This window comes from Archocentrus centrarchus, chromosome 7, assembly GCF_007364275.1.
Source record: "Archocentrus centrarchus isolate MPI-CPG fArcCen1 chromosome 7, fArcCen1, whole genome shotgun sequence".
NCBI classification, from domain to species: Eukaryota; Metazoa; Chordata; class Actinopteri; order Cichliformes; family Cichlidae; genus Archocentrus; species Archocentrus centrarchus.
The window spans coordinates 16,053,626-16,125,714 of record NC_044352.1 but is presented as its reverse complement, the minus strand read 5'-3'; the positions used below and the strand labels follow the sequence as shown (position 1 = coordinate 16,125,714).

Here is a 72,089-nt window from a genome sequence, read left to right as displayed (position 1 = left end):
CACGCACATGGCAACATATTTTACACAAATATGGCTTATGACAATCTAACATCGGCTGTATGTCTCTACCTGATATCTCCTCCATAAGTGGGGATCATGGAGTTGAGATCTGTCAGGTAACCCTTGGGATCCACTACTGTCTGTCCGCTCACTGAGTCAGACACCTGAATACAGATAACATGTAGACACAGCAGATAATAGTTATTTCTATCAGTATAATGACAGCAGCATGAATCCTAGAAGAAAGCAAAAGTGAAAGTTGCACAAGGTGACGCATCATTTACCTGGCTGAGCCTCATATCCATGAGTGTGTTTCTGGCCTGACCAATTTTCCTCATATCCAGTTCTCCCGTCCCTGGTGTCATCAGACCAGGTGTCATGCTTCCTGGGTATGGAGTGTTCAGACCTCCCAGCTAGTAGAGATGAAAAACAATGAGAGCAATGCAGTCTGTGTGAAAATTTTGTAATGGCACGTTTAAAAAACTCTTGAAAAAGAAGCCTAAATCATATGACACTGTTCTAACCCCTGCAAAATACTATATGTGGAAGAAAGCCAAGCAATGGCTTTCCTCTGCTGCAGTCTATACATTTCAAATACTGTCAGCTTTTTCAATCAGCGGGCCATTTTCAATTCATAGATGTTATGCTATTTGCATACACCACACAAAACAATGAACCTGCCCTTTCACATTGCATTTTAAATGATGACAGAGCTCCTGTGACCAATTACTGAAGCAACAGGTGTCTGTTTTGTTGCATGGACAAAAACTGAGTAAACTGTAGTAACTGAAGAGTGATCTTAAGAGTTTCTTACAAAGAGATATCCTGACTCCTGCTGGGGCATGCTGAAATTACACCCTGAAGTTTAGTGAAGTGCACTTTTATGTGAATATGAGTTACACAAATCATTTCTATTTGTATATACAGTATACTGACCCCTTGCAATGGGTCAACAGAGGTGTGGTTCTCGCCGCTCTGCAAATGTTTGGAGAAGAAGCTGTCAGGGACAGGGGTGAGCTTTTCATAGCGTGGATTCCTCTGGCGCTTGTTCCTGGCATCTCCCACTTCAGGAATGCTCAACCATTCCTCCTCTGAAACCTCTGCAAGTTTCCTCTGTGAAGAGATGGGAAAGAAAAACAAATGATGAAAGAATCGAATGTGAGCAGAGCTTTTATTTTTTTATTGTTTGATCATGCATACGTGCTAATAAGGCAAAATGCACCCAAACACTTTAGCGAAGTGAGAGTTAGTTGCGCAAATATCTGAACTGATTAAAACACAAGTCCTCAGAACACAAGAAGAAAAGGAAACACTGTGTTTCAGAGATAAACTTGCAAGGCTACCAGGCTATGATTGAACTTAATCTTACTGAAAGATCTTAGCCCAGGCCATTAATGTTTAAAAACCATGAATTCAGAGACAACAACCAAAGAACTACATTGTATAGTGTGACCCTATTACTCTGTACATATGATAATAAAGCCACTGAAATCAAAATGCATTTGTTTTGAGCGCAGGAAGAAGACAACTGAGGAATTATTAAACGGGGATTTGAGATATTAGGATTAATTTTCATACTTTCAAATCTGAGAACTGCTGTTGGATTTTTGGTCGCTCCATACGGTATTTCTCAATTTCCTCCTTTTCTCTCAGCTCCCTAAAATACAAAGACAACCATTAACAAAAGACTCAATTTCAAATCCATATTATATTTAAAACAAATACACTGTGCAGTGATCAGGTGGGAAAATATTATTTTATCCTAACACTAAAGTGGGAAAAAAGACTCTTTGTAACCTTCTTTCTTTGCGTCTTTCATCCATCCTCTTGTCCAGCGCTGCATATATAGCATCGGCTTCCTCGTCATCTTTCTCATAGGGTCCACTTGAGAACAAGCTTCCTGCATAACCATTAAACTACAAGAAAAAAAAAGGTAAAGCAAGACAAGATTATTAAAATAGCTGCTCACACAAGTCTCTAAGTTGAAGAACTCAACTTAGAGACTTGGACTAGACTGATCAAATCCTTAAAAAGATGATCTTTATGTTCAGCTTTAGACAAATTGCAGGCACCTCATCATAGTTGGTGTCATTCAGATCTTCATCATCATCATCCTGGCTCTTTTTCATCTGGTCCCCGACCGTCCTCTTTCCAGGGGGTGCATGCCGGTCATCCACTGGATCATTGGCATCACGAGCAGGACCGATATCTGATCGGGTGGTGAAACCAGTAGCACTGGAGGGAAAAACATCAATTTAAAAGTGACATAAATACGCACAATCTCGCCAAAAGTATAGACTGAGCTGTGTATGCTTTTCTATAACACAATGACAAACTTATCCATGCTTATAAACACTTTTTCGTTCACTTTTAAAGGGAGCATTCTAAATATTAAATTGTGCTGGCTTGTCTAAAACAGATTACATTTTAGATGAATAGGTATCTAAGCAGAACAGATTTTAAAATTTAATTTAAGCCAGTTCAAAGTTTCTCTCACATTTAATGAGTAATTAAAAGTTATTTAAGTAACTAGTTAAAAACTTCTTAGGTTAGCCATAAGATCAACTTAAAACAACACATGACATGTGATTCATTTAATTAGCATAAACTACTGTCCGGTACTTAAATGTTACTCTTTATTAACTTGGGTTAATATGATATCTTTGCACAGCAGTTTGAAAAAAGAAATACAGCATCTAAACGGGACATCTGGCTAGCAGCATGTAGCCTTAAGTTAGCTCACCCTCTGCCGAGTCCGGGGACGTATCCCAGCGGAGCGGGCATCCCCAGAAACGGCTTCTTTTTTTTCCCCATGAGCGGAGAGGCGAGGGGCATTATCGGGGGCCCACCACTACCCCCGGCCGCCCCGGTGCCTCCCGCAGACGTTTTGGAGACAATTTTAGGGGCTTGTTTTGCAGCAGTACTAGCCATTATTGCTCCCACGACGAGACGACACACAGCCGGATAAACAACAGTCGTACTTCCGCTCCCTGAATAAAAAAAGAACGTCCCCGTCTTTCTAGAAATATCTGGTGATAGTAGCAACAGCGCCCCCACAGGACTGGAGCGTTAGTTTTTTTTTTTTTCGACTACATTAAATGTTCAGTTCAAAATTACTGGTATCAGGTTTGTATACAACATGCTTATTTTCCGGCTCTCGCTGTGACACTGTGTGAATGACATTATTTTTTTTAATTTATGTTTTCAGCAGATTGAGTTTTGCACAGAAGTCACAAGAGGGCACCACATCCTGAAAAATAATGCCCCTATGGAAATTTTACAACTGACTGAATTCAAAGGCGCTGTTGCATCATTGAAAGAAGGTCCTGGGTTTGAACCCAGTCTGGGGCCTTTCTCTGTGGAGCCTGTATTTTCTCCATGTGTCTGTGTGGTTTCCTCCCACAGTCCAAAGACATGCATGTTCAGTCAGTTGGTGATTCTAAATTGGCCATTAATGCAATTGTGAGTGTGAATGGTTGTCTGTCTCTATGTGTTAGACCTGTCCAGAGTGTACCCTGCCTCTCACACTATGGCAGCTGGGAAAGGCTGCAGCCCCCTGTGACCCTGAACTGGATAATAAGAAGAAAATGGATGGATGGTTAGTATTGCATAAAGTAACATCAGACTATATTTGTGTGACACATCCCAATAAGCTTCATATGTTTATTCTTTGATATTTGTACTTTATTCTCTTTAATGTAAATTACTTTTGCTAATACTACAAACATCAGGCCATTGCAGTTATTTCATTTATTTATTTTATGGTATCATTTTTTCCATGACAAAGTGTCATAAATGGACCATCCCACACCATGGGGCGTATGGCACAGCTTGTTTAATTTCGCCATCCCTTATAGCTTAAACAGTGCTCTTAAACAAAGCTACCCCCCAGTGAAACACCCTCACTGAAACACCCTGTGGCAAAAGGAGTAGAAGTGAATTTTTCAAAAAGAGATATTTGCATGCATACAGGCAATTGAACCTCTAACTTAGACATGTGCTAGTATATTACAGTCACAATTAATTCAACATCATGAGTGAAAAATTTCTATATTATCCTATATATAATGTGCTACATTCAAACTTGAGACAGGAAACTGCAGAAGTAATTACATATTAACATGACATTTCTGGGTTCCCTCCCATAAGATGAAATGAGGCTATAGGCTACAACACTTCGCTTCAATCACATTTAACGTCACTGATGCACAGTCTGAGCCTCGGCTCAGGCTTTTACATTTTTCTTCATTTACATCGCCTGAAGGGCAGACATTATATTACTCCCGGGAGAAGATGTTATGATGAAAATGGACTGTCAGGCACATTAGCAGATATATAGCTCACACAGGACTAATTTAAACATGAAGCGTAACTCAAGCCTTTATTTCATCCAGCTATTGTATTGCCTCTTTTACTTTCTCTGATTATTTCAATCATTGTTTGATTTCAACTGGATGCTTTTTGCAGTCACATGTAAAAATCAGCATGATGTGCAGCTTGTATTGAAAGGGAAAGGCAGTAAAGAAAACCTCATATTGCATGTCTGCATTGTCTCCGCAGTGCTGACCCAAAATCAAGGTCAGTCTCATTAATGATAAATAAATCGTCTTTAATGTGTTGGCCAATATTAGTGAAAGTGAAAATTTCTCAGAGCCTGATCCAAGCACGTGTGCACTTCTCTGATTATTTTTCCACAAGAACTAATTCATTTTTTCTCTGCTACATGAGTAGCAGTGACAATGAAATGACTAGAACAGGTGTCTCACATAATCTGACTTAAATCTTGATAGCAAAAGTATTTTTCCATAAGCATAAAGCATCCAGCAGGAATCCACGAACCTCCACCTCGCATGCAGACACAAACACATTAAAATCTGCAATTGTGATGGCAGTGGAAGCAGAAGATAGCAGATATCTGCTCTGGGGCTGGAAAGGCTGACTGAGTAACGGTGGTCTCGCCAGAGATCATGCTATCATCATTTCCTTTGATGTGCAGCCATAAAACATTTGGCAATGTTTCCTGTAAATGCAGCTGTAAGTTGGAAGCTGTGTCTCAAATGAATAAACTCTAAAAACTTCTTTTTGTTTTTGTTTACCTGCATCGTAGACAACTTGGCATCACGACACTGAAGTCCCAAAGGGTCTGATGTGACCTCTACAGTTGATCTGCACTGAAAACACACTTCCTATATATGCTTGCAAGCAATGAGGTCACTATAGAAACCAGGATTTTGATTGACACACCTTTTTTTAATTACACTGAGGGCATAAGAATACAGCCATTGTTATAGAAAGCCATTTCTGTATCCAAGCAGTTCTGAAAGGTAATAATTTCATGGCTCAGCCTATCTGTTTTTTTTTTTTTTTTAAACAAAGACTAATCACTTCATTTAACAGGAAAATGCATTTTGGATGATGGAGATTCACAAAATAATATCCCTAATTTCATAAACAATTTGTGATATGGTGATGAAATGATGCTTCAGAAAAATGTGTAATTGGTAGAATGAAGTGTGCTATAAACAAGTGAAATTATAACTGAGTTACTGTGAATATGATAATAGGTGTATTTCCATGCAAGCATACAGTAATCTGTGCATTCTTGCATGTTTATCCCTTTACGTGTGGGCCAGTTTGCATGGATGCATGAATGTTACAACAGATGTCTACAGTGTCGTGTACATAATGATAATGAATGCAGGTCTATAGCTGATGATACAATGATACCAAGAATTAAAAGACACAATATTTTAGCAAAAAGCAGCATGTTTATGGTCCACTAATTGAGAAAAGGCTGCTGTTTGGAAGCACAGGAGGGTATATGTCTATATGACAGGTTTATTGATATGCTTAATGCATCACCTCCAAGCACACACCTACCCACACAAAGACACACATCATTCATGCTGCCTTGAATTCATTGCGGGTTAATATTAGCTCATTATGTTTGATAATACTGTGTGGACAAAGGGGGGAAAAACACAAAATAGGACACAGACACAACCATTTTTCAACATATAAAAGTATTAAACACAATTACTGACTCTAAGCTGAAAGCAGTCTACCTTCACAATGCCTGATTTCATACGTGGAAGAAAGTCCTGGGAGGATAAATGATTTATTTAGAGCTGATTAGTGGCTGTTTATTATTCTGAAACAAAGAGAAGCGTCCTTGTGGAAGGACAACAGTAGATTCCTATTAGGGACTTCCTTTTGGAGTGGCCATCTAGAGTTGTTTTGGCCAGCAGATGTTCAAATAGAATTTCATTGATCCACTGAGTACAACAAAGCTTTGAATGAGAACAGTCCGATAATTAGTCTAAGGTAGCATCTGAGACACTGTAAAAAGGGGGGAAATAGGCGGAGGAGTTGGTGTTGTGAATACTAATGCATTGACAGTTCAGACAATCATGGCAAATGGACATTGTGGGCCACAGGTAATGATGCATCAGGCTAATTGCTATGTAAAGAAAAAGATCCCTTCCCCTCCCGTCCTTAAGCAGTAATGGGATCACCATGAGTCTGCTGGAGAAGGCTCGCATGGCCTATACACACACATGCCGTGTCGCACGTCTCCTTGTAGGCATTTAGTTTTTGCTCAGTGTGAGAAGAATGGGAGTATGTGAATTACCCTCGGTGTAGTTTGATAAGAGGTTTCTCATATTTTTTGTATTACATTTGACAGCTAACATGATCCAGAGTACAACTGATTTGTTTCCCTGATGGGTGAATAGATAAATGAGATTATTGAGTGAAGCTGTTCTCCTGCCACGTCGCCTGTTGTCTGCTTGAGACAGCGAGGTTATTTAGACACCGTGAATCAGTTCATGATGCATTCTGCTTTCTCTGAGAGAGGAGAGGAGAGGAGAGGAGAGGAGAGGAGAGGAGAGGAGAGGAGAGGAGAGGAGAGGAGAGGAGAGGAGAGGAGAGGAGAGGAGAGGAGAGGAGAGGAGAGGAGAGATAAATATAGTGAATGAGAGCATTCAGCCATTTCTTAGCAGTATAAAGTATGGGATAAACCTGGATTCTCTCCAATCACAAAGATCTCTGGGGACCAAACACAAAAGGGTCTTTTTATATATATAAAGACTAGATTACTGTAATATTGTTTTCTTGTCTCATCATTTCATGCCAGAAAATCTGACTTTGTATTTTCTTTCAGTCTTCTGCTCACAAGGAATTGTTCCCTTGAGAGCATAATAACAGACATAGTTAGCAAGACAATACAATGAGACTGAGGGATTTGTTTACTGCCCTGCAACCATGTGGGTGACAACACAAAGGATTCAAATGTAATTATTCTCTTATACTACTCATCTCTATCCACTGTGGGTCAATGAAAGAATACGTTCAACTATATTTTTGTGTACTTATTATGTATTTGTATATAAAAGCAGTAGATCTAGCTGTGCTACATGGAAACTGTCTTACTGGAATTTGTTTAAATATGACCCCATCTGCATAACCTAAGTTGGATTTTGTTACTACTTATCCTCACTACATATTATTACTATCGAACTATTTTTGAATTGTGCGATTACAGTTTTTCTCAGTCGCTTTGGTGCAGCTCTCACCTCAAGAACATCATTCTCACCGCTCTTAATGCAATTCTCAAGTCAGGAATGCATTTCCCACACATCCCACACGCCTTTCTCACTGTTTGCACACACGGTTATTGTGTCTACACATACTTCACTACTAAAGATATTTGTTACTGTGTTAATACACTTTTAACTTGAATCTCACAACTCATCAAAACAGTTTTTACTTTTGTCAGTCACAACTCTAGATCACTCAGTTTCCTGAATACTGTCCAGCACTGCATTAGTATTTTCAAACAAATTACTTCAAATTTTTTTCAAATATCGTTAGCCTCATAGCATAATGGCCTAAGTCATATTTTGGCAAAACTGAGATATCTATCCAATTGATTCTACAGTGTTTGCAAAGTAGAATTAGGCAGGTATCTCAATTTGGCCAAAATATGACTTAGGCCATTATGCTATGGGGCTAACGATATATATATGACAGCTACGATAGGCTCCAGCCCCCCCCCCCCCCCGTGAACCTGAACTGGATAAGCAGAAGAAAATGGATGGATGCATGGATGGATGGATGGATGGATAGATGGATGGATGGATCACAGAGTTGATGTGATTGCCTGACTTTACGTTTTTTGATTTAAAAAATGTTTTATTGTTTTAGTGTCTTTTGCACAGATAAGCCTGTGTTATAAAAATGCTTCAACTGTTTTGAGAACTGCATTAATAGTGGTGAGATTGAAGTGATCGAGAAAAAACTGCAATTAGTGACATTCAGCCACAGGCAAAGGATAACTGTGTTGTGTTACATAGAAAGATAAGACAAACAAGAACCAAGCTCTTCTGTAAGGGTCAAAGATCATTGCTGTGGTGTGGATTGAGGTCATGACCCCCATATGGTCAGCAGAGTCAAATCAAACAGCAGAGTTCGAGGAGGTTATTAAAGAGACAGTGACACTGTGCACATTTGCATAGGAGTGGCCACCATGAAAGAGTGAATGGAATCTGAATTGTGTTCCTTCCTTTCCTCCCTCTGTATATGCGCACATATACACGTGCATGCACACATTGGGTGCAGAGCAGGCAAAAAAAAAAAAAAAAAGGTAATGATCAGGGAGTTGAAAGGGGAATATATCTCTCAAATGTGTTCTGTCATCTTTTGGTCCACAACCGGAATAAATCTAGAAAGGGGACACAGCACTTTCAAAGGAGGCCTCTCCTCAATATGCACACAGAATTGCCAAATACTCCCCCAAGTCTTTGATTAGGAAAGCAGCTCAGGGCCACAACTTAACACTATAAAGTGGATTCCTCTCTATCATCTGCACTCATCTCAGTGGAGTAAATAGCTTCCTATGGGAATTCATTAGATTACTTTCACTTTCACCAAAAAAAAAAGCATCCCCTTTCAGATCAGATTAAGTATAGAGAGAAGACGACTCTTCTGTTTTACTGATATCCAACCTCTTTGAATCTTTTCTGTTTCTGAGCCATTTAGATGCACCCAAGGTTTATCCAGTCTTCTCTCAGCTACCCTTCTCTATCCATTTCACTGTTGTATTTGGCACCATTATTCCTCACTGCCAACTCAGGGACAGCCACTCACCATGACACCAGCTTTGGCAAGGCTGATGCCACACTCCACTATCAATAGCTTCTCTGTGCTTCTTGAGGAAGGGCTCTCTTTCTCCCTCGCTCTTTGAAGGGAGCCTCTAACACAAACCCAAGACACTCCTTTTTCATCATCAGCTGCAATCTGGCTGCTAGCAGCACAAGCATACTGTTTGCTGCTGTTGTTTTTGTTGTTAGGGTGTTCCATCTACTTTTCAAAAAGTGTATTTTTAAGTGGCGTGTGTGTGAATGCATTTGCTGCGGATACACTTAGATTGTGCAGGTGTTGCACTGTCCAAAGCAAAAGAACACAAAGAAAACAAATCACATGTGATGGCACAGCATTATCAGTAAAATTTTCATTACTTTGTGTATCACTTACACTGAATACTGTACAGTAAAATGTATGGAGACAAGCACTCTTTGAATCACCATCAGTCTAACCGTTCACTGATACTGCTTATCTCGCTAAATATGTTCTAACCAAACTCTGGGCTCCTGCTCCTGCTACAGACTGAAGAATGGATTCTAAAAAGTAATGAATGACTATAAACAGTAATACTTTTCAACCCCCTTTGCTACTATTCCCTTCTTTATCTACACGGACACACTTTTTTTCTTCACAAGAGTTGCTCATCCTTTAGCCGCTGTGTTGCTGTCACCTGAGACCCTATGGTGCTCAGCTAGTCTCTCCCCCTTGATCTCTGCTGGACCCATACTATTCATTATTCACCACACAGACCACCCTCTGAATTAAAGATGCAAGTGTTCACTGCTCAATTTTTTACATGACAAAATGTCCTTACAGGCATAGAGAACACACTTCTAAATTAAGCTCTGACTCTGTGAGTATGAGGCAGTGAATGCAAATATGTCTGTGTCTCTACTTGTGTGTTAACATTATGTATACCATAAATCTGCACTAGCGTGTGTGTGTGTTGGAGTGTGTAGCAGTTTCACTCCCAGTCAGCATGTATTTTGGTGAAGCCCTGATGGACCAGCTAGTCCTTTGTTCCTCATTGTTCACCCTTTGATGATCCAGTGCCTGAGCTCTGGGGAGGGCCCTCATCTTCTTCTGATGGAGTCTTTCAGGGACGTATCTCTTGACTGTTCTACAAAAAAATAAAAAGCTCTGGTGCAGAGCAATCTGCATGTATCTGAATGCCAGCAGAATCAATTAGCTGGGTATGCTGTGAGATTATATTGACAAAGACATGTTCACAACTTTCTCCCATATTCTCCGCTTTGAAGTGAAGCTCGGTTGTTTGACGGGCAAATAGCAGCTGACGTGGATGTCTACAGGGGGATGGCTGTTTTTAGGTTTTGCTGCCAGAGGATCTTGCTACATTCCTGCTTCTTGGTTTGTGGTTTGAGACCCTGTTCTCACATCGATGGCAGTAACGTACTTAAATTTTCTTCTGTTCTTTCCACTCAGTGGAGAGAACCACGCTCCCTGTCTTGTTCTCTTTCTCAATTTCTCTCTTGCTCACACACACAGACACACACACAAACAGGGACTCCTGCTGTGGTGATCTCTTGTGAATAAGCTGAAAGAAGCAATGTTTTCTGTAGTTCTAAAGACTTTTCTAGAGGATGGGAAAATAACAGACTATGACCTCAGGTTCTAAAAATTGCAGAATTTGAGACATAAAACATTGAAAGAATGTTAGAAATTTAGAAAGTGGAAAATGGAGGGATAATTACAAATTCACTGATGGTAAATACAGGACAGTGAAAAATTGGCGTGAGGAAAAAGACATCAGCAGCCATTGGTAATATACCAGGTAACACCAATATTCAGTCAGTACACTGGAGTATTCCCAAAACAATCAGGCTAAATTTAGGGAAAGCTAAGTTACAGTGACATTGCTGCTTGGGTTAAAATGCCTGAAGATAACATTTGTCATGGACACAAATAGTAAGCAATTGCTCAAGGGATACAGGACAACTGATAACACAAAACTCATTGACTACTGCCCAGCTGATGCTGGTTTGATTTTGGCCATTCTCTTAGTGGAAACACAACACTGGAATCTGATAACCAGGACTTTGTTTTTGTAACAGTTCATTATAATAATATTCTATTCAACTCTTCCAGCGTGCAGAAATTGGAAACTTTTCAGGTTAAGCATTCAATGCGCTGACACAAATAAATAAACGTCAGACATCCTAATAAACAGAGAAACCTGCAGAGCCAGCCAACTGATTTGCTGCCTGTACTCATAAATGCTTGCGTGTTTGTTTATGGTACTTGTTTACACAGGGGAGCAGAGGTGAATGCAGGAGGATGGTTTGCTTTTGTGACTTTTGCAAACTGAAAAATAAAATCCAGAAGTACAAACTCTTTATACTGTGAGGAAAAACACATTGTGGCTACTTTCTAGACTTACGCTTACTATCACTAAAACCTGAATACAAAAGAAAAAAGTCTGTTAAATTTTTTTCCCCCCTTTTCTGAACCTGCAATTGAAATGCTGACAAAAGGTTTAACATCACCAAATCATACAACACCTTAGACACAAACAAACAAAAAAGCAGCATGGTTTAAAGATCCTGTAATTTCCCTCTACCATCTGGTTTGGTTTTCAAAGTGGGAAAAATGAACTTGAGGGAAACACGTTTATTTATATTTATTCATAGCGAATCTGGCTATGTTCAGTGTGGCTTGTCAGTGAGCATATTTAGCTCTAGTTTGCCATTTGACTAGGAAATTCAATTCTTGAGGGCAAAGCATTTTAACTTTGTGAGCTTTGATATAATGATAATAATAATAATAAAATAAAGACATCATTATTATTATTATTATTATTATTATTATTATTATTATTATTATTATTATTATTATTATTATTATTATAGGGAAGCCAAAAGTTTTCTGGGGCATTTTCATGAAAAGGGGATTCCGTACATGTGTTGAGAACCTCTTTCACTAGCTCATTATTTAATATAAAGAGGCGGATGTGTTGTGCGTGGAGACACAGACGAGAGAGACAGAGGACACAGAGAGGAGAGAGAGACAGAGAGAGAAGAAGAACAGCGAGAGAGAGGACAGAGAGAGAGGAGGACAGAGAGGGAGGAGAGACAGAGAGAGAGAGACCAGAGAGAGAGAGACAGAGAGAGAGAGAGAGACGAGAGACAGAGAGAGAGAAAGAGAGACAGAGAGAGGCAAAGAGAGACAGAGAGAGAGAAGAAAGAGAGAGAGAGAAAGGAGAGAGAGATGAGAAAGATGAGAGGAGAGAAAGAGGACCGAGAGAAAGAGAGAGAGAGAGGAAAGAGAGAGGAGAGAAAGAGACAGAGAGACAGATGAGAGAGTAGAGAGAAAGGAGAGAGGAAAGAGAAAGAGAGAGAGAGGACAGAGAGATGAAAGAGGACTAGAGAGACAGAGAGTGAGAACAGATGGCGGATGAGGAAGAGGAGACAGAGATGGGAGAAGAGAGAGAGAGAGAGAGAAGAGAGAGAGAGGCAGTATCTTTGTGTCCTGTTACTAACAAGCTGGTGTCCGGGGCGTAATGACCTTTTGTCTCCAGCCGGTCAGGTACGGAGAGGGGGGCGGTGGAGATACTGAAGAAGCAGTTTCATAGCGGACCGGTCCCGGCATCCCGGAGACCAAATGGCCGTGAACCGACAGAAAGGAAGAGTGTGAGCTAGGTTTTTCTTTTCCCCCAGTACTAACAGCAGAAAGAGCTCTCCCCATGCTCACATAGGTTAGAAGGGGCAGGAAGCGCACTTCATCCTCACGCTCAGCAGCTTACATTTTATCCGTCTGGAAGAAGAATGAGAGAGTCCTGTTGACACCACGGAGAGATACACGCTGAGACCGACTATGGCTGTGGACGGTAAGAGCGCGTCCTATTCCCTTCATTAGAGCATCTTAACCAGCCCCACAGTAGGTATTCACACGGGGCTTGAGCTGGTCACAGATTGCGACTTTATAAGCTACTTTGGGATTTTCTTTTACATCATATTTCATCATATATTTTGCACAATGTATCTATTATTTCTGTACCCGCATTACTTATATATAAAAAAATAGGATGCTATTTTTGACAAAGAGAAAAAAAAATGCTTTTTAAGCAGCACGAAATGTTTCTATTGGGATTATACTGTAGCTATTTTTTTGTGGACTGGACTGGATCTCCAATGTCCACACCAAAAATAAATAAATCAGCAAAGTAGTTTCTGACAGGATTTCAGATAGGAACTTTTCAAAATAAATGTGGATTTGCTCTCCTGGATTTGTCAGGTTAAATTTAGGTGTGAGAAAAGACTCTTAAACTTGCATGTAGTTATAAATACACAGCTGTCATGTGCAGTTAAGTAGTCAAAGTCTTTGTTTTACAAGAAAGAAGACTCTGTTGGAGGTTCAGTGTTTCACATGGTCTCTTTTAGTTGTTGTCCAGCATCTGGCTCACCTGGTTAAAGTACCAACTGTATTTAGCTGATGAATAGCAATGATTCTTTGTTATTCATGCTTTTGTTTTGCTTTTACACAAGTATGAAATATGACTTCATCAGTAATGTAAGCACAATACCCCACCCCCACCCTCCAAACCACCACCAACCCCACCCTTCACAAAACAGAATTTGTTGCTTTTAGATCTGGATTGAAAGGATGACATGCAGTTCAGAGAAGGAAAACAGATAGTTCTCTTTTTTGTGTCTCTAAAGCTGCAGTAGGTAATTTTATTGATTAATCTGATGACTGTACTTTACTCATTAATTATTGTTTGGTTTATAAAAAGCCAGAAAAAACGGATAGAAAAAAGCAAAAGCTGTTTAGCAGCTGTAGATTCACTTGAAAACATTACAGAAATTTAGATTAGTATCAAAGCGACGTCTTTGTAAACCCAAATTCCTTTGAAATCATGCTGACATAAATCCAACAATTTCTTTTTGGTGAATTCACATTTTATGCAGCTTCAGCTCAAAACAAATTTCTCTTTGCAGGCCTCTGATTGTCTCCCCCCACTTCCCCTAGCTTCAGGAGACAAAACTAATTAGACAGTAATATACTATGCATAAAAAGCTCTTCAGTATTTTTTGAATTGTTTGTACCCTTGTTTTTTATCCTGCCACTTTCTCTTTCCCGCGCTTGGCTGGTCAGTGTTTGCTTCAGGCTAACTAACTTAAGTGAAGCCTAATCAGAGCCTCCCTCTGCTCAAGGGCAATAATGTGTGTGAGAGCGTTAGTGTAGTGCCAAGTGTGTTTTCCATCTGTCCTCTGTCTGCTGAAGCAGGTTAGCTCTTCATTAGCATGACTGCAAGGAGGAGGCTCGTATATGAATACGTGAATACTGACACATTGGACAATCCATAATTAATCCATAGTTTACTTAAGCATCATTAATTTACTCAGAGCCTTGGGCATTGATGCCACCCTGACAGTGTGCTGTGCCACTTAAACTTTAATGAATATTGGTCCAAAAGGACTGCTTTAAGACACGCACGGGGCTTTATTTATAACATGCCTCTAGAGCTAGGATCAAATACCCCCATAAACACTTCACCAATACCCTTCCAGTATTTTCGACACATGATGGGGCACAGACCCTTAAGAAGAGTTTGTCTCAGATTTCAAACTTTTAAGAAAGTTTTAGTCTATTTGAGAAATTCAGTTAAGTCAATGTACACCCCCATTTGTAAACTTTGATTAGTTTTGTTACGGTTTGTACAGTACAATAGCCGCACTGATCAATAACTGTTGCGTTGATTTCCATTTTTCGGGAGACTGTGGTGTTATTGTGAGGTGGGTTGTCAGCAACAGGCCTGTGACATTATCATTTACAAGGGGTGATCTGCATTTTAAATGGTATAATAGACATTTTGCCTCATCTTCATGTAAATTGCTGAGGGAATTACATTTTCCTCCTTGCTGCTTGCCGCACAGCGAGTCAAGCTATATAATTATATTCCCCTCTATGTTAGGCATTTCCGATTGGATAAAATTCATCAGATGTTTGCTTAAATCACCCAGGACATCTGGCTGTGTTGTCATATCTGAGATAAGCAGCCACACAAATGATCCAAGTGGGCCACTGTGCCATCCAGTGCTCATTGTTTAGGAGCAGAGATTTATTTATTTATTTATTTTTTGTCAGAGGAGAGGACAGCATGCTGCATCCCATGTTCGCATGAGGAGCAGACATGGGGGGAAGGCAACCCAGTGTGTGTTTTCCAAGAGGCAAGCCTGGCCAAGCTCAGCAGCAGGATATCCAAAGATTTTGGGACAGTGCAGAGAATTCCAGCATGGTTTCCATCCATCCGTAATATAACTAAACGCACTGTAAGCACAACACCCATGGACAAAAAAACATGCAAAAAAAAAAAAAAAAGAAGAAGCCAAAAAGCCATGCTCACCATGAACCTGACAGGCTCACATGGAGACAAGCACACAGCTGGATCTGAATCTATAAACAACACATTTATTTGTGTCTCACTCTGAGCATGGTGGTAGGAAGCCTGCCAAAGGAAGGCTGATAGTTGCTGTTTGCTATGATCACAATGGGCACTTACAGTAGGATGGGGGCTAAAACATGAGAAATGCAGATACTGTATGTGTCTTCTAATAGACCGAGATGGTAAGAGAAGGCGCAAGAAACTTAAAGAAGGGGCAAGAAACTTAAAGAAGAATTAAAATTATTTTGCCCAAGTCTGTTTTTTGTGTGTGTGTGAAAGTTCAAATGTTGCATGCTGTAATCTGAGGAGAACTCTTTCAAATAGTCACATAGTTTTAGCTACACTTATTTTTTTTTTTTTGGGGGGGGGACTATAAAGTTATCACCCAAGCTTTCTGTCATAAACACACATTACTATGTGCAGACTTAATCATTCAGCAAGTATTCCCTTGACAAAGCTAAAACATCATGGCTTGAAAAATGATGGCCAAAGCTATGAGGAAACTAGTAACAGTAATATATCTTTTAGCTTATGAAACACTATATGAGAAGTTCTCGGGGTTCTTGTTAATGTATTTTGAGAATTCCACTTACTGTACAGGATTATACAAACACATTCCCCCCACTTCTCTATCCCTCTGTCCATTTTGTCGTTATTCCACTCTGTGAGTCTAAAATTCACATGCTCATTCCAGGTGCAGCTGCAGGGCAGAGCTGATGATGGATGACTGGACTGCGTGTGTTTGTGCATGTGTGTGTGTTAAAGAGGATTCTCCATGCATTATATTGAGTGGCACCCACCCCTGCTGTGAGGAAGCATGGGATGATGATGGACAAGGGAAAGAGGTTAACAGCTTGCATGCTCCCTGACAAGCATAAACACATAAAATTGCTGTATAACCTCTCCATGCCACTGTAGCTGAGAGGGTTAGCACACCATTACCATATTACCTAACTACAGAGACCCAACACACATTTGGCTCCAGCACCAAATGCACCAAATGGATGTGCTCTCCAGCAGGCGATATAGCACCCACCAGGAAAATAACAAAGTTTGTTAGTTAAAGCTAACACGTCTCCTGCCCCGCTCCCCCACCCAGAGGGGTGTTGGCTTCCTTTATGTTTCATCAAACACACAAACACAAACACATGCACTGACCAAAGCATATTCATATAAAAACATACAGACAGGAATCGTGTGGTACAGCGGTACTTGTCCCAGGGGAAAGGGGTAGTACATTTAAAATAGGACAAGCGCACAGTGGTGTGACCTGATCAGAAGAAAGGCTGCACATGTGTGCTTTGGGGCTTTTGAGAAAAGGGTTAACCATGGGCTGGAAGAATAACATCACTATAGATCGTTTAAGAACATGTATGTAGTCATTTTCAGAGACATTTAAGGAAAAGAATGCTATAGCATCTCGGTCTATTAGAAGACACATACAGTATCTGCATATGCACTTGTTCATAATGATGTTTCTGCTTCTCCAGATCTCAACATTTACATTGGTGAGAATAACCTATGGGCAAAACCACAGGCTTTATAACATACTTGATGACACCTTCAGCTTCTTTGGCTAAGAAATCCCAACTAGAAATCCACAAGCAATTTCTATAACAGCAAAGATGGGATTGTCCCCCAAGTGCTCCTAAATGTCCTGAACCAAGAAACCGAAGAGCTAATCGTGTTGTGGCATGCACGTAAGAGCACAGCAGAGGCTCCTGAGACTTTCACAGTGTGGTGATGGGCATATTGGTTACACCTTGCAAGTACTGGCTTTGACCCCCTTTTGCCTTCAAAACTGCTTTTATTCTTCATGGCACAGATTCAGCAAGGTGCTGGAACCATTCCTCGGGGAATGGGCCATATTGACATCAATGCCGTCACACAGCTGCTGCAGATTTGTAAGCTGCACATCTATAATGTAAATGTCCTGTTCCACCACATCCCAAATGTGCTCTATTGGATTGAGATCTGGTGACTGTGGAGATCATTTGAATACAGTGAACTAACTGTAATGTTCAAGAATCCAGTTTGAGATGATTTTAACTTCGTGACATGGCATGTTTGCCTGCTGGAAAATATGGAAAATATTACACCATTACACACCACTGTCTGAACCACTGATACAAGGCAGGATGGACCCTTTCATGTTATTTGCACCAAATGCTGACCCTACCATTGGAATATCACAGCAGAAATGGAGACTCATCAGACCAGGTGCCATTTTTTGAGTCTTGTCCAATTTTGGCAAGCCCGTGTGAATTGTAGCCTCAGTTTTCATGTTCTTAGCCTACACCTGTTCAGATCTTCTGCTGCTGTAGCCCGTCGGCTTCAAGGTTCGATGCGCTGTGCATTCGGAGATGCATACTTTCTGCATACCTTGGTTTTAATGAGCTTGAAGCAGACTGCTCATTCTCCTCTGACCTCAACCTGACATTTTCACCCAGGGAACAGCCGCTCACTGAATATATTTTCTCTTTTTCAGACCATTCTCTGTGAACTTTAGAGATGGTTGTGTGGGAAAATCCCAGTAAATCAGCAGTTTCTGAAATCCTCACCCACAACCCTACCACATTCAAAGGGCAGGGCTGTATGTATTGAGTTGTTGCCATGTGATTGGCTGATCAGTAGAGGAAGTGTAATTAATGAAGTAGTCACTAATGTGTACTGATTAATTTAGTACAGTTTTAGGTAAGTGTAGTCCTCTTGGTTAACTGTAATATGTAAATTGTTTGTCTTTCTGGTGCTCTAGTGAGTTAGAAAAGTTTATCATCTTGTTGTTTATTATTCAGTGGCTTTATCATCACGGCTGCACAACTCACCTAGTAACCCATGTGCAATACCTCAGCGTCAGGACATTTCACTTAAATTAGTAATACAATAGGAAGTTTAGATCAAAATCAGATATCCATTTGAGTGCTGTTGTTGGTTGGAAAACATTTTCTGAGATAATGATGTAATGTTTTCTTTAGTGGCCCTGCGAGACTAACCGCCAACTGCTTTAACCTCTGACCCGGTGTGTAGGACTTAGATGGACACAGTATGGTTCAGTGGATAAACATTTCTGCTCTAATCCTACACAGATTGAAGAAAGGTTAAAAGAGGAGAAGCTTGCTTCAGGGCAAATAAGCAGCAGATTAATAAGAGCAGAGTGCAGTGGATTTTTGATTCTGTTCTGAGGCGTCACACCTCAACTGTTTTCACTGAATCTGCCCTGCGCCCTCATCGCTACCAATGCCAGCCCTGTAATACTTCTCCAAATGACAAGGCTTCACCTTTTCTGAATCCTTGTCCCAGGTCCAGCTTTTCTCCCACCTCTCCCTCCTCCTCACTGCCTCCTTTCTCTTTCCTCTTGCTGAATTATAGTGCGCACAGGCCCATATCCAATTTCTGTATTTTAATTAGCCTTCTGCACACAGAGAAGGATCAAGGGGAGAGGAGCTGAAAGGGTGTGGGGACGGAAGAAAAAGAGAGATGTAATTTTTCTGAAGGATTGCACTAATTAGCTATAATTTCATACACTGGTTGGATCCCTCATGTATCACTCTGTTGTTACGTACCAACTTAATACTCCTCACTGTATTTTCCCTCACTCGCATACTTGATCAGTTTAATTACTGAATTTTGGCTGTTGTGATTAAGCGTCTGTGTAGTTTTATTTTCGCCCATTATTATGGTAGTTCCGTTGTAATGACTCACATTATTGTTTATTTCTGCTCTCCATCATTACCATCGGTCCTGAAAAAATGAGATAGCAGCAAACGAGAGGCCATGTTCCGCTAATATCTTTGTGTCCTCAGCCTCATCCTTGGCCAGATGTCTTTCAGCCTGCAGTTTCAAGGAGAGCAGTCAACCTCTTTCCCTCAGTCTCTAACTCTCCCATTAGAGTCTGCTAAACAAACAGCCTAATTAAGTGTGGCCTTGTGTGATAGGGTATGCTTGGAGCTTTTTACTCTTTGTTAATAGGTTGGCCTGCTCCTCCTACCAAATGCTAGGGGTCAGTGAAGCCTGTGGAGCAGATTGCCCATTACACCAAATGGCTGATGGCTCCAGCTACACCCTAACAATGCATACCGCCTTGCATAGTCAGGAGCAGAAGTCACATTCATACACTCGAAACGCAATTACATTACTCCTAATAATCTGGTAGCGTGATGTGTGGCAGGTTATGTCTGCATGTGAGATGAGTTTTCTACATGAGTTTATGTGTCTTTATTAAGCTACTGAACTATGTGTTTGCGTGACTTTGAAATTGAACAAGTTTAAATCTCATTCCTCCTGTACCTCTTCCAAAAATAGAAATCAATTTTGCGTTCCGGCTTCCCCTCTTATCAGACACTTAGCTGTTCCCTCTCTTACTCTCTCTGCTCCCCCCTTTCAGCTCCAGCCTATAAATCACGCTTTTTAATCGCCCTACCTCCATACGGCCCACCTTATGTTGTGTTCCTCCTTTTTCTTCTGTCCATATTCCACTGCTTTTCTCTCTCCCCCTCCCTGCTCTGTTCCCTGATCTGTATTATTACAAAGTTCCTTTGAATATACAGCACTGGCAGGGTCTATAGCCTCCTCTGGCTGTCACGGTGCTGCTCGAATGGGGCCTCAATTTACCATGTCAATAGGCAGCCAAGTGTCAGCCAAGGTGGGGAGGAAGACTTGTTTAAATGCAACTCAATGCACAGTGACTCTCTGTAAGCCAAGTAGCATGCTTTATAGTGTGCTGCATTTTCCTCACGCACATTTGCATTGTGTTTAATTTGATATTTTTGTATGGGCTCAATATAGCTTACTCAAATGCCCTTAATTCCCACTTCCTTTTCATCCTTGTTTTTTTAAAAAAAAAAAAAAACATTCCTGTCTGGCTCTTCGCTGTCACCGATGGTGTCTCTCTGATGTTACATTAAAATGAAGCCCCTCCCCAGTCACATCAGTCCAACAATTCTATGCATGCTCATTGAACATGTGACAAATTCACTTCACAAACTTTTTCCTTTTTTCACTCCCATGCTCAGCAAACCCAAGGGAAGCTCTGGCTGATGAAAAAGCCATATGGTACTATCAAAAAGTGCTTCAGACCATGGCAAGTACATATTACGGAGATTTATAACACACTCAAACTACACTGATATATATATATATATATATATATATATATATATATATATATATATATATATATATATATATATGAGCAGTTTAATATGAGATTCAGGATTCTGTTTGTGTGTACACGTGATTGGATTTTCTACAATTAAGTCACAAATAAGAACTGACTTTAACGTTCCAGCCCAGAAGATTTCCGGAGGCTGAAAAGAAGAGATTTTTTAATTTTATCTTAAATGTAACCCACTTCCTCTTGCGGCCCTTCTTGACTTCCTATTAAGTGATTCATTTTCAAAAAGAGATTGGGGCTATTATGCCAAAGTCAATCCTTCATACAGAACATGCAGAACATGTGTTACAAAAAAAAAAATTAATCTGCTCTTGATTCTAAATCAAGAGAAGATGAACTTAAAAATCTTCTTACATTCTCCTTTATATTATTTTCACTTTCCCCCTGGTTCTCTATTCATTTGTGGTTGTTTTAATCTTTTACTTTTGTCATTTGCATCAAACAGGTGGAAACACTGCCTTTAGCGCACCACTCTTTGTGTATAATAATGCGCTTTAAGTATTTGCACCCTTTTGACCTGATTTGGTTGAATCCACTGAGACATGCGGCGGTTGTACCTTATCCTGAGATTAGGATGGATTTGTCTCAAAAGAGTTATAGATAGAGGCAGCTGAAAGTGATTGCCTAAGTGCTCTATTGGTCATAACAGCTGTTAGACTAAAAGACAGAAAAACCCTGTAGCCATATATATAGCCTATGCTAGTTTTTCATACGCTGTACAAGCACTTAGAGCAATATAAGACTGTTGCAGCGCTTTACAGTTGCTTAAGGGAATAAACAGCAATCAGTTTGACAGAGTCCAAGTATATCTCCCTCAGAACATCTATTTCCCCTCATTCCTCTTCATGCGGTCTTGTCCTTCAGTTGTGTTATGATGTTTTTATAGAATTTTGCTTCAGAAATAGCTGTTGTATCAAACTAGGAATGACAGACGTTAAAGTGGAACCAAGACCAAACTATTGTTGTGGGAAGCAGCCGAGGTTACAGCGCTGTCAGTCAGAGTTAGTGGGGGCGGGCTCTAAGCTGTCATCCCAGTGTGTCGGTCTCGCCCTACATATCAGGTCACTGGTGCTCTGCAAGCTTTGGATCTTCGTAGAAACAGACACACACAAATGCACACACACGACTTTTGGTCATATAGCTATAGTTATGTCAGGTATTGTACATGCAGTATTGTCTTTTTTGTTTTGTTTTTATTTGTTTGTTTGTTTTTTTCTCTTGTGTGTGCAGTGCATGTTTGTGCCGATGGGCCGAGTGACCAAGTCTGGAACGATGCTGGAAAGAAAAACTGACACAAGTCATGTATTATTCTTGTAAGAAATTCTCCGCCTTCAGCAGATTTTCAAAATGGATGACAAGATGAAACAGATCTTTGGAATATTAAAAAAAAAAAAATTCAATTTAATGACTGACAGAAGAGAAAAGCACAGCCAGTATATGTAGGGATATCATGTGCAATGGGCTTGAGGTGCACTGATTTGACACAAAGTGATATAATTAAGGGCTGGATAATAAAACTCTCCTCTCTTGTCCCGTCTCATCTAAAGTGAAAATGGTAGACAATCAGCCAGTGCATGAATATGAATGGATGCAATGGCACAGAGACGGGGTTACTGTATGTGTGTATGTCTGGGAGATATAACAAGCTCATGCATGTGCTACTAATGCCCCATTGTTAACATAATGTATCTGTGGACTAATTACTGTGTTTTCATTTATGTGTGCATATCTATATGTGTGTATGACTGTGACATTTGAGTAGCTGGGCAATAATATGGAAATAGTTCAGTGAAGTACAAGAGTAGAGCTGGTTTGGCACTGCAGTGTTAGAACACAATTACTGAAACCTCTGAGACAGTAGCTGTAGCACTTCCGACCAAGAAATACTAGTGTCGGCGTTTAACAAGCATGTTCGCACACACGGGGGTGATTAATTGGTGGGTTTCTGAGATGAGCCCAGAGCAGTTTCTGCTTCTCTATGAAGCATCTGGCATCATTAGAAGTCAACATTAGGGGAGTTATCAATAGAGAGCTGATAGTGTTTGAAAACCTGTTATTTATGGAGCTTTGTGGTGTATTTGGGAACAAGATTTTTCCACACCCAATAAAGAAGGAAGGCACACAGCCATCTTCCTAAGAATTAAAATGATATTTGTTTAAGTAAATGGTAAAAAATTAGCGCGAAGTGTGACATTAGTGAAACAACACGTATGGGTGTGCTGAAAAGTACCAGTGCATCTCAGTTTGACCTCTTACCTGATAGCTGATTGTTGGTTATAGCCAGTGCTTTCTCCTTGGATTTTTGCATTGTGTCCTTCTCACTCAGACTCATTTCATCTAGGGGTCTTTCCCATTTCTTTGTTTACCCCCTAGTGTTGTTCTGTGTTCTGTGTTTACTTCACCATACAACTGCAGCTAGCAGCAGAGCTAACGTAGCATGGAGGCTAAAAGCAGAAGGATGGCAAATTGGAGGGATGTCACACAGCTACACTGATATATTTATGGTAGCATAACGTGTTGCTGTCAACATCATTAAATATCATGTCACTGTCTCCTGTCAGCTGCACACCTGTGTGTGAGGAGGAAAAAGGAGAAACTACTGTGACTGTAAATGACAGCAGTTTGCAGCCTAATTAGTATATAGAGTATAGTGTATAGTGTGAATTACTTTTTTTTATTTTTATTCTTCTTATTTATATGTGTGTGTTTATTAGGTTGCAGGTACAAAATACATTTCACTGTGCATTGTACTGTGTATAACTGTGCATGTGACAAATAAACACTATCTTATCTTATCTTATCTTAATGACTCTCACTTTGATCCAGAATAAGACAAGTGCACATAAATTAGATGAACACCAGCAGATTTCTTTTCTTTTTTATTTTTTTACTGCATGTATCCTGGGTCTGTTTTTATTTATTTTTTCACTGAAACAAAAATCAATAAATGTATTTATTTAATGTATTTTCTTGGCTCTGTTTATTTGTTATGTTTTATTTTGCAAAGTCACAAAAGCTGTTTAAATCACGTTTGCTGCTTTCTTACTCATAAAAGAAGAATTCCCAGTTTCTTTCTCACAGTGAGGGACATAAATTCTTTTTTTTTTTTCTTCTTTTTTTTTTTAGGGACATAAATTCTTAACACTGTCATTAGACTTGGCATTGATAGATACCCAGAGCCAAGATAGCAGAATTGGATGGGAACAGGAAAAATCTGGATCGGGCCCTACCTACTTTCTTTAGAGCCATCTACTAGTGGATCAAAAAAAAAAAATTGAATATCAAGAAAAAAACTTTTTCTTTTGATAAGTTAAATCAAAAAGGTAAACTTTAGTTGATTCTGTATTCATTACGTGTAAAATGAAAGCCTAGTTTTGTTGTAATTTTGGTGATTATGGCTTACAGCTCAAAGAAATAAAAAATCCAATATCTCAAATTATCACAATATTTAATTATGAGTTTGAGCAAAATTATTATTCAAACAATATATATACCATATACCTCATTTACCATCCATCAGTGTAGCTCAGTGCATGCAACCATAATCACAAGGAAGACCAGATGACGATCATCACCACATCATTGAAAAGAATATAAAGAACTTGAGAGAGTGTCACAAAGAGTGGGCTTCAGCTGGCACATTCTTAAAATCAAACCACTCCTGAACCAGAGACAAAGTCTTACCTAAGGAGACAAAGAACTCGACTATTGGTCAGTGGTCCAAAATTTTCTTTACAGATGAAAGTCAATTTTATATTTCATTTAGAATGTGAGCTGTGACAGTCTGGAGGAAGAGTGGAGAGACACAGAATCCAAAGTGTCTGAAGTTCAGTCTGAAGTTTCCACAGTCTGTGATAATTTGGGCTGCCATGTCATCTGCTGGTTTTGGTAGTGATTGGTCTACAATATTTAATCTAGTCCAAAGTAATGCAGCTGTCTGCCAGGAAATTTTAGAGCACTTCATACTTCCATCTGCTGAAAAGCTTTATGGAGATGCCAACATCCTTTTCCAGCAGTTATTAGCACCTGCCTTCAATGCCAAAAAACCAAATTGTTTGTTACTGCTGCATGCTATTACTGTTCTTGATTGGTTAGCTATCACCACTGAGTATCTACTATATGGGATATTGCCAAGAGGAAGATGAGAAACACCTGATCCAAAAATCCAGATGAGATGAAGGTCCCTGTCATAGCAACCTTGGTTTCAATAACAACTCAGTAGTGCCACAAGCTGATAGCCTCCATGTAATACCACACTGAATTCACGGTAAAGGAGCCCCAAACAAATGCTGAGTGAGTCCTTTTTTTATTGACCTTAGGAAATATTCTAATAATATAAGATAGCGGATTTGTGATTTTCACAAGTTATAAGCCATAATCAACAAAATAAAATTTACCAATTTACCTGTAATGAATATAAAATGTACTAATGTTTACCTTTCTGAACTAAATTGAGCACACAAAAAAAATTTTTTCATGACATTCTAACTTTTTGAGATGCATTAGTATGACACTGATATGACTAGTAACAGTGCATAGTGCAGGATGTGCAGGCAGGCAAAGGCACCCTGGTCTATGGGGCAGGTGAAATGAAAATAACCTTGCAGCATACTAGCAATTCTGCAACACTACCAACACTCAGAGCATGACAGCAAAGAATTCGGTTAGTTTTCAAGAGATTATTACTATTGTAGCTGTGGATTTCAGCTCGTTTAATTACACTGTCTCACTATGAAATGCATTATAAATATTATCTATGCGCTTTTATTTCTCAGTTTCAGGGAGGGTCACAGTAAATGATCATTTTTATCATAGACTCGATCTTCGACAGTTTTATTTCCTCCACCAAAGCATATGTGATAATTGCAGTTCGTGTCTGTGCATGTGTCTGTTTGTCTGTCAGTAAGACTACACAGAACCACTAATCCAGATGTCATAAAACTGATTGTTTATTCTGTGCAATAGTATGCAGCTTGAAAATGGGAACACAACACCACAACTTTGCTTTCATTTTTACTTTTAGCTTTTAGAGCTGCTGGTAGAGGAAGGAGAGCCATTTCCATCTGCTCCCAATCTCAGGACATGACACTGGTGTCAATTTCTTCCCAGAAAGGAAAGAAAGGGAAGACATGCAATTTAAAACTGTTGAACTGTTGAAGGCAAGAAAAGAAATAGGTACACACTGTGTGTTTTAGAGTAAAGGATTAAGAGGGAAGGAAGTAGAAAAGTACCCCAGGGATATTTGGCCCCAACAAGAAGCTCCTGCTGAGACTTTATGAGTATTGGTGTGCGTATTTTTCTGCATGTGCATACTGAGGCTCCAAAGAGCTTTGATTCTCTTCCCTTTTTTATTCCAAACAGCCCACTTTGTATCAGCTGCTGCTGAAACCATGTGAGTGAGCAAGAACAAGTGTGTGTGTAGAGAAGCGATAATTGGCATGTCCACCTGACTGAAAGGCCTAGGCGAAGTGGCAGTGCCGGAGTGGAGCTGATAACATGGCAATTAGGCTGTGAGAGACAGACCCCCAATCAGCACAACATGGTGCAGAGACAGGTGGGACTACAAGGACTGGATACAGAGACTGGAGAATGGGCGAGTGCCCCCAGGTGTGAGTTAATTTGTCATGTTTCTATACTGAAATCAAGCAAGTTCTGAGAGGGCTTCTGCCAAGCGAGGCCTGCGGTACTGTGCACACAGACAGCTCAGGTTTCCACAGAACTCTCACCGGCTGCGACTGCTGACGAAAACCTTGGTTTTGTTGCGTCTTTTTAAAACTCAAACAGCACACTTTAAAAGGATGAAGAAAGCTGGCAAAGGTTTCTATGCTCTGTTTCTTGTTACTAATGTGCAGAGGAAAAAATAGGAGAGTAATTTCATGGCTCTGTCTGATTGCTTTTGCCAGTGGCGCTGCTGCAATTCTCCACTCACCTGTCTTAGAGGTATTGCCTGAGCCTCTTTGTGTGGCCCCCTGCTGCAGCCTTTGCACCGTCTGCTGGCCTTTCTTTCTTTCTTTCCTTCTTTCTTTCTTTCTTTTGTTTCCCTACAAGAAAGATTAGAGGAAGCCTCCTGTCTCACATCACAAAGCAGTTCAACAAACTTTAAAAACTTCAAAGCTCTGAGTTACATTTCATTTGGCAGACAGAAGTGTTACCACTATCACCACCTCTGCTGCTGGGTTTCTAATCATTCATGCTGTTTGCAAACTAACTCCCTGTCTGGAGTTTCATTTCTTTACCTGTCTATCTCAGCACCAATTTCATTGGCACATTTTCCTTTTAGCTACACTGTGCTCTTTTGTCTCTCTCTGTTTACCTCTTGGCTTCTGCAGAGAGTTAACTTTTATCTCTCCACCCCCCCCCCCCCCCCCCCCCACCCCCCCCACCCCCCCCCCACCAGCTCTCCACTCTTTTGATAAGCCTATTTCCTTCCCTTTTCCCCACCTCTTTATCATCTTTTATCCCCTCATCCTGGTATCTCTGAGTGGATTCAGGGATGGTGTACAGCAGATTATCAACTAAGGCTCACAATGGTCATTTATTCACCTCTTTGTTTGCAAATCCCACAGTGTTCAATAACCTTTGTGTTTATTTATGCAAAATAGCATGTGCACGCGTGTGCTTGTACATTGTGTGTTATTGCCTGGTTATTATGGCTACGCTACAATGCTCTGACGTTTCCTCTCTAATATGTGGTGAAGGTTCATGAGCACTGACATACACAAACAAAAGCGGGGCTGTGTGACAGGAAAGCTTTAAGGACACTCAATAATGTATTGAGTACTGAACCCAGACCACAGTGTGAGTGCACTGCATTGATTTACAGACCACATGACAATCACAAATAAGTGTGGCTGGTCTGTGTATGTATGAGTGGCAACTTGTGCACAGACTCCACTTGCATCACTCTAGGAGGTTTTAACTCTTTCCGATGATCATCATCTCCATATGGAGTAAACTTGTGGGAGTACAAAGAGCTGATTTCTGTATGATCAGCAGGCAGAGTTTGGCGAATCCCTGTCGGACGGCCTTTCAGGCTATCACTGAAGGTATGTGTGAACTGGAAACTACTACTATCCTGCATTTTGCTTGTTTAAATTGCTTATTTGATTTCAAATTAGGAAAAAAACTAACTATAATAATGAGAAAACCTATTAGTCTCATTGCTTGAACCACTTTAGAGTTCATTAGCACACCATCTGGCTTATAGCTCTTGGTTCCAGTGATCGGCTTAAACTGCTCTTTAAATGAAAAGATAATATTTTGATATTGAAATGAATGCAGTCGTTGTTTTCTGATAACCTGTTAAATGACTAATTTCCTGCTGGCTTTATAAAGGACATGGTTGTAAATTGAGGAGGAAATTGAGTTTTTCAGAGCTTTGATTTTTTTTTCTTTTTACACCCAAGCATCCGTTAATCCACTCACTGAGAATGTTTTGCCACTCAGGGGAACAGCTGTAAACAAACACTGCATATTTAAGAAGCCAATTATGTTCTTAGCTCAGAAGTTATGTCATTTCATTTCCATCATTATTTTGGATTCTTTCCTGTGGCATCCAAAGGACAAATGCATGTTTAACAAACGGTCTCTCGCTGAAGCATCTGAAACAGTGAATTGTGTAAAGTCTTTTGACTGATTGAGTTTCAGTTATAATATTATTATATCATAATGTCTGCCTGGGGATAACACTGCTACTGTCATGAGGATTTGAAAATATATACTGTTTTTTGCTCTCTCTGAGCATTTCGTGTAATTTTTGGTGCCTTGTCCAATTTCCCTTGATTCATTTCTAAGTCCTAATGAGGTTAATTTGATTACATTTTTCAAAGGCTTTCATGCATTGTAAATGATTACAGTCAAGTGGCTGTGAGTAGACAGATTGATCTATGTTATCTCAGTAGTCTCTAGACTGCCTTGTTGGATAATAATTCAGTATTTCACAAAGAAGATATACGTACATAAACACTGATACAGGTTGCCCATATGGCACTTGAGGCTTCAATGGAAAATCATTGATCCCCTGTGATGATTACATTATAGATTCATTATGTAAGTGGATGCCTACTGTAGACTGTCTATGTGGGATATGGTAAAATTTACATATACAGAGAGTATACAGGTGAAGTAGATGCAAAAGGTGCTTCTGTTTCAGTATTTAAAAGATACTGAATATGTTGTATGCTTCTGTGTATGAATTAGGATTTAGCATAGTGTCATTCAAAATGTGAAGACAGTTGCTGGGTAGTTTCCTTGCATGCCAGCCAGGTCTCTGTCAGCCAAATCCGACCACTCCACACTCACACAAGCTTGATGAAATAGACGAGCAGAACAGTGACAATGCTGTATAGTATTAATATTACACCCTTTTGTTACTTGCTGGGTGCATCTGCCATTTAGTGCTGAGCAGTTAATGTACACTGGGGTTTTGTTTTTTTTTTACTGAAAATATAATAATGATTCAGATGATAATTTTGTGCATGTAAATGTACAGTAAGTAATTTTTTGAGGTTATATAATATAAAAAAAGAATGATGTACCCATAAATACAGTACCAGTCAGAAGTCCAAACTTTTGACTGGTGCTGTATACAATGATTAATGTGTAATTATCTTTTCTCTTGTCTTCCAATGCACTGATGTGTTCTCATAAACTTACAATTAATCCATTAAAAATGCACAGGAGCAGGTGCCAGTTTGTGGAAGCCACCATGTTGGTGGCCGTTACGCCTAGTTGTGTTTTATGTTATGTGGCTAGAGACTGACATCCTTCTAAGTTAATTTCAATTTAAAGAGCACAAATAGCCTTTTCAAACTATATATTTATATCCCCATTTAACATTTATTCATGTTTATTGTTATCATCTCTTTCTCATTATGTCTTTTTCCTCCTCCACCACTGCTGTCGCTCGTCCCTCATTTCCACCTCATCCTCTTCCTCCTCACCTCAAGCCTCATCTCATTAACTGAAGTCAGGCTCTAACACACAAAAAACATGCATAAACATGCTTATTTATTCCTGATATTGTCAGCTCTGGACAGCTGACAATAAGCCGACTAAATAACAACAGCTGGTTATAAGCTAACATTATGCCAGCTACTTTTAGGCTCAAGTGTCCTAAAAATCACACTTTCCCTCTGATAAACAGTTTGATTACATCTTCACATTGTATGAGAGTTTATTCACTAAGTGTCAACGTCCAACAATGTTAGATCCACTCCAAAGAAAGTTTTACTAACAACGCCTAACAGTAGCTAACACTAAAAACAGCAGCGCTTACGGACAGAAAAGTTCAGCTTATCTTAACAACTGACCTCAGTATCGCTGCCATCGAACAAAAGTGAGCTTCACTGACTCATCGACTTATATCGGACTCCTTTCACAAAGATTTACACCCTCCTCCCGAGTAAGTTGACATGGACAGCTGGCATATTGACAGTTGAGGTAAACAGTGGACTGACAGCCTACAGCAGCCAGAGTTGTTTGTCCTACAACAGCCACCATAGCTAGGATTATGCACTACGTTATGTTTGCAAATAACGTAATGTCCAAAGTCATTCCCTTTCTGCATGGCGTTCCTCAAGGTTCAGTCCTAGGTCCCATTTTGTTCCTGTTATACATCAGCCCCCTTGGTAAGATTATCAGTAGCTTTAATAAGGTGTCTTACCATTTGTATGCTGATGATATCCAACTGTACTGTTCCTTCAATGATTCAGAACTATGCATGCTTGATGACTTACGTAATTGTGTCTCTTGTATTAAGGACTGGCTAGCTACTGCCTTCAGTTAAATTCTTGTAAGACTGAAACCCTGATCATTGCACCGGAACAAAAAGTCTTTTTGATCAAACAACACCTTGGTTCTCTGGGCTCCTCCGCCCAGCCCAGCCTCAGAAACCTTGGTGTTCTGTTTGACCAGTCAGTGTCTCTGGACAGACATTCAAGACATCTGGTAAAAAGTTGCTTCTATCATTTGAGGAATATTTCTAAGCTGAGGTCAATTTTCGTTTACAATAATCTAAATCTCGTTTAGATTATTGTAACTCTCTTTTTACCTGTTTTAATAAATCTGCTGTAACTCGTCTGCAGCTGGTCCAGAATGCTGCAGCAAGGCTTTTGACAGGAACCAACAGAAGGGCACACATCACACCTGTTTTATTTATTGGATACCTGTAAAATTTAGAATTGATTTTAAAATTTTAGTCTTGACTTTCAGAGCTTTTAATGGACAGGCCCCCCAATACATCACCGAATTGTTGACTGCTTTTTCTTCAGGCCGCAATCTTCGGTCCTCAAGCCAGAACCTCCTGAGGGTCCCTAAGACCCGGTTTAAAACCCGGGGTGACCGGTCCTTTCAGGTAGTAGCCCCTAGGCTGTGGAATGCCCTGCCACTGTCTCTCCGTATGGCCGAATCTGTTGATTCTTTTAAAAAGCAGCTTAAGACACTTTTATTCAGACAAGCTTTTAGTTAAATGTTTTACTTTTTATCAGCTATTGTTATTTATTTTACTTGCACATTATAAAGCACTTTGTGATTTTATCTGTGAAAGGTGCTATATAAATAAAGTTGTACTTTACTTTACTTACTTTACTTGAGATATTACATACCTTTCAGTTAATTCAAGCAATCCTTTTTGCATCCACACAGTTTCCTTATTCATACACTATATTGCCAAAAGTATTCACTTGTCTTTGTGGACCTTACTTTGTGCACTGGTGTGCAGTCATGTTGGAACATCCCCAAACTGTTCCCACAAAGTTGGGAATATGAAATTGGAACCTCATATGGTCAAAGTTTCAAATAATGAGATCAGGCCAGGCTTCAAACTGCTTCTAATTCTTTTAGTTTTCTTCAAGTCTTGGATCTGTATGATGGCCATGAGAGCGGATATCCTGAGGGGCCACTGTGCTCTCAGTTCTCTCTGTAAACAAAACACCTGCTGTCTTTTTTTTTTTTTTTTTTTTTGCAAGAAGCAGTCAGTTAGAAGAAAGTTTGCTTAATGAGAGGAATGAACGGATTGTTTCAGGCAGAGGATGAACTAAAGAACTGCAGAAAGGTCCAGTGTCAGATAAATGAGGTTATTTTAAAGTGTGAATGAGGCAAAGTTACCCCAGTGGAGTCAAGTGTAATAATACGGAACTGGAAATGAGCATAATAGGTCCCATTATGGAGACACATACAACAAGCCCTCTTACCTCATAGCAAGTCAATTGCTGTGACTCTCAAACAACAAAACAGTGTGTTTACAAAAATAACACATATGAGTGTTTCCACATTTGGAGGTGGACGAGGCCAATGTTAAAACAATAATTGGTTAGGAGTAGGAAAAGATAATCATTTGAGTTCAAATAGGCAGTTTCATGACTTTAACTACATTTCAATAAAGAGAGCTCGTTTGGAAAAGTTGAGCATTATTGATATACAGAATTCAATAAATCTATTTGGCAGTTAGATTCCGTTGGCCCAGCAAATCAGAACGGAAGCCCAGCGATTAGGGCAGGACCCCCGGAGTCTAGACGCTGGTGGTGGTAAAGATAAAGATGGAGGCTTGGAGTGACTGGATGAGGTGGAGATGGGGAGGAGGAGGTGGGTTGCACAAATGGGTCTCCAAGAAAGAATGACAGAGAGATTTAAAGTATGCAAAGTGGAGACTGATTGGCTTGAAGTGCACCGGCAGAAAGACTTTTGGACTAAAGCAATGACGTCAGCTTTGAGTCTGACAGCATGGAAAAGCAGAAGTGATGTGAAGAATAAACTAGCAACCAAATACCTGGGAAAGCAGACAGGAGTGAAAACAGATCTTCATTATTAAACTTACACCTAAGCTTAATTTCTACACAAACACACACACACACAAAAAGAAATCACATCTACATTTGCATTTGTGTTAAAGTTACGGGTCTTGAGCTAATTTTGACCTTACTCAGAATCCTTGGTTTCTACCTGCTGGTTTCTGCTACTTCCATCATTTTGCAATGAAAAATGCAAAGAACAGTATAGTTGTGCATTGTGAAAACCTCAGCTTTTCATTTTCATTTCAGTGTGTAATTAGTATAACATTGTTTATAACACAAGATTGTTTTGTTGGCACTCGTTGATCTTTTCTGTTCCCTGGTTTGCTCAAGCCCGATCACACCTCACATTCTATTATTCAGACTCATCTTCTCTTCCTTGTCCTTCCTTATCCTCCCTCTGCCTCTGACATTCACTCTGGATTATTGATTGTCAGTGAGATCTAATCTGTCCTTCCATGTCATCATATGGGGGATTGGCTGTGAAGGGGAGAAAACAATAGACATGCATGATCCCCACAAACTCATCTTCTCAGCCGGTCACACCTTCATTCTTCCTCCCCCTTCATTTCCTTATGCAATTAATATTAATGCTCTTCTCTAAAGCTTAATTTTCCATCTATTCTCTTTCTTTTGTGAATTGTCATTTCACCCAGTTCCCTGACATTCTCTTTCTGCCTTTTCACTGGGCTACATTTCGTCATCCTCTTAAGAGGGCACGACCGTGTCAGACCCTTATATCCCATCTCTTCTTCCGTGTCATTCCTCCTTTTCCTCCTCTTGTGTGAAACATGTAGAGAGTTCCTTTCAACAGGAGTGGATATGACAGCTAGTGACCTCAATTGGAGGAGTTATGTTGTCTGTGTCTGTGCCTGTTTTATCTAAAGTGATCTGTAATTGTATGTTCTCTGAACAGTGATGGATAATCAATAGTTCTGTCTGTCTCTGTGAAAGTGCGGTGGTGGTCAGAGTTAGACAATAAAAGTCATTTTGTCCTTAATGCGGGACCTTTGCAGAGCTTTTTTTCTTTCACACCACTGCTCGCAAAGAGGAGACCAAGGCTGGCCTGGCATTTCCTGTACCAGCTTTTGTTATTCTCTGTTAGGTGCTCCCAGGGTAGTGAAAGCTCTCACTAGCAAAATCATAACAGAAACGCCAACTGCACCTGCGTTCTGGGCTGCACTATGCATTGTGAGCCATAACTGCCCTGCAGTTTGAATCTAGAATTCAGCCTCACATACAGCCTCTCTGCAGCTTTACTCAGATCCACTGGCCTAAACAAATGCAGACAGGAATTGTACAGATGTGTGAATATATGAGTCTGCACCCTGGCATTGTGAGTCACATTAATGTATGTATGAGTATGCTGGCATTTGCTAACACCCACAATCAGACACACAGATTAAGTTGGCATTTCTCTCGTCTGTGCCCTGATGAGAGTTGATGATGAGAGTTGGAGCCTGTGTCGTGGATGTCCATTGTTTACTACCATTTCTCTGTTTGCGTGTTCCCCTGACACTGATCACTTGTGAAAAGTAAACCTCAGCCCCAGCCTCTGCGACAATGTCTCATGTCAGAGTGGATAATAGACTGCAATGCATCATGGGAAAAACCCTGGGGTCCTGGGTTTTATATTTATTTTTAAAGCTGCGACCAGATTCTTCTTTTTTTTTTTCCCCTCCTGCTCTTTCAAATGGAGTAATTTCATGGCTCATTCCTGGGGTTAAAACTGTCTCTGGTGGAATGGATGAGATGTAAATAGCCCCATGCTTTACCCCTAACATGCTATAGGACCAGCAAATTGAGATCATTGGTAAACGTGTTGGCAGCATTGGTCTATTGAATGCTATATTTAGGAGTCCAGGTCTAATGTGTTATACAGGCATGAAATCACTGCATGATAGAGTTTCACCCACTTGAAGATTCCAGAGAAATGAGAGTAACTGTGATTTTTTTCCTTTCCCCTTTTATATAAAACTTGTTCTCCTAATAGAAATTTTATCTTTGAGTTGAACAAAAGATGTTCAGTAGGGAGGGACTTAATGCCAATAAAATGCTGCTGAAATACACCATGGCATCCTCTCTGTGATGCCTGAAATAAGATAGATAACCAGATCGCTTTCCTCATCCTCCCTGCATGAGGATGATGCAAACACACGCTCAGATGCATCCTGAAGTTGACGCCAAGGTTATGCAGAAATCAAACTTCAACAAAAAGCCTACACAGCGAAACAGTCCACATAGACTAATTTAGATGCTCTCTTTTAGAATCAAATGAGCAATGTTCGGTGATGCCACGTTAATTTACTGAGGGATTTGGTTTGGAACGACCTTCCAGGATGCCGTACCTAACAGCTTAATTACCTTTTCAAAAGGGAATACCTCTGAGAGTTAGCAGCCACTCTGCACAGCAGATATGCTGCTCCATCAAGAGGAGGTGATATGAAGTTACACTTCACTGGGCTGAGTCATATTGACCTACCTGTCCTCTACACACACACACACACACACACACACACACACACACACACACACACACACACACACACACACACACACACACACACACACACACACACACACACCTGTCCAACTCTTTGCCCTTGATTTCAGCACCTGCACCATGCACATACCTCTTCCTTTTTACAGATTAAAACTACACTTCATCACTGTGTATCTTCTTTTTCAGCTACCCGCAAGACACATATCTTGCTTTTTTCTTTCCATTCTGCCTCCCACATCCAACCCTCCATCATCAGTTGTCTTCTCAACACTCCCTCGGCTGGAAGTGAAAAAAGTCACCAGCAAGGGCAGCGAGAGATAATACAACACCAGATAGTGACAAATAGGACAGTGGAGATAGTGCGGTTGTCGAGCAAGATCAAATTCATGTTGACACAGACAAGTAAAGGTGACTGATAACACCTTCTTTTAAATGGTAAGGGTGGTAATCACCCCAGATCATAAAGATCTGAGGAGCTTTAACACAGATAGACGATACTGCATGTGCATTTGCTTCAAGCTTTGTGTCCCTCAAAATAAGCAGAAGAGGCATATGCTGCAATGTCATTTCAAAAGCAATGTCAGTTGAAAGGTGTGGATATTTAATCATCTTTGCCTGATCTTAAATTCGCTGCAGTATCCTGTCCCAAGAGGAAAAGCCCACCAAGTCCATTAAACATAAATGAACAGTTTGTCTTCATTTATATGTGCTGGAAGTGTCAAGGTCTGACAATATGGCAAAGGTTGAGAATTCAGTGGATGAGGGAAGTCGTGGTCCTATTAAAAGTGATGTTTTTAAGATTTAAGGTCTATATCCAATACCTTGAAAGCTTTCTCTTTAACAACTTGTAAAATTAAGATGTTCTGTGGTCTATTAATGTGTCTCCCTGCCTTCTTGTAGAGCTCTTTCACCTTTATAAAGTTTGATCAGTTTGCATGAATCTGATGCTAATTTGCAGCTTGGCTCTCCCCCTCACTTTGTTTCCTGTCTTGCTCTTGCTTGCGCATTTTCTCTTGTCTCTTTCCGTGAGATTGGCAGGTCTTTAAGGTTGTGAGGCACTTAGCTTCCCATGTTTCTTCCTCCTGTCTCCTCCCCCTCACTCTGACTGGCAGTAATTACATGAGGTTTGGGCCTGGTTTGTCCTGACAATCCCAAAGAGCTGACAACCAGAAAGCTGAAAGAGAGTGAGTGAGAGAAAGAAAGATGGGAAACAAGGAAGATACCGCTTAAGAAGACACAGAAGTGGCAGCATACAGAAAGAAGGAAAGAAGGACTGAAGCACAAGAGTGCTGAGGGATAAAACAGTATACGAAGGGAGAGAGGAAGAAAAGGCTACACATCAGTGATTTCTGACAGGTCTTTCTTCTTCTTTTTCATCTCTGCCCTCTTTTTTTTTTTTAGTCCTCCCATCATGGCTGTGTGAACTCTGTATTCACCACTGCTCACTTGGACCAGTGTCTAGGTTGAAAAAAAGTGTCGCTATCTCCTCCCCACTCCTCTGAGGTGCAACCAGCTGTTTCCCACCATTTTCAGCTGTCATGCAGCAGGTTTCAGCGGGTTTTTATTTAATTCTAATATGGAAATGGAAAGATTGAAGAATTTAAGAATTCTTTATTGTCATTCGAAACACATTTACACGCAGCGGAACGAAATTCTGTCCTCGGGTCCCCGTGTTGCCCTTGTTATTGTCTCTTGTTGGTTAATGAACTGCCTTTCCTTCAAAATGAACTTGTGTCCATAAGTCCCTTTAAGACAGAAAAATAATATGTAGAAAAATGGTAGACATGTGATGTGATGTGATGCACACATTATGAAAGATCAAATTCAGTCCAGTCCAGCTGTAAATGTGGTCTTCATGGAGGAAGGAGGAAAAGAAATCAAAAAGTCATTCACAGACGATGAAATTATTTTGTTGTTGTTGTTGTTGTAGTTTTTTCCCCTCAAAGCATGTGCTGACATTATTCTCTTGTAGAGACTTTTTCAGATCAATAAGTAATGAATACGGCATTTCTTATTCCGCATTCCACTTTTACTTCTATCATCAGCAACTCTGTCTCCATCTCACTGACGGTGTTTACATGCTCAGACAAAACCAGTGGTTTGAAGTGGAAGTCTAATTAACAAGAAACTGGAGAATTCCATTTTTCAACCTACTGTTGTATAGTTTGTGGTGCATGTGTGTGCATGCGTGTGTGTGTGTGTGTGTGTGTGTGTGTGTGTGTGTGTGTGTACTGGAAACTTTCCTCAGAGATTTTGGTCCGTCTTGACATGACAGCATCACACAATTGCTACAGATTCCATCCATGCATCCGTGATGCAAATCTCCTGTTCTACCACATCCCAAACGTGCTCTGTTGGATTGAAATCTGATGACTGTGGTGGCCATTTGAGTCCAGTGAACTCATTGTCACGTTCAAGAAAACAGTTCGAGATGATTTGAGCTTTGTGACATGGTGTGTTATCCTGCTGAAGCAGCCATCAGATGGCTACACTGTGTCCGTCCCTTTACAACCACAATAAGATCATATTATAATACATGCTAATACAGTCAGCAATAATATTCAAGTAAGCTGTGGTGTATAAACGATGCTCAGTTGGTACTAATGGGCCCAACATGTGCCAAGACAATATTCCCCACACCACACGATAGATAGATCCATGCTTTCATGCTATTTATGCCAAATTGTCACCCTACATTCAAATGTTGCAGCAGAAACTGAAACTCATTGGACCAGACAGCGTTTTTCTTTTGTTGTCCAATTTTGGTGAGCATGCATGAATTGCAGCTGTAGCCCATCTGCTTCATGGTTTGACATGTACATTCAGAGATGCTCTTCTGCGCACCTTGTTTGTAACCAGTGGTGTTTTTTTTGACTTACGCTTGCCTTCCTATCAGCTTGAGGCAGTCTGACTTCTAGCATCAACAAGCTATTTTCATCCAGAGAACTGCTGCTCACTGGATATTTTCTCTTTTTCAAGCCATTCTCTGTAAACTCTAGAGATGATTATGGGGGTGGGGAGTGGGGGGGGTGGGGACAGTAGATCAGCAGTTTCTGAAATACTCAGACCAGCCCTCCTGACGCCAAAAACCATGCCACATTCAGAGTCACTGAATTCACCTTTCTTCCCCATTCTGATGCTGCCCAAATGCACTGAGGTGCGGCTCTGTGACTGGTTTCCCATTTACCCCTAATGAGTAGGTTTCTTTTTTAAGTTACTGCATAATGACTGTTAACTAGTTAACACTCGTTAATTCTCTTACTGTTACACACTCTCTTGAGCTTTTTATGCTTCCCCCTACTGTCTCCTGTCTCCTAGTCTCTTTTATTATTCGCATTACATCACATTAAATCAATGCTTAGGTAAACTGAGCAATGACTGCATGTCTACCCTTCGAAAATAAATCCACAGCTACAGATGACTAACCACAGCACAATAGCTCATTCAGCTTGATCTGAACTGTTGAAGATGCCCTTTGGCCCTCACAGAACTGCACTCTGACCCTCCATTGACAACTTATCTACTTAAGTGTCTCATAGCAAGCATTCAGTCCTCATGGGGAATGGGAGAAAAGATAAAGAAAGAAAAAAAAATCAAATATTCATGAAGTAGGATTTAAATAATCAAGGACTAATCTGGAAGAGAGACAGTTCCAAAAATCACGCAGTGCCTCTGTGAATATGCATTCAGCATAATTGGAGATCAGACTGTAGTTGCACTGCTGCCCACTGCCATCACCGAAACAGCCATCTGTTTGTAGCTGTACTAGAGTCAGTACACAAAGCATGTAATCTAGGGTGAATGCTTCCTGTTAAGCTCCTAGAGGATTATCAATCATTTATTTTTGTTGGTTTTGCATGTTCTTGCTTCTCAGTCCATGGACCTTATGAAAGCCCCTTTCACAAAGAAAATACAAAGTGAGTGCTTATCAGTGTCTATTATTTCCCCTCTGCTTGTTTTGTTCTGTTTCATTTTCTGGGTCTTCTCCTTTTCTCTCTCCTCAGCGGCGTCCAGCTTCAGTTTTTGCCGTGCCTCCCTGGAGCACACGGTGTCTGCTGAGGAGCTGAGTTACCAGCTGCCGCGTCACGCCGGAGGCAGCAACCTGACCTGGCACGATGGCCGTGGCCAGAAGACAGCACACACACGCACCGTCAAACTTTTGCAGCAGCCCGGCACAGAGGGCATCCAGGTATGAAGATGTCCACGTGTTACAAAACAGTGGATGTGTGCAGGAGTGTTTTCAGTGCATGTGAACGACTCTGAAGTGTGTTTTTACCTATGAAAACAAATTATATTTCACCAAAATGAGTTGGTTGGTGGCATCTCTGAATTGGATGGGTTGGATCATAAGAATAAAAGAAAGAGGCACAACCTATGCTCGGTTTTACTGATCTAAAATGTTGTGTGCAATATCTAAAAGTAAAGTGTATAAAGTGTCATTTATAAGTTAGTTTTAATTTAAAGATCACAAGTAGCTCTTTTATGCTATGTGTGACCATTTAAGATTTGTACATTTCATCATCTATTTCCTCATCCTCCACTGTTCTCTCTTCTCCCTCATCCCTACCCCATCCTCTTCCTCCTCCCTGGGCTATAACAAACAAAAACATACATAAATATGCTTATTTAGTCCCAATATTATCGCAGTTACTTAATTTCAGCAGATTAGACATGCAATCCCCTGTCTCCGTACGGCTGACAAGAGCTGGCTAAACGACGTTATAAGCTAACATTATGCCAGCTAATGTTAGGCTCCTAAAGATCACACTTTTCCTCTGATAAACAATTAGATTATATTCTCACATTGTATGAGAGTTTATTTGCCAAGTGTCCGAGTCACTGACAATGTTAGATCCACCTCGAAGAAAGTTTCAGTAACGGCGGCTAACAGTAGCTAACGGCAGCGAAAAACAGAGGCGCTGACTGATGGAGAAGTTCTGGAAATCTGCGCCTCAGTATCGCTGTCACTGGACAGAAATGACCTTCACTGACTCATTAAACCGTACTGGACTCCTTTCGTAAGGCTTTACAGCCTCCTTCAGAGTAAATTGTTGTGAGTACTCCACACCCAACATTATGGGGTAAACAGTGTTCTAACAGTCTACAGTCGCTGGATACTGCAAAAAATATTTAACTATCACATATCCATTTTTTTTTCCTGATTTATTGCTAAGTGTTGATAATATTAAAATAATAATAATAATAATAATTTTGGCCTGAGTGCATGGGGCTTTAGCAATCAAATTCACAGCAACTGCCAGCAACCATTCACAACCACCGGCCAGAAGTGAAAAATGTGTATGCCACATGATCACTAACCAGTCTCTAGGCCTGTGTGATTAAGGCTTAAGATATTTAAAACATAAAGCATACTGAAGCAAGGTGAGATTCACTAAAATGTGTCTGAATATAGGATTCAAGATTGTACACTAAGGGTTCTAGCCATTTTATTATTGCTATTACTTTTAGTAAGCAGTTTTATAAATGTGTACTATATTGTAGCCAATTACGGTCCATTATTTCAAGTACAACAGAAGTTGTAACTAATGTTACATTTCACATGCATGGTGTTACATCACATTACATTATAGTGAAGTTTTTTTTAGTAAAATAATTTAAATGGAAGAAGTTTCTTTGAGCAAAGCTTTAGTGTGATTGAACTTTTTTTAATTGAAGATGTAATTTTAAAGCAGTGTCTAACTTTATGAAGAAGAGAGTGGTGCAGTGAACCTATCCACATATGCAGTGTATCAGAAGACAAGACAAGAGAATGTGCACCAGCGGTAGGGGTTCACCTAAAGCACTCAAATCTAGGGGGAAACAGGAAGACTAATTGTTTAATCTAGTACGTAATGTTAGCTGGTCTCACACTGGTGTGTGGTGGATACCACCAGAGAAAAACTGATTATATAATGTAGGAATGGTGTGAGAACTGGCTTCTGATGTAACCATGCTTGCATGCTTGTACAGTCCAAGCAAGCACATACTGCACAGGAAATAGGCTCCCAGGAGCCTGTTGTTTATAGTGACCTAAATGTCTGAGATCTTTGTTTGTTTGTTTGTTTTTCTTGGGGGGGGTCCTGAAGCTTAGCAAAGCTTTAACGGAACTGACTGGTATAAAACTACATATGAAAGCTGTTTCAGTGTCGATTGATGGATGAGGAATGCCTGTCTGGCAGCTCTCAGCAATGTCATTTAAGCACAGCGACGAGAGCATCATTTACTTTCACACATCACTTTGTACAAAATCCCATCTGTCCGGCACCAGAGAGAGCCTAAACAATTATATTAAGACTATTCTAAGTCCTTCTGTCTGTGTTTACCTAAAAACCAGCACATGACACAACTACTCCTGTCCCTTCTCCTACTCCTCAAATGAAAGAGACCAGATAGCCCAGCGGAGGACATTTGTTTTGTCTCACCACTGCTTTAAGAAAATTTGTAGCTGTGAGGCCTTAAGATGTACAGGTGCATGACAAAATTTGTTCAATAATTCATAAAACAGTGCCCCCTCAGCTATAACAGCTATAAAAGACCTAATGAAAAACGAGTGGGAAGCTGTTTCCATGTGATTACACAGACACCGGATAATTAAACCTCTTCTATACCATAAGAAGCCAGGCTTATCATTTCCTTGTGGCAACAAGCCTCTTAATACATTATTCAACAAATGGGAGAGCCGTCCAGCTCTGTCTGATATTTGTGTGCGCGTGTGCGTGGTTGCCAAGCATTCAAAAAGTGTTTCAGAGTCCATTCGTGCATCTGTACATTTAAACACTGGTGTGCACTGCTGTGCATGTGTGGATATGTATTTACTGTCAATTGTAATTTTTTTTTTTTTTTTGCGTATGCAGTTCTCTCAGGATGATTAAATTATGCTCCATTACACTGGTTGTGCACACATCAGCTGTAATGAGGAAGCCAGTTAAGTGAAACACAGCTCGTCTTCTGTATAAGGTGGGACCTGGGGAATTTTCTTGATCTGTTTAACAAAGCTTATATAACACATTATGCACAGCTATACAAACACTCAGTCAGTGGAGACAGAAAATAGTGACAGCAGAGTGGGAGGACAGAAACCTTTGATATTTATTGGTGTTCACACGTGCACAAAAACTGCCATTATTACTAAAGATGTCCTCAGCAATAAAGAGTTTGCAGTACAAACATAAAACAAATGTGCAGTGTTTTTTCTTTTTAAAAGAATTAAAATTGCAACACAGAAAAAAATTACCACAGCACACTATGTTCCAATTTTTAAAATAATTTTATGGAAATGAAAGTATCTTGAAAGAGGCAGAGAAATGATTATTACAAAAGGTTGCAAAAGGGTAGACAATTCCACTGAAAACAGCTCAGTTTATATTGTACACAAGTGAATTATTGTCTGCACACATTAGCAGCTGGTTCAACAGGAGTCAGCAAAAGCATATATTGAGACAGAGGTTATATATCCCTTTGAGTTATTAAATTTAGACTTATAGAGCTCTGCCTTCTGACAGGATTTTTCCAAATAATTAGTTATTTTGTAGTTGGCGCACCTTCTGTGCCATCCCTGAATTGGCTGTTCGGGTAGACAGATGGGGTGAAGGGAGGGGTTTGTGGGTGGCTCATTTTGCCGTATGACTCACAGCTTGTGGGTGAACCTTTAGATGAGACTGGGGAATAGGTGGAATAACATGAATGCAATCTAGGAAGGTATAGCAGCCACTTTGTCTTCTTTTTCTAAAGCGGGACCAAGTCTGTTACCGGAAACAAGGCTCATATTCATGCCTTGCTTGGTGAGCAAGTGAAAAACACCAGTTAGTGAAAAATTTACCCCGCTCTTCATTAGAGACAGAGGCTGACCTTCTGAGCTGAAACAAAGGAATGAACTATGGAAATAAAACATGCATATATTAACCATTTTAGTCACCAAAATAGCACAGTAATATTTTTTACTGATCAGTATATAGTTAAGTTTTGTTTCTTTTTTTGGGACAATTAGACTTTTCTGTTTTGGTGCTTATTGATCAATAATTTTATATTGTGTAAGCTCCACTGTGTGCACTACTGCACAGAAATCACCAATGTATGCTGCATCACACGCTTCGGAATCACACATTCACTTCGATTACTTTCACCAACATGAATGAGATTGCTTCAGTTTTTACTGTGCTGAAATAAGTTAAGCTACTTGCATACTGCATGTACAATGTATGTCATAGGCTCCATTTTAAGTACTAGGTTTTTAGGCAGGATAATGGCATAATAATGGATAAGATTTCAGTATTAGTGGTCTGTCACTCAGTTCACAGCTTGATGCAGACTGATTTCCATGAAACCTTTTTCACATATTCAGTGTCTAAGGGTATGAATCCTAATGAGGTTTGTGAAATACAGACAGTCCTGTGAACTACAGCTGTATTTCATTTTCAGTAGTAATTAGTTAATGTCAAAGTGGTACCATAGTGAGCCAAGATGAAAGACATGGTAATCAATTTACCATCTTATCATCAGCATGTTAGTATTTTCGTTATGAGTTCTATCCATCCCACTAACTCCATCTCTTCCTGCGGGGGAGCACTGTGGCATTCCCAAGCCAACAAAGAAATATTATCTCTGCATGTTCTGGGTCTGCCACAGAATCTCTTCCCAGTTAGACATACCTAAAACACCTGGCCAGAAGGCATCCTGGACAGGTGCCTGAACCATCTTAACTGGCTTCTTTCAGTGTGAAGGAGAATCGACTCTGCTCTGAGCTCCTTCTGCCTCTATCTGCAAAGGAGACCCCAGACACTCTTAAGAGGAAGTTAATCTCTGTTGCTTGTAATTGCAGTTTTATTCTTTCGGTCACTACTCACAGCACGTGGCCATGAGTGAGGGCAGGAATGTAGATCAACTAGTAAGAGAGCAGTTTCATCGTCACCACAACAGACAGATCGCTTCAGTTGCTGTGAGTCTTTGTGATTGTGGTTGTGGATTTCCCAGTGCAAAGCATCACCTTGATGCCCGTTGGCTGCACTAGTGTAGTGCTGATGCAGTGAAGGCTAGTGGTTCACACAGAGAAAAATATGAGTGGCTTTGCAGTGAGGCAGAAATACTGTAGTCTACATTGTCCTTGTCCTGCCATTCTGTGGTGTGTTGCCCTGCCTAAGACACATGTTTGACTCATGCTAAATAGAAAGCTTTGTGAAAATCCCATCTGGCTCTTTGTCCACCCACTGAGAGACTGTTCATATTTGCATGAGTGCAAGCCATTTATGCACTCAGTGTCCTGAGGACAACCAAAGGCAGAGTTTCACAAAGCTGACAGAGGTTGACAGTTCGCACACTCACACAAAGTTACTTTCACGGGAACAATCAAGTAGACACTCACAAAAGCTTCTGAAACATTTTCTGAATCACAGTGACACACTCAAACACACAAATGCACAAGGGCTGCACGGGAGACACAAGGGTGCTAAATGATGCAACAGAAACTGCTCTGGAAAAGTATGGAAAGGAAGGAATGGGGTTCATTGTTACTAAGAAGAGAAGAATAAAGGATAAGATTCAATGAGAACTGTGAAGAGACATGAAGGATCAGGGACAGGATCTGTCAGGGTCTTTGTGAACGAAAAGACAGATTAAATATCCAATTATATGATGACATTAGAGCAAGAGTTAGATTTGTACAGAAGATGGGGGAGAAAGAGAGTCGTTTTTTAGATGGGAAAGCACACAGGATAGATAGAGGTTGAGTGTTTGCTGTCCATTGAAGAGATAAAGTGATGCTTGGAAAAGCTGCAGAGTGGAGAGGGCCAGCAGGTGATACATTTATAGTATGCATGTCATGTACAGATTATAGAGTACAAGACGTGCATACTATAAAACATCGATTCACTTATTCACATACACTTACCTTCAGAGTTTTACTGCTAATTGGCGTAGCATCATTGATCAATCTCAGGCAGGGTCTGGCTGCGCAGAGACACAGGCAGTGATCGGCAGAGAGGTGTTATCGGTCACAAAGACTGATTTTTAAGGATTCCCCACGCTCCCCTGACTTTAAGCTAATCCCCTGATTCAGCTTCACAGAGAGGCAGGGCATACACACACGTGCACAGAAACTTGCAAACCCACACTCACTGAAACACAGGCACCAATATGGGCAAAAAGTAGCTCAGTGCACGGAAGTCATGGAAGAAAAAAGATACAAGGGAGGGAACATGTGAGAGGGAGGGGGAAAGGAGGGTGGATAAAATTTATGAGAAGCAAGTGGTGGTGGTGGTGGTGGTGGGGGATCAGAGACATGATAGAACAAAGTAAGCTGGGAGGACAAATGCTGTGCGAGGATACAAACAGAATGATCAATAGTGAAGTGTAGAGAGAGAGAGAGTCAGAGTATGGTGTGCGTAAGAAAAAAGGATGCAAAAGATCATGAACAGACAGAGACAGAACTTGTTTTGCTGAATGTATCGATGCACCTAATAGCATACTTGGTTATTAGAATTTATTATGTGCCCTTGTGGCAGAAAAATGAAATCAAAAAAAGAGATTATAGATTAAAATAACAGTACTACATTTTAGCCCATTAAGGCAGTTAGAAGGAAAGACTGATACAACTCATAATACAGTCTCGTTAAAAAAAAAGCAACATTTTCTCCTTTTTGAAACAGTGCCTATTTATTAAAGGTGATATTCTGAGAACAGGTTTCTAACAAAGAGATGGCACAAATTTGACCTGCAGTTATCTGTAGGTACTATAACAATGATGGGATGTGCTTTTTTACTTTTTTGACACAAATGGATCTGTGGTCTGTAGCCGTACACAGTATAGCTGTAAAGACTGTTTCCAGTCATTATGGGAAACCGAGCTAACAGTCTTCTTTAGTTTCTTCTTCTAATCTTGGCAACAAAGTTATGATTGTGCTTCTAAAAAGCATTCAACAGTTATGGTCATTTTTATGCAACATAATGAAGTAACACTAAAATCAAATATTTTAACGTTGAACCCCAACTGTATAAGCCACAGATATTTAAATACTCATATACAGTATAGTATTTACTGCCTTTCCATCCTTTTCGTCTGCCTCTCTGACCTGAATTTCTCCTTAGACTTCCGCTCTATATACAGCCTCCACTTTGCATATGCCCCATCACCAACTCCCCCCCTTCTGTATGTAACAAACGAGGGACCTCCTCCAGCTGGACAGAAGTAGGTCTCAGGAGGAGGAGGGAGGTTGTAAAAGAGGGAACAGGGACGAAGGAGAACTGGCCAGAGGAGATACAGTCTGGATGGCCAACAAACAGAGCGGGAAGAGCAAGGGAGGCAAAGGAGCACAAGCAGAGACGATGGGAGCAATCATTCCATTTCCCTTCTGTCTGGCTCCTTGATAATGAAGGCCATTACTCATAAGCATTTCACAGTCCCAGCTCACTGTCATTTCTTTCTTTTTTGTCTTTTTTTCCCTCTTTGTTCACCCTCTCTATCTGTCTATCATCTTTCTTTGCATCTGTGCCTTTCACAAAGTTCCATTACTTATAATGAACAGTTAAATAAATGTCAACAAATGTGAGTCATGAAATATTCAAGGACTAATTATTACAGCTGAGGCATTTATAAGCAAACAGAGACCTGTATATGTTTGCCAGATTTGTTACTGTACAAAATGATCCTTCATTGCATCTAAAGTGCTTATGATTTCATCTGTAATATGCCAGCACCCCTGTGGCTTAGCTAATTATTATTACAGCTGGTGGAGTCAACTTTCTGGGACCATAGATACTCAGATGTTCTCAGATTTAAAAAATGCAACATTCATCACCATGATTTTTGCTGTTAAAATGCAAATAGTGTGACGAGCTGTTAGAAGCTATTCTATCGTACTACCTTTACCAAATTAACATCTCTTTATTCATGTGATATACTTTATGTAGGCTACGATGAAGCATAAGTGTAAGTATGTCACATGATAAATGGTAAATTTGATACTAAATTCACATGGGCAGCTGTGGCTCAGAGCGGGTCATCTACTGATCAGAATGTCAGTGGCTCCTGCAAACTGTGTGTCAGCGTGTCTTTGGGCAAGACACCGAACCCGGAGCGTCAGTGTGTAAATGTTAGGGTAAAAGTGCTTGGACAAAGAAAACGCACTTGTATGAATGGGTGAATGAGGCTTGTAGTAAGAAAGTGCTTTGAGTAGAAAAGCTTTTGCCGTTGAGCAGGCAGTTTAGAGGTGCAAGACTTGAATGAGGGGAATTTGATCTAGCCTAGATCGGTCATTGGTTAACAAAAACTACATTGCGTTACTTTAACGTCACTAATTAACATGTGACATGTTTCGTTGTGTAAAAAGACGCATGTCTTTGGTCTTTAGTGAGTTTATTTGCTGCACTGTTTCTTGGCATTGCACAACATCTAAGAAAAAAAAAAAACGGAATAGGAGTTTTCACAAAATTGTTAAATAATTCTTTCAACTTACTGGCTTTTGAACTTGCAGTTTTTGTTTGTGTCAAAATAAAACCAGCAGACCCTCAAAAATCAAATCCCTCTTGCTGTCTGTGAAGACTCTCAGCCCTCCAGGTCACGTGATTATCCCCTTTTTTTTCCATCCTGAGAGAGCAAACAGCAGACCACTGACTTTATCTCAGCAAAAAATCTATTGCTCTTGTTAAATTTATGGCAGTGATTGATAGCCAGTACTCTCACAGCCCCCCAGTGTTTTTGACATTTACTCAACGATATCAACATGAGGATAGTAAAAAAATGACTAATTCTGCAGGGATTTCAGCTTCAGTTTTTACTGTTTTGTCCACACTCAATCATCTACAAGAGAGGCCATTTCTATACCTCTCCCAACTTTGTCTCAATTAATGATTGGGCCAGAGTTGTAAATTTAGGTTATTAAAATGGCTTCAGCGCTCCACTGAGTCAAAGTTGAAGTATGTGCGTGATTAGGAAACAAGCAAACACACTGGAGCGGAGAAATTGAGTTGTTTTCAATTAAGGCCTACGAAGCAGAACACACTTAGCTAGTGGACCAGCCAGAAGTTGATAGGGCTCGTTGGTGTTTAAATTGATTGAAGGAAATCTCATTACAGTAGCTGGCAAAGATGTAAACTTTGTTAGTTATGAGCAAACTCGTGTCTATCACCTTTCTGTGAGCTGGTCTTTGTATCGTTAATAATTCGAAAGAGGCGTGGAAACCTTAGATATGAAGCTGCAAGAGTGAGTGAGTGCAAGTTGCATTTGTGCGTGTGACATTTCAGCATACATAATCCCATTTAATACGGTCAGTTATGGAGTGGAAGATTTGGCAGGAGTTCTATGTTTTTCCTGTTGAAAATCAGCCAGAGCTTTTGTCGTAGAGTTGGCGTAGTCAGAGCATGAATGAATGGATTAGATATGAGAGTAAGTCACACAACAGACAGAGAGAGAGAGAGTTGATGGGACAAGGAAGCAGTTGTGTTTTCTGCTTGTAAGAACTGGCTGTGACTTTAATAATGTTCCTATCAATTCCCTGAAGAGAGAGTGAGAGGAGCAGGTATGTCCGAAAAATGGAGAATGACACAAAAAGAGACATACTTTCACATAACTGGACAATAAAGATGACAGAATCATATTAATGCTGTGTTGACTGTATAATGAAGCATTGCTGTCAGGGAAAATTACTTTTGGAAAAAGAGCCTTCCTGTCGCAAAAAGATGCATCAACACCCATAGAAAATATAGAATGCAATTACAGTATCAATATATGTTGGTGACAGATGGGTTAAATGCCACATTGTACAAAATTAGAATAAAGGACTTTGTGTGAAAATATGTGCAAATAGCACCTTTACACATCTCTAAATTAGGATTCAAAGGTGAAGAAGTGATTATTTTATCAAAACAAGTATCTGCGTACCCTTCTGTCCTTGCAAACTTTTAAACCTTATGATTACTGTTGATTTTTTTGTTTTTTTTTTACCATTTGCACTGCAGGCTAAATAATAATGTATGGACACTTAATAAACCTCTTGCCATTACATGATTTTATTTGCACTCGCTGAGTGGTTTACTACCAGAACTGATTTTATTGCAGACATTGACATTAGAATGCATCGTCCCAGCTGATTTCACATTAATGAGAAAATCCTGCATGCTGCATATTTAAGTAAGCTACAGCAATTACAGGGTGTTTATCTGAAAAAGTAATTAAAAAAAAAAAAAACAATGTTCCAAACTGCATAATATAGTACCTCAAGAAATTGAAGCACAAATGCACGCACACACTCACGGGTGTTGTCTTGATAATACTGTCTTCTCAGTAGTGTGCAAAAGTTTTGAACAATGCTTCATTTCTTTATATTTTGTTAGGGAAAAGGGAAAAAGGTGCAGTGATTTATGTGCAAACAGACATGAAAATACAGTATATAAGGCAAAAAAGAGAGTTATATGTGCTTGACTTAACAAACTAAAATAAATTCTTCTGAAAATGCTCAAGAACCAGGACTGGACTGAAAATGAGTCAAAACCAGAAAGCCTGGACAGCTACCTCTCAAGACCACTTTAAAAATGACAATATATCTGGCTCCTTGGAAGCAAAATATAAAGACCTGAGGGGCGGCTCAAGACTTTTGCACAGTACTATACAATATACACATTGCAGTGAATTCATTGACAAAGTTCTCTGCTTCCTTTGTGTGTGTTCTTCAGTTGCGTCCCGGTGAAGCCTTCACTGTGTATCACACCAGTCCTACGCTGTCCAGTCTGTCCAAACCAGTGGTGCTGTGGACTCAGCAGGATGTCTGCAAGTGGCTTAAAAAACACTGTCCGCACAACTACCTGACCTATGTAGAGGCCTTCTCCCATCACGCCATCACAGGTACAGTGCACAACATGTGAATATGTAGCATCAGTTCCTACTGACACTTTATACTGACTGTGATTCTCTGTGTTTTATTTGCAGATGCCAATCATTTTGCCTGCTAATAGTGTAAAACGTGCAAAAATCTAGTCTTCTAAAGCATGCTGTTTGTGTTAAAATTCTCATTGACCTCTGTTACTCATGCTCATTTGGACTAAGGCATTGCATACGAATGCCATAAAAGGCTTAGTAAATCTCACACAAAGTTTTATTTTTAGGTCTGTGGTTCCAGAGCTTAGCTTTCTCAACTGGAAACAGGTTTACACCCAAATCTCTGCAAAGGAGATTTAAAAGGCATTCATGTGAGGTAACGAAAGGAGTGCAGCCTATTTTTGCAGAAGAAAGGCAAAACTGTGGAAAAAATGCTGTGTTATCGTGTTTTGAGTTCAAACAACATGCTCTCACACATTTATTTGTTAGCAAGCCCACACAAATGCACACAAGTGCTTAGATACACAAACCAAAGCAGCAACAGACACACATGAGCATGTGCATACAAATGTGTACGCACATTTATTCACACATCTCCATCCTTGACAGACCAGACGGTAGAGCAGTTTCTTTTTCAGTGTCTCATAGAGAACAGATTGCTGGTCTGTGCCGTAGGGTCAGCCACCACTCACATTTCCATACGCACACACGCACCCACGGGCACTTACAGTGCATTGCATACACACAGGTTTCTGGGTTAACAATGCTGCCACCGCGTCATAGCTGCATCAGCTCTGATCTGATCATTTCTATTTATGTATTCTCTAACAGAGAGCGTGAGATAGAAGCTTCAGCTCAATTATCCCTATGTATTCACTTGCAGATGTCCAGCTGGATTTTATTTTGCCTCCGTTATAAGCTGCTGTGTTTTTCTTGTGCAAATGCGGGGTGAATGTGTTTTTTTGTTGTTCATGCATATGGTCAGCATGAAAAACAACATCAGAAAAAACTACATATGAATTCTTTGCCTTTCTGAAGAATATTGATTCTCACCAGCTGCCATGAAATTGATTCTGTGTTTGTATGTTAGCTGAAGCACCAAAAGAAAACTATTTCTCTCAGTCCCTCAGCCAGAACGCCGTTACGCTGGAACAAGCTGCCTGAGCTTTCATAGTGTCTCTTGCAATTCCAGTTATTTTCTGTGCATTAAGACTCATGATATCTGTTGTGTGTTTATCAGTGCTGTTTATAATGTTTCATCTGTTTTTATTGCTACTATTTTTAGCAGTAAGTAGACAGCCTTTTGTTTGGGTGCCAGTCAAAAACAAGATTATCATACCCCATGTGCAATGTAATTACCACAGAGTCATAATAGTCGAACTTATGATCCCATAAAGGAACAGTTTTATGGGACATTTGATCATTTTAGCCTGTCCTGGACTGTTCTTTTGTTACTAGACCACATTTGGACAAATAGAGCTAATAAGCTAATGCTAGCACTAGGTAGCTAGCTTGGATCGCAAGATACATTCGTCATTCACTGTTTCACTCTACAGTCACACTTTGGAAAACAGTACTTGGAGACTGCAGCACAACCAAAATGATTGCAACTGTGTGCAACAAGCTTGTGATTTCATTTCTTTTGAATTGCCTGCTTCGAAGACAGGTCTGCAACCACTGGCAGTCAGCTACAATCTTCAAAATAAATTTGGTGCATCAAGATAAAATGGCAATAAGATGGAATTAGTCTGCTATCAGTTTATGACCGAATGGGGTCAATTTAGAAATTGTGATAAACAGGCAAAAATTACAAATCTATTGCTGTTTATTGGAAACTTCTTAATCTATTTACATGAAACAGAAATTCACATTAAATAGAGATTCACCTTAACTACTTATAGTCAACAGATTTGAAACAGAAATTCAGGCATTCATCCACAAATAGTGACATAGTTGCCACAGTGTGGCACTTTAGCTGTAAAATAGCACAGGTAACCTTGCGTTTATATCGGAATATAACCAGAATGCAACCACTTGACAACCAGTTGAGTCAAATCCCCTATTGCAAAAAGACATGTTGCAGATTAGTTGCGCTTATCAGCACAGACAAACTCAGATCGATTGTATTGTGTTGGCAGTCTGTCTGCATTTATAAATTAGACAGCAATTATTTGTAAACCTTTGCCAATCTGTCTGAGAGTGATTCCAGTTAGTCTGAGTCAGACAACAATTGTTTGGAGACAGGTTGCCTCCCACCAGGTGACCTGTGTAAACATCTTGTAATCGAAAGTGGGCACCCAGAGGTTGAGGGTGTTCCTTGCTGAAAAAAAAAAAAAAAAAAAATGCAATCACCAGACAAGCACTGATTTTTCATAGTTCCAAGTAGGTTGTGACTTTTTTTTTTACTCTAGTGTGATTGAGCTATTAATTACTTGGACATATAGTTACCAGAAACGCTGAACAGTAGCCTACACCTGAATGCTAAACAAGCACTTGGTGCACAGAATAGCCACATTCTAAAGCATACACTACTTAATTGTATTATTTACTTTAAATGGGAGCATAATTTACAAATTAATACTATGCTACATTAAATTAGAATTAAAACTCCAATGTGAGTGCATTTACCAAGGTCATAAATCAAGTGAGAAGTGGGGTAATTTTCTCAAAGTACAGCGGGCTTAGTTTTGCAACTGGAGTCACCCCCTGCTGGACCCTAGAAATAACGCAGGTTTAAGCCACACTTCTTCACTTGTATGAAGCTGCTATTTATGTATAAATCAAGTCAGTGCTCCATACAACAATTATCATTATACAGCAGAGCATGAACGCAAGCAAAGTCATTGCATAATGATTTTAGAATTAATTATTTCTTCTTTTCCAAAGTTATGTGACGTCAGTTTAAGTCAAGGACCTGAATACTTCCTTCACCCGAAGGCTGCTGTTTGTAGAAGTAAATATAAGATCTGATTACACTCAGTACTAGCAGATGTGCATGTGAGTTAGTGACAGAAACCCATTTTTTTGTATTGCATTAAAAATCTGATCTGACTATAGATGAGATGAGTCAGAAGAATGAGTCCTGATAGCACATCATACATTCACACTGACATTGCATTATGTCTTCTCCACATTTTGATAAGCATTTCTTATGTACAATAGGCTACCATATGTGAAGTGAATAAACTGATACATGGTATCCAAAGCTCATGTGCTGTTACTTTCTCATGGCATGGCTATGAGCATCACATATTCCATTAATAGACTGAAATCTGACCATCTGAGACACAAATCTGAAAATCTGATTTGTGTCTGAAAATCTGAAATCTGAGAAAGCTAGACCACCTCTTTATGTAGTCTTGATTGGATTGCCCTGCAGTTGCTCCTATATTTACACCTTACAGTAATATTCTTTTTTTTTTCTTATGCAGGTGACAGTTTTATACCAGGTGTGAATGACAGAGTTGATAGGATAGAAATATAGACAGGCAACACAGTATGTAGACGATAAAGTGAAAGTTAAATAATAAATATGAGTACACACTCAACCAAGTTAGCCCCACAAGCTTAGAGAAATGTAATACTGCAAGTTGGACTTCAGGGCTGCCATGAACTGAACTGGTCAGTTTGAACACTGGTTTAAACTAAAGGTTGCTCTTTGATAAGGAAGTCTTTCCCCCCTCTTGGACTGCTTTTCAGACTGCTTTAAGAGTCATTATTGTCCTAGCCAAGGCAGAACTGCTTCCCATTTGCCCAAAGACATTGTTAATAAGCAATTTATTTTGAAGCCAAATTGAGAGAAGCGATCTCTATTGAAACAGCTTTTGTTTTTGTGTCTCTTTTCTCCCTTTGACAGCATACTTTCCCTATCTGCAGGCAATTATTAGGAGCTGTATTAAGTCTGTCTGCAGGGAATTGATTTGAGCTCCATTCATCTGCTTTGTCTCATTTGTACACATGCACACACATACATTCACAGAGCAAGGGCAGTGTGTTTTGTTTTTTTTTGTTTTTTCTAGGAAGCACTGGCCCAGCTTTTGGCAAGCACTCATGAGAGGGCTTTTGTGGGGATTGGGTAAAGAGGTCGACGAATGTGCACGAGCAGACAGAAGTGTGTGTGTGTGTGTCTGTGTGTGTAAAAAAAAAAAATACCAATATACTGCACAAAATAAATGGAAAATTATTGTTGTATCCTCAAGGTAGTTGTGCTCATACAAATTGGGTAATTCTACTCTGTGTGCTCTGTGCTACAGGAGAAGAAAATAATCTCCCTTTAAACAAAAAGTGCATAGGCACACATGCACAGCAAACACACACGATCCATTCAACTATTATAAGGACTAACTGGTTTGTCATGGCCTTTCCTCCAAGGGAGAGGAGCCATACCCACAGAAGAGGCAACTATTGTCTATATTGTTGGAGCCCATCTGGCAGTAAGGAAAAGAGTGGCTGACAGTTCTGTCCTCATTTGGCTTGGCTAGTTTCACTGAGAGGTGTATATCATACATCAGAGGGTTGGGGTGTGAAAACACACATTACTGCTTTCTTACGTAATATTCAGCTCTCTGTTATGCAAAGCATTAATCAACTTTAACAGAGCATTTTTTGCTGAAATAGTTCCTAACTTTTGTGTTTTTTTAAGCCTGAATTTCAGTTTACCTTAGGAGGAAATATATATATATACTCACATACATGCATAGTGGAGTATGAAAATAAGACTGAAATAAAAAGAGTAGCAGCTTTATTTGTGAGAGTGCGCTATTCAGCAAATGAGTCACCTGAGTCATGAAGCCAAAAACATAGAAATCTGTCAAGATGCCCATGCTACATGGACTGATGGAAACAAAATGTTTCCTTTAGCAAAATATAGAGCTGTTAGACTCATTTGGAAACATTACAAAATCCCAAATCACCGCTTTTGTACTGGTTTCAGGTTAGATGAAGGGTTTTGCTATATAACTTCACCAAATTGCTGTGATTAAGGTGTTAAAGAATAATATGGCTTGGGGCATGTTACATTTTTCTTAACAGATGGTTTTAGAGGCACTCAGGCTGGGCCTGGGTGCACTTTGGGTCACAACAGACCCACTTCAGTGTAATGCAGTATACCATCAAATCTCTTTTCCAACATAAAGTCTGTGTTAAAAATATGACTACAGACTCTCTTTTAAGGGTATTTATATTTCATGGGCTAAGAAAAAAGACAGAGGGCATAGGAGTCTAATTCTCTGTCCATCTTCTGGTTCTACGCTTTTTCATTGTGTTCGCTTCTTTCTCCTCTCCTTCCAACAGACATGCTCACTGCTTACTGTGGGTAAATCAATGGAAAAAAATGGGGCTTAATGTAAGTGTGAGCGCAAAAGAAATAGTGAGGAAAAAAAGAGAGAGTGGTTGTTTACAAGTTACGAAGTACACACTGGTTCTGCTTGCATAATAATATAACCTGTGTGACTTTCCCTCTTCAGAACACTCTTACAATGCAGGTATAGAAAAATAAATAAGCCAGAAATACAGATGATGTGCTGATGTTCAGGACAATGAAATGGGAATGAATGGAATGATATAGAGAGCTGCATGAGTAATGAGTCTAATTATGATTTGGGCGTCGTACAGAGCTGCTGCAGTTATAATGGATTCCTCTTCTTTCTGCGCCTGTGAAGGACGTAGCTCTGCTACCCTCAGTAAGCTGTGTGTGCGCTACACCTCCACACATGCAAGTGTTTCATATTGTGTCTGTGTTCATGAGAGTGCAGCTTGGTTGTAAAAGCTGTTTACTGTGGGTAATGGTATGTTAAATGTGAGTGTCCCCAGGGTTAACTGCCAAACTCTGTAGTAAAACTTAACCATAGAAGGAGCCTGCCTGTGCGAGCCAGCGTTTATACTGTTAGTCACCAGGTGACTGCAGTGCTGACCAGAAAACCAAAACCATTACATGTTTATGTAAATAAGATTGTAGATGTATAGAATAAAACATTAATAAGCATATTATATTGTATATTTGCAAACACATTTTGAATGCATGTGGTATGAAGGACCTACTATGACAAGGTGAATTTCATTGGCCTTTTTCTTTCTTAAGATTTAGAGAAAAATTACATAAACAACAGAAATATTTGGACCCCACTTACATGTAGCTGCTATTTGAACCCAGAGTAACACTTTCACAGAGATTTCTTTCAATTGGAGACCTGACTCAGCATCCTGAAAAATCCTGTAGCTAGCCAGGCCCCTGTAGTCAGTGAAGGCGAAGGTAGTTTAGCCACCGTTAGCTCTCCCCCGGCAGATTGTCCCAAGCAACCAGGAAATCAGGCCATACGGGTAATGGCAGAAGTCCCCAGTACACCACCAACCCATTCATGTCTATAATCATTTTTTCCTCACTCACTGACACACTGGCCGAGGAACAAATTCTGGCTATTGGCGACTCTGTTTTGAGAAACATGAAACTAGCGACACCAGCAACCATTGTTGATGGTCTTCCAGGGGCCAGAGCAGGGGACATAGAAAGAAATTTGAAACAGCAGGCTAAGGTTTCAATTCAGTTCAATCAATTCAGTTTTATTTATATAGCATCAAATCAAAACAACAGATTGCTGAGCCTGGTTCTGCCAGATGTAATTATATATATGAAAAAAACACTTGTCAAAAAAAGATATATATAGTAGTTAGATGTGTCACTTTTTTTTCTCATAGGGTTATATAAAACAATAATTCATTTTAAAGGGCTAAAGCAACATTTTTAAGCTAGCAATATTGAAATATAGCTATTTTTCTAAATTAGTGGAGAAACCCAGTCTAACTGTTGTCTTCTGTTCCTTGCAGGACGGGCATTGCTGCGTTTGAATGGGGAGAAGCTGGAGAGGATGGGAATCGTCCAGGAGACACTGAGGCAGGAGGTCCTCCAACAAGTCCTCCAGCTGCAGGTCAGAGAAGAGGTCCGCAATCTGCAGCTCCTTAGTAGAAGTAAGTTTCAAAATTGTGCAAGCGAGTAACCATGCTGCTGTGCGCTCCTGTTTTCCGTGTGTAATTGTGTCCTGGTGTATTGATGTGAGAGAGGGAACAATAATGAGAAACAGGGGAAGAGCAGTTGGGCTTGGTTAAATTGGGAGGAGGCAGTGTGAGACCACTGATGCCTGCTGTGACATACGTGGAGTTGGACATTCAAGTGCAATTGTTTGCGGCTGTGTGGTTTTATTGAAGGGAGCCCTTGATTTGCTGCACTGCCTCTGAATGATGACTTCGGTAAACTCTTTTATTTTCTAGCCATCAATAAACTGGCTCAGGCAGTCACTGCTGACCTGGATTCAGCTATTGATGTGGTTTGTGTCTTAAAGGGAGTGTTTTTCTTTTTATCTGCTGTGGTTATTGTTTTCTATGCTCATTGATGGCTGTGAGGCATCAAAGGGAACCGTGTGTGCAGTCTCTTTTCTCTGTATGAACATCAAACTCATTTAAAGCTTTCATTTCTTCTAATTTTAGCAGAAATACCTCCTCCAAAAAGCCATACGTAATGACGAGAAGTGCCGTAGTTTTTCTAGTCTCATGATTTTATATTCAGAGCCAAATGCATGGGCACCTTCACTCAGTTTGAACATTATAATCTTCAAGATCATGACCTATATTGAGCAGCAGCAACATCCTGGCTGAGCACATGCCTTGAATAAAAGGGGCTCTGCAACATTTAAGGGGAATTGCAAGAAGCTTGTAGCCTTAGTCATTTCTAGATTGTTCAAGCTTGAATTAAAAAAAAAAGATCTGGAGATTTTAGAATAGTGCTGAAGAGCAAAGCAAAAATAAAAATAATAAGTGCTCTAAAAGGCCCAGTCTCCCTTAACATGAGTGTTTTTTGTCTAAAATAGGTTATTTTATTAAATCAGGCTGAGCAGTGAAGTTGTTTTTGTCATCTACTGATCATCGTGAACTGATGATCAAAGCGGCTCTCATAATCACCAGTTAGATACAAACGTGAATGAAACACCCCTTGTACTTCAACAAGCTCTTCACTTTCAGTTTCGGATCGTGCATGCTGCTGATGTCACTGTTTGTTATTTTGCATAGTCCTACTCGCTGCAGACCGCTTTGAGGTAAGTGCAGGAAAAATATATTTATGCGAATTTTAATCTTTCCATGACCCACCCATAAAACTGTGTACGGAGCCGCAGAGATGGAAGAGCTACACGTCTGGGGTTACAACAGGAAGGTGTACAAAAATCACGCATGGTTGTGCACTGTTGTCAAGGCAGTGGCAGATAAACAGAAAGAACACGATGAATCTACGACAAACAAAGACGAAGCATATCTCACCCTCTGTTTGTGATATGCAAGTAATGAAGAGAGAGACAACAGTTTAGGTGCCTTGAGGCAACTGTTTATTGTGATTTGGCGCTATATACATAAAATTGAATTGAATTTATGTGTCCTAAAATATTATGTGATAGCGTGAGGTGACATATGTCCTTAATTATTTTTTCAGTAATGACACACAGTGGAATTGTATTTCTCTATTAATTCAAGAAAATTCTTCAGAGGTTGGAAGCAAAGAGTGCACTAATGTGGATCTATTGGTAGTGAGGTATTATTTTGGAGAAAATGTTTGAGAACCAGTGAGTTAAGAATTGAATGTGGTATGAAACCCCTACAGCAAATAAAGAATAGGGAGAAACAGAGCATCCAGGACTGAAGCGGGCTGCTAGTAAAGACTAAAATTCTAATTCATTTCAATAAAGGGTGCTTCATATGTATGTGACTCAAAGCACAATGAAAGAAACAGCTCTTTCTTTGAAGTGGTGATGATACAAAATCAGTCTCCGGTTAGCTCTCCTCAGCGCTGTTTAATACCGATGAACCGCATTACCAGAATTCCCTCTGTTTTGGTCTTTCTCTCATCATTTTAACTCGCTTGTTTCACTTAGAGATATAGCCGGAAAAAGTGCGTTTGATGACATTCATGCCAACCAACCATGCTGAATTAAATTAAGCTGAATTAAACTGAGACGTGCAATGCAACTTACTGGTAAGGAGAATTGCTTTTGGAAACTTCTATTAACTGGGAAGTGCAATGCAATGCAAATGTAATTTCCCAGTTCAGCAGCCTCTGACTTCAAGCTTTAAGGCCAAGCTAATTTGGTGCCCTTGTCAAACACCTGAGCTTCACAGGGTTGCAGGGTATTCAAAGGTGATAAAGGCAGGTCGAGGTGGGAGCCATTAGAAAAAGTGATAATGGGCATGTTTCAGTGTTTTAAATGAAATGAGAAGTGTGATGAAGTTGGCGATAAGATCTCAGGCAAGGGTGAAGGTCTGGACTGAAAACAGTTTGCTGTAAAATAACAATCTTGTCATTTTCTAAAGAACAAGTTAATGATGCAGTCAAGTTTATGCAACCACCAAGCAATGTCAAAGTTATCAACTCATTTTTTTTTTTTCAAAAAATCTCAGGAATAGAGGAGAGAGAGGCACAATTTTCTAGGGTAAGTCATACTTTGCAGTTTATTGTCAGCCAGTGAGATGCCAGTGGTTGTCAGCTGACTGACTACTTCGATCCAAACTGCTGATCCATCTGCTATTGTGTGATTTGCCATTAAGACAGCTTCATACAGAGGTGGCAAGTATGAAGTACAAATACTTTGTTACTGTACTCAAGTAGAGTTTTCAGGTATCTGTAACTGAGTATTTTTTATTATTATTTCTGACAACTTTTATTCCTTACATTTTTACACAAATATATGTACTTTCTGCTTCTCACGTTTTCAAAACAGACTCATTACTTTAGGTTTAAGCCATTTGAGGGAAGCTCAAACCGATTTGTGTCTAAATGGAGGGAACAGTAACACATAAAAGACAATCCTATTGGTGTATCCATCACTGGGGCTCATCATATACAAAGAGATAAAAGAGGCTAAAACATAATTTATGCATCATTTATAGTGTTTGTGGTGCAGATGTCTGTAAGTTGTGGTCGCGGTACACAGAAGAGGAGCGTGCACAAGGGGAGTAATGTTTTTTAGATAGCATGTAATTTCAAATGCAACATTTCTAACAGCTCAACAAATGTCAGCAAACACACAAATTGTTTCTGTGCAGTGTGTCACACAGTTTGTCTGCTACCTAAAGTCCAGCTGCTGTATTTCCCAGGGAGATAAAAGCATGAGAGGTAACTTAACTCAGAGATGGAGAAACATTTAACAAAGAGAGGAGAGGAGAGGAGAGGAGAGGAGAGGAGAGGAGAGGAGAGGAGAGGAGAGGAGAGGAGAGGAGAGGAGAGGAGAGGAGAGGAGAGGAGAGGAGAGGAGAGGAGAGGAGAAGAGAGGTTATGTTTAAAAGGTAAGAACTGCTCAGTGGCATTTGATAAACTGAAAATGTAAAGTTTATGGGTAATATGATCATTTTTTTAAATCAGATATTGGATCCATATATGATGTGAAGTTATGTTTTTTCACATTGTGAAACACCCTGCAAAACAAACTGAGGTATATTAACTTTGTGTTATTCAAAGGTTGCATGAAAATAGTCAGCAGTTTAGTGCAGTATAAACAGGTTAGCTTGTCTTCTGTGGTGATTTTACAGTAAAGCTCTGTGCTGGACTGGTGCACAGTGGCTGTGGTGTTTGTGGTCAGAGTTAGCTTACATCAGGTGCAGCGGCAATTAATGTGAATTTAAGATGATGATGCTTAGATTCATTCACTGAATTCAACCTTCATACCAACTGTATATGGTCTAGTATAAAGACAGAATGAACTGTATACTGTAAGTGTAGAGAATGAAAATCAGCTAACAGCTCATAAAACATTTACTTACATCTTGTTGAATTCATTTATGTAAATCCCCAAAGAGCAGTAAACCTCGGAGCAGCAGCACAGGTCAGCTGATCACAGCATGTACACAAAGAAAATCTACTGGAGCTCACAATAGAAATGATTGTGAGTTGTGATTCTTTACCCCACGCTGAGCCACTGCAACCGATCTTAGGTTTCCTCGCCTGCCAAATCCTGCTTTGAGCTCTGACTGTACTCATTTTTCTGTTTAGGTGCAGAGGCAAAGTGAAGAAAAAAAACTCTGTATTCCCATGTCTATTATTATATTATTATATTAACATAGCACAAAGTTTAGTTAGCTTTGCACAAAAATAGCTGGTAGAAACATCCTCCAAAGAGCTACTTTTTACTTTCTTTGAGTACATTTCAGAGCCTGTACTTTTTCACTTTTACCTGTGTAAAGAAGTTGAATCTGTACTTCAACTTTTCCAAGAGTATTTTTTGTACTTCTACGTATGTCTGTACTTTTGCCATCTCTGGGCATTTATGGCTCCCAGATTATCCTCATATTTTCAGTGATTCCATGACTTTTCCTTTAGCCATACTATGAGTTTTACATTTAGAGGCTTTAGTGAAATATTTGGGGATTTGGATGGATGGAAGTGTCTGTGGATCAGTCTCTGTGTGGTACTAGGTTAAAAAAGAAAAAAAATACACTGATGTGAGGAGAAAGAAAAAGATGCTGATGTTTTGGCTGGTGAATCAGATGTGGAGAAGCATGTTGATGGTGAAACGGAAGGTAGCGGCAGGAGGCGAGAAAGAAAGAGGAAGACTCACACAGTGGATAATGCATATTAAGGATTTAGTCTTGTGTTCGTCTTTGCTCACTACACACACTTCCAACTATTCTCCCTGAATGATTCGCCCAATACACTTTCAATTCTGGGGTGATTCAGTGGAGCCGTCATACCACCTGTCAGGTCTGATTCATCTCCAGTGGATTTAACAAAAATTAAATATTGATCTCACAATAACTTAAAAAAAAAGGGAGGGGGTGAAAATACAGACACAGAGGTACAGCTGAATCTGATGGGAGTGTGTCTCTGATCTGAGCCATGATAGCAACACAACCCTTACAAGGTCCTCACATTGATGCCAGTATTGTAAAATGCTCTCTTCAGTAATTCTTAAGCTTTTACAAGCAGTATGTGCTTTCTCAGTCTCTCTCCAACTCATTAAAAAATAACTTACAGGTACAGAGCTGTGATACAAAATTAAAGGGACAAATTATAGAAAAGGGCACCTAAATACCTGGAGGGTAAGACTTAAATATGGAGAGGTGAAAAAGCAAAGACTAGTGTGCCATAAAAAGGAGGACAGAGAGCTGAGAGTGGAGGTGAGATGGTTGACAGAGAAAAATAATGGGGCTGAAATTAACAGATCACAGAGATAAAGAAATGAGACAGGTGAAGAAGTTAATAAAAGGACACTGATACTTGATCTGATAGCACTTTCATTCTCTGGACTACCGGGCCTTACTTTCTGCTTCTTGTTAATCTGTCTAAAGCAGGCTCAGTTGCTTAAAGCTATGCAATAACATTTCACACTCAGCATAGAATGAGATTATTTCTGCTGCAAATTATGGTTGAAAATTCTCTTCTGCACACAATACCCAGAGAAAAAGAAAACTGTGAATTCATTAAAAAAAAATGTATCTGTGGATGAAAGTGAATTATATCTGTTTGATGTGGTCTATAGAAAATGTGGAAAGGTGAATTTTAAGATGCTCCCCATCTGGGCAATTTGATTATTAAATGGAAGGATTTCATAATTTCTAAACCCTGACAAAATATCAAAATAAAACTGGAGGTGTAGAAATTCAAAGACAGATGGGATAGTTGGAAAGGATGTTTTGGCCTGCGCTGCAGCAGCTGTGAATGCTCATTTTTTAATATGTCTTTCGCAAGTCACCCAACTTCATGAAAGCCCATGACTAAACTGCTACTCTGCCCTTTAAAGGTTGGCTATGGTGGCTTCTATGGTTAGGTATTTTTGGTTTCTATAATAGTAGTCCTTCCCGTGAGGCTCAGAAGAACACATAATCTCTTAAAATCCTCACAAGCTTTTCCTTTCCTTCCTGCATGCCTGATACTCACTTTTAAAGAGTGGGCTAGATTTTTCTTATTGACTTCTCTTCTCTTTCCTTCCACCATATAACACACGAATGGACATAAAATAATAAATCTGATGTTTTAGACAATATGCAGCTCATCTTCAGTCACCCAATAGACTATGTCCACAAGCCCACACAAAAAGGCCCAAGCTAGCCAGGAGACTCAAAGCAGGAACCACCTTCTAATAAGACATGTTCATGCAGTCCAACAGTCTTGCTGCTTCTGGTTCCCCTTGAAACTGGCCAAGTTTCTCTAAGAGGGCATGTTTGGTTTCCAAGTGCATCCTTGCCTTGTTTGGCACCATATCAGCATTAGACAACTTCTCCTGTCAAATGACACACTCTGGCTGAGGGCTGCTAACATCGGCAGTCCAGTTGAAGCCATAAGAGAGGGGGCTTCTTTCCGATAGCTTCTCCCTGTTTTTTAGGTGGGCTGGGGTCCCATTGTTGGTAGATGTGATTTGCTTCATGCAAGAAAGTCATTCATGTCCACTCGTTCTAAATCTTGTTATGCTCCTTGCTAGCAACCAGAGCCTTTAATGTGTTATGCTATGATAATTCCTACCCTCCAGAAACAGCATGAATTGACTTAGTTCAGTTTCACAGACATCTCTTAAAAAACAGGGTGTAGAATTTGCATCTCTGTTGGAAAATAGGGGCCTACAGCTATCAGAAACTGGACATGCTGTATTTAATTTTACGCCATGTAATGGTCAGTGAAGAGTCATGATTAGGCAAATGAACAGTAAGGGAACTGATAGTAATCTATTGGGGGCTTTTATCCATCATGTTGACCACAGAGAGGCTGGATTCCAGTAAGATAAACTTTGTTCTGATAGTCAGGGTTTGTTTTAGGTTAAAAATAAAGTCCAGATCACAATGAAGTTTTTCTTGCAGCATAATCCACTTCACTCCTCCACATATGGTTTAATATTAGAATGAAAAACTTTTGGAATCCACTGTAATAAACTTTTTCATCCACTTTTTAAGTCTGCAGACAGTGGGCTTTTGAAATGTAAAACATTTGAAAGAATGTAGATTTACATCCAAGCATCAAAGCTGAATGCAAAAAATCCAACCCTGCAGTACTATACAGTATACAATATCGCTCTTCATGTATATAACCCTGCTACGGTTGGGAAAGGTGCTGTGTCTTATTTTTGGTGCACGGATCTTGTATTTGTACTTTAACGCACTCCTTTTCATGTGTTCTCAGTAGGATTGGTTGTTTTATTTTAGTCAGTAAGTGAAAGGTAAGGTTGATGTCTTCCAAAGCCCAGAGCCACAGCTCTCTCAGGGCAGTGCAAACCATGCAGGGGTTGTAACATCTGGAATGCTTTGGAAGGGAGGATTCAGAGCGGAGCCCAGCGGGAGATCTACCTTCCTACTTTTTCTTAGCCACTGGTTGTGAAAAATATCTTTATAACGAACTGTCAGAACACCCCCTTCATCTTCAACATATCAAATTTTCATCAGTCATTTTGTGCATTTAGATGCAGCCATCTGCCATGTTTCAGACTCTTTTCAGTAATTACCTAAAACCGATGAAGTTGCAATTAACCTCCACAAAACACCTGACCCCTCCTACCGCGAAAAAGAAATGTTGTCAATAGCACTTCGGCTGCCTTAGGAGACTGCCTTGGTAACCTTTTTGCTCTGAATCGATTCTGTGATGTTGCCCATCCTTGCACAGCTTTACTCGATGCTCCCTATGGTGCCTGCCAGCTGAATTAGAATATGAATGAAACTCTAAGCGTGACAGACAGAGAAGAAGGAGGAACATGTCATTTCTCTTCAGAACAAATTTTGCCCAGTTGCTGTTCATCCCCCTTCTTCCCACCCACCTCCCCTCCTCTGCTGCATCTAGGCTCTGACGACTCCATAGGGAGCTCATTTAAAAGAATCTCTATCACAGAAAGTGTTTTCTCTTTGTCTGTGCAAGCCTCAAGTCATATCGGCGACTCTCTGTCCTGTCTGTTTCTCTATTCTGCCCCTCTGTTGTTTCCTGGTTGGAGCTTACTATAGTGCCACATTACATCTGTCTGTGCTGGCTGCAAATCTACAGACAGGTATTGTGTCTTAGTTGGCTATCAGAAGAGGAGGGCTTAACGCTGAAATGCCAACAGTCTGGGGGGGAAAAAGTCTGCCTTTCCAGTGGCACATGTCATTCTCTGGAATTAATGTATGGTCTTTACCTTACAATATAATGCTTACAATCGCCTTGAGGTGACTGTTTTGTTGTGATTTGTTATCTAATGAAATCCCTTTTTTGTTAAGATCTCTTTAGTTTTCAGCTTTATTTGCCTCCTATTATTAATAGATTGTTCATCTTTAGTTTATTGTCTTTTCGGTACTTAGGACCATTATTCTCCTTAGTCAGTCTGCCAGTGTTTGTACAAATTGCTGTTTGTTTTGGAGACTGTTGCTCTGTGACTGAGTGCAGCATATTACATCAATAGAGGTTAACCACATGAGTTTCACAGTAGTGTAAATCTGATTGTACATTGTACTCAGAACAAGTTGTTAGCTGTTGTTAGTTAGTTGTCTGTTGTTACTAGCAGCCTGTTGTAAAAAACAAACCAAAAAAAAATCACATTTCTTTAGTTAAAGCTACAAAAAAAAGGGCAAAAGATAATGTAGTTTGACAGGCATAAAATAAAAATATATTTTAAAAAAAGTATCTGAAAGTCATGTCCTTAAGAAATAGGAAAGAATCCAGCAAAGACACAAACAGAGGACCTGAGAGATGCATCTGGCCCTTCAACAGACCCATCTGCTCTTCACTAAAGCCTCATCAGACATAGTGGAAGGGTGGCTGTCAAGAAGCCATTATTAAGAAAGGAAAACAGGGAGAAATGACTGAGGTATGCCACATTTCACAGGAACAGGACTGAAAATCAGTGGCAACAGGTCTTATGGAGTGATTAATCCAAATTTGAAATTTTTGGTTCAAATTGTCATCAATATGTATGGTGGAGGTCATGGGAGAGGAACAACAGTGAGTGTCTACAGCCATCTGTAAAACACAGTGGAAGCTCTGTCATGGTTTGGGGCTGCATTGTGTCAGGATCTTGTCACAATCGGTAGAATAGTGCACCTCAGCACGACAGTGATCTCAAACACACTGCTAATGAAGTAAAAGCGTACGTACATAGAAAAACACTAAATGGAACACTATCAGCCATGGATCAGCCTCCCCAGAACCCGCACCTCAACATTACTGAAGCAGTGTGGGATCATCTTGACAGAGACCAGAGCAAAAGGCAGCCAACATCCAAAGAAGAGCTTTGAATGTCCTTCAAGAAGCCTGGAGAACTATTCCTGAAGACTGCTTAAAGAAATTACAAGAAAGCTGCCTCAGAGAGTTCAGGCTGGGTTGAAGAATAAAGGTGGTCTCACCAAATATTGACTTTCAAGCTCATAAGAACTGTACAAACTCTGTTTTTGCCTTATATACTCTATTTCCATGTACGTTTGTTGTCAGTAAGCCATTGCATCTGTTTCCCATTTTCTTAGTAAAATATAAAGAAAATTGGCTGAAGACTTTTGCACATTGCTATAATTCCTATGTACAGTCAGAGGTGGGAAGTAACGAAGTACAAATACTTCGTTACTGTACTTAAGTAGATTTTTCAGGTATCTGTACTTTACTTAAGTATTTATTTTTCTGACTACTTTTTACTTTTACTCCCTACATTTTTACACAAGTATCTGTACTTTCTACTTCTTACATTTTCAAACAGACTCGTTACTTTTTAACACGTCAGAAGAAGTTTGCATTTCCGGTCAGTGCGCCGTCAAACATAAAACGATCTGAGCCTAAACGGAGGAATAATAACACATAAGAGACAATCGTACTGGCGTATCCTCCATCACCGGGGCTTATCTCATACAAAGGGATTAAATATGCAAACCCATATAATTAATGTATCATTTTTAGCGCTATAATCGGGCCGGACCGAGTGCGTAAGTTGCGCTGCGGCACATAAACAGCTTAGCTAGCGCTACTGAAGAGGAGCGAGCATGAAGGGAGTAATGTGTGGCAGGTAAATGCAGCGTTTCTAAATGCTCAACAAATATCAGCAAACACACAAAGTTTGTGCAGTTTGTCACACAGTGTGTCTGCTAACTAAAAGAAGAGCTGCTGCATTTCAGGGAGAGCAAAGAGAGAGAAGTTCACTCAGAGATGGAGAAAGAGGACAGGAGAGGAAGAAGAGGTTAGATTTAAAGGTAAGGACTGGAAAATAAACTGAAGTATGCTGACTTTTGTAGTTCAAAGATTCTATGAAAATACTGCAGTTTAGTGTGTAATAAATAGGTTAGCTTGTTGTACTGTATTTACAGTAAAGCTCTGTGTTGGACTGGAGCACAGTGTTTGTGTTCATGGTCAGAGTTACAGGTTACATCAGTGCAGCAGAGATGAGTCTGAATCAAAGCTGCTGATGCTGAGATTCATTCACTGAATCCAACATTTCTACAGCCTGTATGCTGTCAGTGTAGGGGATGGAGATCAGCTCAGATAGCTGTGAAATACTGAGTTACATCTTTGTGAGTTCACTTCATCCACACAGAGCAGTAAACCTCAGAGCAGCAGCAGCAGTTCAGCTGATCACAGTCTGCACACCAACATCATTTACTGCAGCTACAATAGAAAGTTGTGATTCTTCTCCCCATGCAGAGCCACTACAGCTGATCTTAGGGTTCCTCCACCTGCTGAATCCCACTGTAACCCCTGAGTATCCTCATGTCTGTGTTTAGGTGGAGACACAGTCACCCTCTACTATGCAGGACATGGAGAATAGAGCTGTGTTTAAATTCCCTTTAACAGTTTGTGTCCTACATAACAAATTCAAGCTGAGTGCATTCATTAGGATTAAAATTTAGATTGGAATAATGTTTGCATTCTCATGTAATTTTATTTTATATTATTACAATAATATATAACGAGGTTCGGTTAGTTTTACACAAAAATAGCAGGTAGAAACGTCCTCCAAAGAACTACTTTTACTTTCTTACTTTGAGTACATTTCAGAGCCTGTACTTTTTTACTTTTACTTAAGTAGAGAAGTTGAACCAGTACTTCGACTTTTACTAAAGTATTTTTTAACATAAGTACTTGTACTTCTACTTAAGTACAGAATGTCAGTACTTTTGCCACCTCTGTGTACAGTGCACAATAAAATAATTAAATTGTGGGCCATAATTAAATCATGTAAAACATTAAATAAATATCAACTTAAGACAATTTTCAAAACAAACATTAAGAAATGTAATTTTTTTTTTTTTACAAAAGAACAGCAGTCTGTGGTTGTAAACTTGTCACATACAGATTCAAAAGAGGAGCCCAATACCTGGACACATGAAAGGTTCTTAGATGGGTCTGCGTTCTCATGGCAGCACAGGCTTAGCACCTACAGAACAAGCATATCAATACAGGCAAATGTGTAATGACCATTTACTGAGTGTATGGTGTGAGAACAAACTAGTGCTGCACTTTCAACCTCTGATTTTCCATCTGAATCCTATTTATGCATTCCCCTCTCTTTTCTCTCCCCTCTCTGCAGCCTCCTTTGGAAATTTCTCTTAGCTCATCCCTGGATCCATTTAGCAGCCCTTTCCCTCATCCCCTGTCACAATACGTCTCCAGGAGCCATGGAAGAGCTGCTGTCTTCAGATATGTGAGCGGAGAATCAACGAGAGAAAGGGACAGGACGAGTCTATAGACTACATGCCAACTAGTCTGGAGGATTCTCATTCAACACGGCCAATCTGGTTTAAAGACACTGAGACAGAGACAAAACCCATGCTCTAGGCAGGGTTACCCACTGTAATACACGATAAGATGATAAGTTGAAAGATTCGCAGTCTTAGTGATGGTGTTTCCCTGGTGCGGGTATATCTCCGGTCACAGCAAATATCCTTTTGGTTTCCTTTCTCAGCTGGATTGGACTGACTGGGCAATTTCAGCAGAAGCTGTTGAAATTATATATATTTGAAATAAGTAGTGGTTATGGATGAATTATTCTTTGACATGGTTTGTAATAAGCATTTGACCCAGTGGCAATGAAAGTGTGGATGTAACCATAGATTTACAGACAGAGCTGCAATTTAGACCATGGATTTAAAGTGAAGGAACCTTACATTCAGTCTTTATCTCACTGTAAAGTAACAACCATGAGTCTATTCAAAGGTAATTAGAGCTTTTGTTAAAAGCATTTGACTAATGCCAGTGTAATCAATTCCTCACCCACGTGTCACACTGCATTTTCCTCTCAGGACATCAGTTTGAGAATTTGTAGGCTTGGAGGACGAACGCTAACACTTCAGCCTGAATGTCATTCCCACGATAAAGTTTTTGTATTGTGACTTATCTGCAGTATGTCAGTGAGAAATTAGAAATATATAATATATGCTGTGAGCATTGTAGAGAAACATACACTTTAATCTGTGTATACTGTAACAGTACTTTGGTATTTTATTAATGAAATGAATGCAAGGGGCTCACAGAATTAACGAGATATTCACTGATTGTTTATGCTTGATAAAGCAATAACGTAAATGCTAATAGCTGAAGAAGATAACAGTGATACACATCTGTAGAGATGAGGTGTACTGGACGAGTGTCCGCTGAGGGAAATACACACCTTGCCCTCTACTCAGCAGTATTTGCAAGCCTTGTAGTTTCAGTACTTTGTTTGTGATGCTGTATACTGTATGTCATCTCCCACACAGAGATACAACAAGAAAGGACAAGCCTCTGTTTGTACTCCTTCTTGTTTCCGTCCCCGATGTGGTGCTGCACTGTCAAATGGTCAGAAGACAAGACAGGGCTGAGATTCCCACTGTGAATGAAACCAGCACCTCTGATATCATTTTAGGCAACAGCAGACAGCGGCGATGACAATGATGCTCAAGACAGATGAATAAATCAGTGACATAAAACATTAAACAAAAGAAAAAGAAAAAAAAAAACATTTAACAATCTTCCCAAATATCTGCACCCACCATCTTCCGACTGTCCTTTTACAAGGATGCTTTGAGTAGTTATCGACTGTTAAAGGAGAGAAAACATACTTTTATTTTTAGATGAAACAATGTACTGTAAATACTGACACTTTTAGTTTACAATGATTGATGATGACCTGCAAAAAGAAAATATTTCTCTGCTTTACACACAAAAGTGGATGGTATGGAAAATGATGAAAGCTGTCATTTTTGAATAAAGTAACTGGGATGAGTTGTTTGTTGAGTTTTTAATATAATATTCAGCAGGCATCGAAACACATGTACTTGACACTAAATTAACACTGGGCGGAAGAAGGCACAATAAATGAATATAAAAAAAAATGGCGAGGGGGTACAAAAGACAAAGGGAGGCATAAAAGTAAAAGAAAGAAAAAGCAACCCAAAAAGGCCCCGGAATAAGATAATTGCAACTCAACTCAATATAAGCTGCCAAAAACTGTGAGTCAACCCTTCTTTTATTTAATCTTCTGATATAATATGTAATATTTTTCCAAGACAGAGATATTTTCAGTTGTTAAAGCAATTTTCAGAACAACAAAAATCTCCTATAACCGTCTTTAAACAGGATCTGGTCTTTTGGAGACTGCTTTTGGCAAGCAGCGCTTCCATTATCGAATTTGACTACAGAGGCAAATGATCAATTGTGCTCTCGGTTTCTAAAATCATCCAGGTCTCTGTTGGAAAGGATAAATGGTTTGCATATTTTGGAAATGTAAAAATAATACAGCAGTTATATCCAAAACTAAATGTAACATAGTTCCTTCTTAGTTCATAAGCTATTAAAAAGTTTGATATAATGAGGAAAGAAATGTTGAAGACTGCTGAAAGAAGGAATATGTGGCTTAGATGAACTGTGAAATAAAATGTTTTATCACTTCTGTTCTTGCTAAACATAGAGAAATACAACTTACCTCGTTTGGTGTTTATCACTTCATTTAAAAAAAAACTCAAAAATGAAAAACACACCGAAATGTTTCAAAGGCCACAAAGGTGACTCACCTCTGTGGTCCTCCCCTCAGATACAAAAATGTGCTTCTGTGTTTACACCATGATTTATCACCTTAAACAGTCCGTGTTTATAACTGATAGCTCATAAAAATGTTTGCAGCAGAGAAATAAAAGTTCAGAAATACATTTTTAAGAAAAATAAACTTAATTTGAATTGCAGTCAGTGAGAGAGCTTCAACCTTCCATGTGCTTTCTGAACTACGGGTCCGTGTGTGACGACTCTGACTCTGTGAATACAAAACAGTACTTCACACAAATATTTTGTCTGTCTTTTGCATGCACGCACACATACACTCACAAACAGACACACACACACACTGGGATCCAATTACGGCGAGACATGAAGCATCTCACCTGTTAATAACAGGGCACATGTATGATAAACAGACTCAGTGAGCAGTAGCTTTTTCAACCTTGACAGAAAAAAATAAAAAAATCTGGCGCAGATGGTTGGATGGTGCAGTTAATTGGGTACTGTTTACAGTTTAGTGTCTTTTCTTTCTCTATGTGGCATTTGTAGATGAGTGAATTCCTTTCTGAAAGCTGCTCTTTCATGATTAGTCTCTAAAATTCCCCAAAGCTGACATGCTTCTACCAGCTTGTTTATCGTTATCTGCTAGTGACTTTGATCAGCTGGATCTCAGTCTCATGACTGCACCGAAATTGAATGAAAAACACTCTCCGGTCCTCTCTCATCAGATGCATCTGTTGAGAAACCCTTTAATGGTTGTTTGAGTGAATTTCCTCTATGGAATAAAATAAGCAGCTAAAGAATGTAATTTTTTTCTGGCCAGCATCCAACTGTTAATATTCAGTATACTACTAGAAAACACATTAGCATGAAAAAAATGCATGTGTGGTCTCTTAACTTTCACTGGAAAGGTCAATAACAATCAGCTGCTGGATCAACTTTTTGAGGGCCTTTAAGTGCACAGGCCACTCCATCTGGCCAGTTTTATAAACTGTTAAGTAGCCTTTTGCGCACTCAGCAGAGCAGGAGTGAGAACATAAATCACTACTACAGTTGGAAGGCTTAATCAGGGGTCAAACTAGGTCCTGTATGAGCTATTCATTAATAGCCATTAAGGAAAGCAAATTTGGGTATCAGTATGGATATTCTGTGTAGAATGGCAGCTGTCAATTGCACCCCAAAGACTTGGTTTGTCAGCTGAGTGTCCCGTCAGGCCTAACAGATCAGAGAAACCCCAACAGTGTTTGTACCAGCACATGCCACTGCATAAAGGCCAAACACACATTAAATAGTGACAGCGATGCTGCAGGAACCCATGTTTCTGTACAGTAATCAACAAGAACTG

General features: G+C 39.8%; 2 protein-coding genes across 3 annotated transcripts in view; one reads left to right on the top strand and one right to left on the bottom strand.

The window, feature by feature from the left end:
- Positions 1-2,974, bottom strand: part of prpf6 (PRP6 pre-mRNA processing factor 6 homolog (S. cerevisiae)) — an 11,321-nt gene extending 8,347 nt beyond the window's left edge. The window contains exons 1-7 of the mRNA XM_030734215.1: positions 2,744-2,974; positions 2,073-2,235; positions 1,798-1,916; positions 1,579-1,657; positions 937-1,113; positions 285-413; positions 70-164 (exon numbers count right to left, since the gene is read on the bottom strand). Of these exons, the coding sequence (XP_030590075.1) occupies positions 70-164; positions 285-413; positions 937-1,113; positions 1,579-1,657; positions 1,798-1,916; positions 2,073-2,235; positions 2,744-2,931 (950 nt within the window). The 5' untranslated portion in view covers positions 2,932-2,974. The remainder of the gene's footprint in view (positions 1-69; positions 165-284; positions 414-936; positions 1,114-1,578; positions 1,658-1,797; positions 1,917-2,072; positions 2,236-2,743) is intronic.
- A 9,699-nt stretch (positions 2,975-12,673) lies between these two features.
- Positions 12,674-69,976, top strand: samd10b (sterile alpha motif domain containing 10b). 2 transcript variants are annotated; one of them, XM_030733686.1, is made up of 5 exons: positions 12,674-12,988; positions 39,017-39,201; positions 49,674-49,842; positions 56,638-56,778; positions 68,304-69,976. In XM_030733686.1, the coding sequence occupies exons 1-5, from the start codon at positions 12,976-12,978 to the stop codon at positions 68,324-68,326; spliced, it is 531 nt and encodes a 176-aa protein (XP_030589546.1). In that variant the 5' UTR covers positions 12,674-12,975; the 3' UTR covers positions 68,327-69,976. The 2 variants fall into 2 exon arrangements, with proteins under 2 accessions (XP_030589546.1, XP_030589544.1); XM_030733684.1 differs by lacking the exon at positions 12,674-12,988 and adding an exon at positions 27,604-27,766.
- Positions 69,977-72,089: the final 2,113 nt, after the last annotated feature.

Bases quoted from the DNA above. Each gene is read 5' to 3' on its own strand.
- samd10b (XM_030733684.1), top strand. From the start codon at position 27,649: ATGATCATCATCTCCATATGGAGTAAACTTGTGGGAGTACAAAGAGCT. The intron at 49,843-56,637 runs GTACAGTGCACA...TGTTCCTTGCAG, and splicing joins CTCCCATCACGCCATCACAG to GACGGGCATTGCTGCGTTTG. The intron at 56,779-68,303 runs GTAAGTTTCAAA...CCCTCTCTGCAG, and splicing joins TCTGCAGCTCCTTAGTAGAA to CCTCCTTTGGAAATTTCTCT.